Source organism: Lactuca virosa, chromosome 4 (genome assembly GCF_052849685.1).
Source record: "Lactuca virosa cultivar CGN04683 chromosome 4, Lactuca_virosa_CGN04683_v6, whole genome shotgun sequence".
In the NCBI taxonomy this organism is placed as follows: domain Eukaryota; kingdom Viridiplantae; phylum Streptophyta; class Magnoliopsida; order Asterales; family Asteraceae; genus Lactuca; species Lactuca virosa.
Genome location: NC_136429.1, coordinates 29,457,164 through 29,529,252, shown reverse-complemented (window position 1 = coordinate 29,529,252; position 72,089 = coordinate 29,457,164). Strand labels below are relative to the sequence as shown.

Here is a 72,089-nt window from a genome sequence, read left to right as displayed (position 1 = left end):
GTGTGATGTTCTTAGGTGCGGTTCATGTATCCCTCATCATTCCCACTGATACACCCTCCGACCTTATAGTATATATATGGCGTAGAAACATTATTTTACATGTATTTGATATTTTTAGTTGTGGCGTAAAATTATGTTTCAATGATTTAAAATCATGGTTTAGGCAATGGGGTAGGATTAGTATGCATATTGAACATCATACGCACATGTTTCACAAGTGGCGTCAAATTGTAATGGATATGGAAGAAGGCTTGAGATTGATTGGGAACTTGGTAGGGGCTAGGTTGAGTATTATTTTGGAGTTGACAAAAATAATAGTTAGGTAATGAAAATAGAAAATGACTAGTTATTAATAAAGTGAAATAATAGAAGATAAAATAGGGAAAATGACTTAAGAGGTAATCATTTATTTGGTTTGTTTTCATTTGGTCACTTTTTTTTATTCAATATACCATTTAATTTGTTGATTGCGTTCACATAAACCATTGTGACCGGCTATCACATGTTATTGAAGGTTTCCAGTGTCTTTGTCCTCTCCGGTCACCTTCTCCTGTGAGATTCCGATGAACATGAATATTCCGGCGAGTTCTATGTCTGAAATCAAATAAGGAAAACAAGGATCTGTGTGTGCCAGTGTGTCGGATCTGAGAAACTCAAATCTGATGGGAACCTCTTCATATCTCCAAAACATATATAATACAAGCGGAAATCGATTTGTGTGTGTAAATGTGTTCTTTTTTTTTGAAAGAGATGAACGTGTTCGTTTGAAGGTTCATCGATGGAACTCAAAAGTTCTTGTGTTTGTTTGTTTCTGGAGAGGGAGACTTGAAGATCGATTCAAGCAAGAGAAAACATATAGATTAGTCAAGATCTGCAAATCGATTAGGGCTCTTCTTCTCTATTTTCCAGATCTGAAAATTGATTCAAGGAGAATACCTACGATTCTCTATTTTCCACACACACACACATCTTGTTCTGAAAACGATTTCAGTGTTCGAGTTCTTCGTTTATGCTTAATTTCTGGGTTCATGTTCAAGAACACATAGAACACATAACGGGTTCATGTTTAATTTTTGGGTTCATATTCAAGAACACATAGTGTGTTCATCCGCGAGTTTGAAGGTCCAGAAAGCAAACAGTTGGTTGAAGTGTGTGTCGGGTCTTAGAAAACAAGCAGGTTTCGTGTTCGAGTTCTCCCTTTCCTTTTTCTGAACACGATTTGTTAAGCTCGATCTTGGATCTGGAAGGCGTTTCAGTTTTCAGTCACAAACACGATTTCAGTTTTTGATTTCGATCTTGGATTTTGCCATCTTGTTCAAACGAAAACCCTAAAAAAGAATTTCAGCTTTTGATTCTCATACACAAACACAATTTCAGTTTTCAGTTTTCATTGTGTGTGGGTTATGATGTGATAATGTTCAAGAGATTTTCCAGATTTGACAAACAAGAACATTTGCTAATAACTCGCCGGAATATTCATGTTCATCGGAATCTCGCCGGAGAAGGTGACCGGAGAGTCGCCGGAGAGGACAAAGAGACCGTAAACCCTTCAATAACAGGTGATAGCCGGTCACAATGGTTAATGTGAACACAAACAACAAATTAAATGGTATATTAGATAAAAAAAAAAGTGACCTACTGAAAATAAACCAAACAAATAATTACCCTCATAAGTCATTTTTCCGATAAAATATTATACATTCGTTATAGAGGAGTGGAAGCATTTGTATGTGGTCTAGTTGCCATTTTTTTTCTCATGCCCCTATCAAGTTCCGCCAATGTCAATATTAACACTGTATACTAATTTAATTAAGATTTTTGTATTTTAGTTATCAAGATGGCAACAACTCATCTTAAAAAATATTACATTGTGTTGCATAGATACTAAGGTGATGTTTGTTGTTTTTAAAAAACCATTTCTGACCACTTATTGTTGCGTCGCGCAGCACACACGCAACATTTGGCCATTCGTAGGCCGCATCTGTTTGTTTTTCAGAAGACTTCTGACTTAAAAACTGTTGTGCATGTGTTGCGTGACGCAACACTTGACTATCTGCTTCAAACATTTTCACATCTTACTTTAACTTATGTGTTGTTTGTTTTTTTGGAGGCAAAATGTCTGCAGTCCGTGGACCATATCTGTAGAAATCTGCAATAAAAGAGGTGGACCAAACGTCTGCAGTCTGAAAAAAAAAGATTGTTTGTTTTTTTAACATCTGCAGACTACTAAAATAAACTAAAATCTAAATAAACTGATTTTTTTTAACTTCAAAATGATTTTTTAAATATTTTTTATGACTTTGTTATAAATAATTAACAAATCTACATCAACTTTTATGTATTATTGTACAAAAAGTGAAAATAAAATGGTACGAATTAACGTATATATTTGATAAAAACCAACAATTTTGATCGCAAAGTTAAACCTAAACATTGTAATTAGAAATCAAATAATTTGACACATAAATGGATGGAAATAAACTTCAATTTTTTAATTTAAATTAATTAAAAACGTACTATAAATATTTTCCTAAGAAACTAACAATACTGTATTAAATATAGTTTTATAAAATTTGGCACACAAAATATAAGAATATATTATGATTTTTTTTATATTTATATAAACAGTTTCAACGACCATTATTGTAATAAATCTTTATTTATAAATTTGTCAAAAATGTTATGTTTGTGTCGTTGAACCTTTTTTTTAAAGTCTTGTAATCTTTTTTTTTTCTAATTCTTTATTATTAATAAAGTTGGAATAAATATAAATTTTAAAAAAGAAAACTAAACAAAATAAAGATATATGTGTTTTTTTAGGATAGAAGATGTCTGAAGATGTTAGAAGACTCTGGTCCATATCTGCGCCAAGAAGAGGGCGCACATACATTTTTAGGTAAAAAAAAATTTGAACCGACAAATACAAATATTATAATCTACTCCTAAACTAATACCTAATTCCACCTATGTCCACCACGAGACTTGAACCATCGACCTTAAAGAGGGAGGGCACCACCTAATACCGTTGGGCTAGAAGCCCTTTGGGACTGTCGGTAGAAATTAAGTCCATCTATCTTCAATTCTTATATACATTTAAAAAAAGAAAGATTTTTTGTCGATCAAACTATTCATTATAATCCTTAATCATACAAATTCTTTGTGACAAAAGAAATTTAACACAAAATGAATTTTTTTTTTGGAAAGAGAACTTCCCTAACGAGGGTTTCCTGGCCAGCTTGAAATGAACACTTAAATCAAAGGAATATTAATAATAACATGTATTTAAAAACCGACAAATAAAATAAGAGTCATTAATAGAATATTTAAACATAGGATAATATATATTTATTTTTTGAGGTTGTGTTTGGCGCGCCACAGCTAGCTGATAAGCTAGCTTAATTTTCGAGCTTATTTAAATTGTGATGTTTGGCAAATAAAAAAGTAGCTGATAAGCTAGCTTTTTAAAAAGCTACTTTGAGTAGCTTTATCTAGGAGCTTTTTAAAAATTTCCGAAATATACCCTTATTTAATTACAAAAAACGAATTCTTCTAAATGTTATTTTATGTCATTTTATATCTTTCAGCTAACTTATCAGCTAATTTTTATCAAACGTTATTTTTTGTCAGCTAGCTTATAAGCTAGCAGCAAACTTATAAGTTAGCAGCTAGCTTTTGAGCTACCAGTTAATTTTTCAGCTAGTCTGACAAACATAGCCTAAAAATAAGGCTACAAAAAGCTTTCCCATTGAAATATAGTTTTTACATTAAATTACGAATTTGGTTCATCATCTTTACTCAAATTGTAAGTCCAATCTAAATTTTAAAATTGTGCCCAATGACATCCTTAAACGTGCATTTCGTTGCTGATATTGTCATGTTTATTTTTTTAAATTGCAAGATTAATCTGAATTTTAAAGTCATTTTATACAACTCATGGACCATATATCCGGTAACTAACAAACTTAAGTACGCCGCCAAGACATTTTTAAAATTTGGCTTAAACTTGTAATTTAGCAAAACATATAAACTAAATTTATAATTTAGATTAGTTTTGAATGATAAATTTTCATAATAAATAAAATTAATAAAAAACTACATACATAAAAGAAAAGTATAATCCAAAAGTTTCTTTAACCATTTTCAATTTTAGTTTTTTACTATTGATTTTATGTAATTTAGACCTTTTAAACAATATAGTTTTTTTTTCCATCGGATTTTAGACTAGACACAATTATATATATATAGTTAAAATTAAATATTCAAAAAAAAAATCATAGGTTTAATTTTGAAAGTACAATAAATGCATTAAAAATCTGTAAAGATCGGCTGCTGGTATGCCGAGTAAAAGTTTAAATGAAATAATAATTTGATTTTATGGAAATGAGGAGGACGTTGCTGTTGACTTGGACCTCCCTTTTGAATCATTCCCACCGCCTACTCTCTCCCACACTGCATAAATCCCTTCCTACCCTTCTTCCATATTCGCACTCAGGATCTCGATTTCAATCCGCGTCCGTAGATCTAGACTCGGGAACATGAAGAACAATCACAACAGTAATCAGAATCAAATGATCTCACTCTTCAAGCTCTTCAATGCTCCATTACATCTATCCAATCTCCTTTCTCTCATCCTATTCTTCGCCTTCGGTTTATGTTTCGGTATCATTCTCACTTTCCACCTCAAAAACGTCTCCTTCAATCTCCAGTTCACACAATTTTCTCTCTCCACCACCACCAACACGGCAGCCCCGGCGGACGTTATAACCACACCACAAACAACCCCGCCGCCGCCGAAAGTTGGATTGGGAAGCTACTTGAACCCACCGGAACTGATGCACGATATGACTGATGAAGAGTTGATTTGGAGAGCATCGATGGTGCCGAAAGTTAGAGATTACCCGTTCGAGAGAATCCCGAAGGTTGCCTTCATGTTTTTGACTAGAGGTCCGGTGGTGTTGTCGCCGCTGTGGGATAAATTTTTCAAAGGGAACGAAGGTCTTTACACCATTTATGTTCATAGCTCCGATTCGGCTGCCAATGAAACGGAGCCGGAGGATTCTGTATTTCATGGCCGGCGAATTCCAAGCAAGGTAAAAAGTTGCTAAATTATCGAATTAATCTTTCGCTTTCATGGTTATACCATATACATAAAAACTTGAAATGTTCAAAACAGAATTTTTGCTTTAGGATTTCTACCATAGCCATAACAATTCGTATCATCTGAAAATTAGGATTGTTGGTTATTGACACTGATGTGAAGATTATAAATTATCAAATTTAAAATCAATGTTATACTTAAATATATATACTTGATTTTTATAAATGATTTTTTTCTACAATGGGATGATTGGAAGTTACTTAATTAGGAAGATCAACAAAATCATTTGTAATCAAATTGTCTCGAATATTTGGTTTCCTTAAAATGTAAGCATTACTTCATTTTATTTTTGGAAATTTCATATCATGATCTTTATAAAATTGTTTAAAATTTTGAGTTTTGAGACATACTTTTTATAAGTCTGAATCAATATCGTTACATTTAAAAATATAATTTTAACTCTAACGAAAAAGGATACAAATAATAACGGATGTAATTTAATCATTGAGATTATAAATAAATTTATAATAATTTATTATTAAAGAAAACAAGTGGCATAGGGTGTATGATGGAAGCATTGCCCAATACCCATAAACTTGTGTGATGTATCCAAGCTGGATTTGTATGGTGCCGTTATACTTTTTCAAAAGTTTAGTGGAATATTCTTTTTCCATTTAAAATAATATTTAATTGTTTTTTTTCTTTTCAAAATATTAAAAATAATTTGGAACATTGATTCATATGGGTTTGACATGGATATTATTCTATCATCTCGCATGTGAGTTTCATTATGAAACAAACAATTTACAACCTCTTTTTGTAAATATAATCTTTATAAGATATTGCAATCTTTTTTTATTTAAGTCCTTAAGTTTCTATAACTTTGTTTTATTCTTGTGAAATTAAATGTTACATTTATATATTTGAATTATAGGATGTGGAATGGGGAAAAGTCAATATGATCGAAGCCGAGCGTCGACTATTAGCAAATGCGCTAATGGATTTCACAAACCAACGATTCATTCTGCTATCAGAAGCTTGTATTCCCTTGTTCAACTTCTCAACAGTGTACTCTTACCTGACAAACTCAAAGCATAACTTTGTAGAGTCCTATGATTTAGAGGGGCCTGTTGGTCGTGGGCGCTATAGCCCCAATATGGCACCCGTTGTAGATATCGAGGATTGGCGAAAAGGGTCACAATGGTTTGAAATGGACCGTGAGTTGGTTATTGAAGTGATATCTGATAAGATGTATTTCTCAGTGTTCCATGACTTTTGTGATGGACAATGCTATGCAGACGAGCATTACTTGCCAACATTTGTTACTAAGCATTTCGGTGAGAAGAATTCGAATAGAACGTTGACTTTTGTTGACTGGGCGAAGGGCGGGCCCCATCCGACTAAGTACACAAGAAATGATGTAACCGAAGAGTTTTTAGAGAAATTAAGGGACGATAGGAGCTGTGAGTATAATGGAAAGAAAAACCAGATATGTCACCTCTTTGCGAGGAAATTCACGTCACATGCTTTAGATGGGTTGTTAAGAATTGCACCAAAGCTTATGCAATTCAATGACTTATAACGTTTATGACATAATTTAGTTGTCATTTTTTTGTTATTTTCTTTAAATTTGTTTATTCTTATATACATAATTGGAATTGAGTTTAGAAATTAGAGAGCTTTTCCTTTTTTGAAATTTTGTGACATATTTTGGCGTATTGAGGTCTCGGTTAATAATTAACGTATTTAAAGAAATTATAAGATAACGGTTTATATATTATTTCTAATAATTTATTCCGTTTTGATCCAGATAACTAACAAAAGATTTAACTTAAAAATAAATCATTTTTTACTTATAAATTGGAGTCAAGGAAAAGATCGGTCTTGGCCGGTAGACTAAACATTAAGTGACTTGGGTTTTTTTGTTGAACCTAGACTGGTCTGGACTAGAGGTGCGCATATAATTGTTTTGAATTGGTTTTGATTTTTAATAACTGGTTTACAATGGATTGCTTTCACTAATAATTAGGAATTTAAAGTTGAAAACGAACTGAACGTTCGGCGAACCGTTCGGCGGGAAGTTCGTTTATGTTCGTTTATTTAATAAATGAACGAACATGAACACAAATTCTCGTTCGTTTAGTTAAATGAACGAACATGAACAATAGTCTTGTTCGTTCATTTACGTTCGTGAATGTTCGTTTATTTTGTTCGTTTACGTTCGTTCGTTTAAGTTTTTTATGTTCATATATTTTCAATTGTTTTTTTAATTACATTACTATATTATAGTTCGTTTGTGTTTATATATGTTCAATTGTGCTTGTTTATCTTTGTTCGTTTATGTTCGTTTAGAATGTTCACGAACATAAACGAACGAACATGAACAAGTCAATTTGTTAAACGAACGAACATGAACAAGAAAACTCCGTTCGTGTTCGTTCAATTGTTCGGTTAACTTAAACGAATGAACATGAACAAGCTTTTGTTCGTGTTCGTTCGGTTCGTTTACAGCCCTACTTATAATCGATTTGTTTTTTTAGAAGTTAAAATGTTTTAAAAATACGGGTTTTTTGGTTAAAAAAAACCCAAATTAGTTATAGAAGAAAAACCGAAAAAAATGGTTTCAGTTATATAATAAAAGTTATTTCAAACCGGACATATTGTTTTTAACCTAATAGGTTCTAAAAAAATCGGCTCTCAAAAGAATCTATTTGGTATTTTTCTCATCCTTTCTCGAAAAGCTGGTTTGAAATGTGCGCCTCTAGTATCCACCATTTGTGCCTTCAGAATATTAACCGTTAACCAATTAATTGAAAGTTGATCGAAATTAGGCCAACTAATAATAAGATTAAGCTTGGATACCAACCTTCAGCGGAGACATTTAAAATTAAGTTTAGAATTTCTTGTAATAGCTTTAAAGAATTGCAAACACCTTACACCTATGTGTATGTAATACCCCACCATGAGAGTAAACAGCTCGAAAGTCTCGAAGAATATTCCCTACTGGCATTCGTTGCCTTGTTGGTTACAATCAAAGTACTACAAGTCATAACCCTCACAAAAGTGCAGTTTGGTATAAGCTTGATTTGGTGGATGATGTAGTTAAGTATATAAAATAATAAAAGGAAAATTATAAAAAAGTCACTATTTTTATAAAAAATTTATTTTGATTTCGAGTTATTTTTTTTTCAATTATGTCACTATATTTATAATTTTGTTGCAATATCAACCAAATAGCGGTTTTGACACCGAGTTTCAATAAAGTCACTAAGTTTATCAAATTTCGATTTTGACACCGAATTTCAAATTGCAAGAAAGTCACTATATTACCCCAAATTTCAATTTTGACATAATTTTTTTCCTCATTTATATCATTACATTTACAATTTCGTTACAATGTTAACCAATTGACCGATTTAGGAGATGTTATTGTGGTTTAGAAACTCGATTTAGAAACTCGATGTAGAAACTCGATTTGTACAACAAACAAATGAAGGCTAGTCAAACGGTTCAAACTCACATACAAGTCAGCAAAAAATGGCGTATTCACCCTTTCAGGAGATGTTATTGTGGTTTAGAAGTTCGATTTGTATAACAATTAAATGAAGACCCCTATAAGGTCGATTTAGTGGTTCAAATTCACTAAGCATCTCCTAGATCGACCTTGTAGGGGTCTTTATTTACTTGTTGTACAAATCAAACTTCTAAACCACAATAATAGCTCTTGAAATGGTGAGTACGCCTTTTTCACCGACTTTTAAGTGATTTTAAACCACTAGATTGACATTCATACGCCATTTGTGAAGAAATACTCTTATGAGAATAAAACATTAAACATTATAATAAAAAGTGTCACCTAAAAGGGTGAGTACACCATTTTCGCTGGCTTTTAAGTGACTTAGAACCACTGGATCGATCTAAAAAGATATGTGAAATTAGATTCGATGCAAATCCTATATTTGAAACTCAATCATACCACATAAAATTTTACGTGGCTTCCACATCACAATATTCTCATATCATTTATTTGGTAACCTGCTAGATTTATGGTAACTGATCAGTTAGTTTACAGGCGAGTTTGTAGGGATCTTCATTTATAAGGGTCTTATTTTATTTGTTGTACAAATAAATCGACCTTGTAGGGGTCTTAGATCGACCTTGTAGAGATCTTTATTTACTTGTTGTACACGTCGAGCTTCTAAATCATAATAACATCTCCTGAAAGGGTGATTATGCCCTTTTCAATGACTTGTATGTGAGTTTGAACCATAGGACCGAACTTCATTTAGTTGTTGTACAAATCAAGCTTCTAAACCATAATAACATCTCCTGAATCGGACAATTGATTGACATTGCAACAAAATTGTAAATGTAATGATATAATTGAGAAAAAAACTTAGTGTCAAAATTGAAAATTTGTGGTAATATAGTGACTTTCTTGCAATTTGAAACTCGGTGTGAAAATCAAAATTTTGGTAAACTTAGTGACTTTATTGCAATTCAGGAAAAGTGGTTACCGTGAGATCAGGGAGAACCGCCCATTTGATTGATATTGCAAGGAAATTATAAATATAATGACATAATTGAGAAAAAAATAACTTGGTGTCAAAATAAAAAATTTATGGTAATATAGTGACTTCTTACAATTTTCCTAATAATAAATTAATAATATAAAATTTCAATATTAAAAATACTGTTTACTAATTGTTAATTAATGAAATGAGAATTGATAATAAAAAAGTCATCTAGAACTCTTTTTTTCTTTTTTTTATGTTTTACGACAAGATCTGTCAGTCTCGCAAGGGCAGTAGTGCTTTCGAAATGATGAACTAACATTTTTGAAATATTTCTTCGGTACATCACGATGCCAACCGCCAAAATTAAACCCGATGACCATACATAATTTCTCTTGACCTAAATAAATTAATCAGTTTCCAGTTAAAATTGTAACCAGTCCTAGGATATTAGTTGATCATCCGTTCTAATCACATACACCAGTAGCCAATGGCGACACAATCCCCCCCCCCCCCCAACCACGATAGGCCTGACAAGGAAAGACCATGATACGACTCGTGACATAATGGCAAGACTATGGTTGGCACATAGCAATCTTTATTGTATGTATGGTATGCAGGTATTTCGAGGAACTTACTAAGCTTTGTGCTTACGATTTCATATTTAAGGTTTCAGGTACTTCCGGTTCGAAAGGTAAGGGCCCGACGTGACTGCACAACACCCCCCAAGATTTTTCCGCATTGGCAATTAATGATATTACTCTGATGTTTAAATAATATATTCACTTTGATCGGTTTGGAACAACTCGTTTGTATGATTTATTGTTTTAAAAATGAAAATTTTATTATGAATTTTTGGGACGTTACAAGTTGGTATCAGAGTCTTGGTTTGAGGGATTTGGACACACTTCCGGGTGTGCCTGAACACAAAGTCAGGAATTGATAATAATTTTGAAAGAAAATGAATTTTCTAAAAAGATTTTAAAGAAGAAAGGGATGTGATGCGTGCATTCAGCCGAGCTCAAGTAAGTGATTCCCAGAATACCCATACATGTTTGTTATGATTATATGTTATGAGAATTGCGTGTTATATTAGAGCTAAGGATCTGCTCAGGATTTCATGCTAGGAGAGATGCATTTATATGCCTGATTGTTTGAGATTTTGGAATTGCCTGCTACTATGGATTTCAAATGATTGGATGGATTTTCCTGATATATAACGCCTCACAGCCTAGGAGGATCAGATGCTATGCTAGATTTGGAATTTGTAATTGCTAATTATATGCTTTAAAATTTGTATACGATTAAGATCATATAGCCCTAAAATGACCGATTTTGCCTTATTTCCTGTTCCTTGTCTGGTTTTGGTCCTAGGGTAGAGTCTTTTATTCGTCAGACTATTTGATCCCGTATAGTGTATAATTTGTACGCATAAGGCAACTGGCAGTGAGAATAGAAGTTCCTTGCATGGTAGTAGCAAGTGAGTTGGGATTCCCTTTGTTTTTTTCATGGCTTGGAGTGTTACTTCATGAATGCTACTTGCTTTGTGCTTTGTGGGAACCTTAGTGATATGATTTAACTATTAAGTGAATACGATAAATCACATGTTGCGAAGGTTAAATAATCTCAGAGTGATTGATTTGACCCTATTGCGCAACTCTTGTCTGAGTCCAACCGTTGTAGGGGTGAGTCTTTTAGTTAAAGGATTATCTAAGCTTTGTGGCATGTGATTGTATTCATGAGATAGTTGGTTGACATTGGTAGGAGTTCTTCAACAGCTGATGGAAGGGTGAGGAACCTAGGAGAGCCTAGGAAGTGTTTAGTGGTAACAGATGCGCTGTTTAGCGAGTACTTGGAGTAACAGTTTGAGGAGGTGACCTGGAGGATTCAAGATAATGCTTGAGGAAAGCATGGATAGGTGTGGAAGTTAGTATTGGGCTCGTACAACTGAAAGCATAGGATCCATACTTGAATCGATGAGAGTCACGGAGAACCTAGGAAGCCTATGGGTTGAGGATTCTTGGGTATGTTTCGATCATTTGTATGATTGCTTTTTAGAATGGTGATAAGCACATGCTGAGGAGGTTCATGTACTCAATCAGGTTCTGGTGCAGGTATTGAGTTGATTGAGGAGCAGATACGAGAGTTCATCTCATGGGAGATTACCCACGGTATTTTGGAGCAGACTCCTGTGATCTTTGGATCGGTCAAGGAGGGGATTATAGAGATTTTGGATGAGCGTATGGGCATGCTCCACACTGAGATTATGGCTATTATGGGAGCTCGCACTCTTTCCTTCCGCAAGTTCTGTGCTTGTGGAGCTCCCAAGTTCTTTGGGGAGATGGACCCTATTGCTAGTAGGAGGTGGTTAGCGAACATGGTGAACGCTTTCCGGAGGAGCTTCTATCCTGAGGGGTTGAAGGTCAGATTTGCATCATGTCTTCTGAAAAATAGAGCTCGAGATTGGTGGGAGGATGTAGACTATGCTTTAGGAGGCGAAGCCATTGAAACGACGACTTGAGATGAGTTTGTGACTCGGTTCAGGGTGGATTTTGCACCCACTATTGAGGTGAAGCATTTGGCGAGGGAGTTTCAGGACCTTCGCCGGACAACTAAGACTGTGGCGGATATCACCACCAAGTTTAAGGAGAGGGCGCTTTTGGTTCCACAGTATGCCACAGACGAGGAGATGATGAAGACAAGGTACCATGATATGCTACGAGACAATATCAGGGAGTTTGTGAGGTTTTAAGCTTTTCAAACTTTGAAGGACATGATTGCTAGAGACTGAGAGTGGGAGATTGATTTAGAGCACCTGGGGAAGAGGAAGCCATAGCAGGTGTAGACAACTAGGGGTCCTGCAAAGAGACCCAAGACTTCTGATAAGTGGTTAAGGGGTTAGCATGGCCGAGGTCAGTGCAGCACGTACGGGAAGCAGCACGATGGGGTTTGTCAATCTAGGGGTATCGGTTGCTATAAGTGTGGTAGGGTTGGTCATGTCAACAACGATTGTCCTTAGGGAGCCGAGCATTGTAGTCACATGCCGAGGGGATCTGAGTTCCATTAGTTGACGTCGCAGGTATGTGTTGTATTCACTTCCTTCATGCTCTTATTAATTATGTTTATGATTATATGTTGTGTGTGAGACACTATGTGTGGTTTATCTAAGTCTCCACCTAGAAATTAGAGTTTTCATCATGATGGTCTAGACATTTTATCTTGAGAATCTTCATATGCCATTTTGGATATTGAGAGCCATGTTTAGGGGATATTTGAGTGAGCCAGTTTTAGATTTTGATGTAGGAGGCATCGACCATCACCGGAACAAGCTTAAAGTGAGAAAATATCAGCAATCGATTTGATCTTTGGTGGTATCAGCAAGAATTCAAGGAATGGACGAGGTGACATTGTCGGGTTTGAATGTAGGACATGTAGGGGTTCTTCCTGGTTTCAAGGCAATGAGGAATTGGTTTGATGGTGGGTGTAAGATCGTTAGTTTTCAAGTTCATACCTTCCTATTGTGGTCAGTTGCAAGTTTGCATGGGAATTGCTCTAGCTTTTGCACTTCGCCCCACAGGCAGTATTCTGCTAGCATCAGAACTTTTAAGTCTTCCTAGCTCATGGCGTTGGCTAATGGGAGAGTCAATGATTTGACATAACCGTTCCACCAAGAAAGGGCTCTATCCATGAATGTGCATGCTGCAAATTTGACCTTGCTAGCTTCAGGGCATGCGCAAATTTCGAACACCGATTCTGTCTTCTCGAACCAGCGTGTTAGAGCAATGACACCTCCAGTGCCATCAAAAGACTTTGGTTTGGCGTTCGTGAAGTCTTTGTAGGAACACTCCCTTGGATTTCCCTGACTATCTCCCTGGCTAGCGTTATTTGTACCGCCTCCTGACCCACTAGCGCCATTCGTGCTGATTTGTGCCATGGCGGCTGCCGCAACGACTGTTACAGCAGCTTGAAAAATAGCAGTGTCCATCTGTTGAGGTAGTGGAGGTGGTGGAGTTGGTGGTGTGTTGTTGAAACGCCTATTTGATTTACGTGGTGGCATCTTTCTTCCATAAGGTTTATGAGTGGAATAATGATAAGTCTTTGATAATGGCTAAAAACCGAGCATTATCAAAACAAAGTGTCTTAACTACTTAGTTATGTTGACTGTACCAGGATAGTAGTAAAAAGACACATGAAGGGTCTAGTTGTATAGTTCTATAGTGTCATAAAATACTCCTATAGTATTTTAACTTTATGGTCTGTTCTAATGTTTCTTGGTATGTAGGGTTGGTAAGTTTTAGACTCGTTGTTCACTATGACTATTCTCAAACACATGTTGGTCGTATCTCAAATAAATATAGTTGATCAGGCTATATTTATCCCAGATATGATTACATAACTATTTAGGCTTAATCGCAGTCTTTAACTTATCTAAATACTTTTATGTAGTTCTTATTGTGATACTGTTTCTGGTATGTATGTATATATGTATACTTTTACAAAAATACTTGTATTTTTAAAAGTATACTTTTAGTCAGAGCGCTTTAGCCCCATTGTGTTTATAGTTGTATATCTTATACGGTTTAATATACTTAGTTCACTATAAACAATGCTCTGATACGAATCTGTCACACCCCCGAACCGAGTAAACGGCAGAAACGTCCGGGGGAAGATGACGTCATGTACAGTATCACAACAATTGCATAATAGAAATCAAAGCATTACAAACATTGTATTGATAATTTAATATTTACATTGTATTTGAATCATTGTTTTACTCCAAAAAGCATACAACAAAATATAATATGTAACAATACTAAGCTCCGTCTTCACCAAAACATGTGTGGGTACCTGTCTACTGATTCCCTGAGAATACAAGTGGTTTTGAAAAGAGAGTGTAAAAAATTAAATTGGTGAGTTCATAAGAACTTTATATGAAAATATGTGTCTTTGTTCCTTGTAAATGTTAGTGTAATTTTCTAGAAAATCCAATATTTTCTTTAGTATGTAATGTAGTCTTAATACCTTAAGACCGAAAAGGCAAAAATGTATGAATATTGTTGTATTTGTGTAACACCCGAAATCCAGAAGACCAAGAAAGGAAAGAAAACCATAAATCGAGAAGGCTACTCGTCGAGTCCAGGGAGGAACTCGACGAGTAGAGGTGGATTTTGGGTCACGGGTTAAGTGACCTACTCGACGAGTTGGGGGACCAACTCGACGAGTAGGTCTGGTTTTGGGAAACCCTAATTTCGGGCTTATGTACCCTATTTAAGCATCTCATTCTCTACCCCTTGGCCTCATTTACAGACCCCATTGTCCAGAACCTAACCCACGAAACCCTAGAGTTCTTATTGAGTGTGTGAGCCAGTTTTGGGTGATATAAGTTGTTCTTGAAGCATAGAAGAAAAAGAAGGAGTTTGAAGGTTCAAGGAGAAGTTGTAGGTCGTGGAATCTCACCCCATTCTCATCAGTTTCTGGTAATCAAGCTCCTATCTTGCCTTGTAGTTTCTTAGATCTCCATATGGTCACCTTTATGGAGTTTTTGTCCAAGAAGTATGATTTATGAGTCATGGATTCCCCAATTTGATTAAACTTTATGCCATTTGAGTCCCATGCAAACCATAAGGATGTTTTATGACCTTTTAAGCCCCAAAGGGCCATGCATGGAAGTAAAGGTTGAGGCTTTACGTGTTTACTGGGTGTCTAGGGCTTAGATCTTGGTTCTTCTGTTTTGGATTGGAGTAATAATGTTGTTGGAAAAAGATTTATGCCTTAAGGAGCTAGGGTTTTGAGCTAAACCCATTAAGAAGGACTAGGAGTGGATAAAGTTGGAAACTTTGCCCTTATGAGGTCATTTCCAGTTTATAGACGAAATTGGGGTTTAGATCTGAAATATAGGGGCTTAATCTGTTAAGATGGCCCAAACAGACTGAGGGACTCGACGAGTCCAGGTAGGGACTCGACAACTCGAAGTGAGTTGTCCCGTTTCTGTTTATGGTAGATCTCGACGAGTCTGAGGATTGACTCGACGAGTTGATTCAATAAGTCGCGACCATGTTTAGCAAGGGAAATCAGCGAGTCAAGGGCTGACTCGACGAGTTGGATCGCGATCTTAGGATTCTGAGTTTTAGAACTCGACGAGTTGAAGGAGAAACTCGGCGAGTTGAGTCAACTCAGAGCGTTGACTTTGACCGTTGACTTTGACTTGGACCAAGGTTGACATAGTTTGATGTTTGAGGACATTTTGGGACTAAGTGTATTTTGTTACCGATAGCTCGGGGAGCCGAATGAGTAGCAGTTCGGGGAATTGCCAGTTAGCAGCCAGAAGAGTATCAACAGGACTTCAGCAGTGCGAGGTGAGTCTCCTTACTGTGTACATGGGTCTACGGCCACAATGCCAACCCATTATGTTTGTGTATAGTAGGATGACCCAGGGGTTAGCCCTATGCATTATTATGATATATGTTCCGGATATGATCCGATGTCGGGCGAGGCCCGAGGTATGTTAGTATGCTAGTGGTCTTTGTGATTCTTGCATGTGTCAGTAGTATGTTTCCGGACTTGGGTCCGATGTCGGGGTAAGCCCGAGGAATGTTATATGTTGCATAGTAGATTATACTTGTTGTCTTTGTGATACATGTATGTGCCTGGTAGGGAGGTGAGTGTGGGCGAGGTCTCGTATCTCATCACTAGCCGGGTGTGGATGGGATTCCATATCTCATCAGTTAGCATAATAGGGGCGAGGCTCGTGATAGGAGGGAAGTGAGTGTGGGCAGGGGCCCGAATCTCACTATCAGCAGGAGTGTGGACGGGGTTCCACGACTCATTAGTAGCAGAACAGGGGCGAGGCCCAAGTTAGGCGAGGCCTTAGAACTGGAATACATTAGAGTATGTGTTCTATACGTGCTAGTATGTTTACGAGATTATATATGTATAGCGGGCGGGGCCGGGAGACAGGTGAGGCTTAAGAGAAACATCTATGTATACCGAGCGAGACTCGATGCCAGGCCGAGCCTGATGCCGGGCGGGGCCTGGTGCCGGAGCGAGTCCGTTGTCGGGAAAGTCCCGATGCCGCGGGCGGGGGCCCAGTATGTGGTTATGTGTATGGTATGTGGTAGGTTGGGGAACTCACTAAGCTTCGTGCTTACGGTTTTCAGTTTTGGTTTCAGGTACTTCCGGTAGCGGAGGGAAGAGCTCGAGATGACTGCATCACACACACCATGATGTTTATCCTGGGATGTTTTACTTTGATTTTTTTATATGGAACTTTGATAACAATGTTGAGATGAAATGTTTTGATAACTTATGGTTTTACTAGTGAATTAAAACGAAATTTTTGGTCTTGATTTTTGGAATGTTTCAATTTGGGAAATAGTTTAATGTAGTTTTATATATTTATAAAACTATTTGAATGTATGTTGTCCCAATATGTAAGCTGTATTGTATTGTATATCCGGTATACTGTAGTGTATCTGTGTAAAACCCTTTGTATGTTTCCCGAAATGTAAACTGTATTGTAGTTGGAAATAATGTAATTTAGTTTTAATTAAATAAAACCATTTTAAGACGTGTATGTATTCGTAAACCAAACGTATTATTAATACAATATTGTGAGTTATTATAACCATGCTAATGACCTAGATGGCCTACTACGACGTTCTTTAAGCGTCGAAATGGTACGACATTTGTCACCCCAGACCTGTCGGTCTAACTGTAGCTAACAGTTTAGGTGCGGGATTGTCAGTCCCGTATAGATCTATACACAAGTGTCACGCTCTCCCTTCAGAGATTTTGGTTATAATATTGGGACTTTAGTATGTATTGTGGTAAGTACGATGAAGGAATGTCTCACAAAGCTATATTAATGGATTACATGTAGTGTAATGAAATTCCTTTTTCTTGTAATGTTTGTATGTAAATGATTACATAGTATGAAAAATAATTATTCTTTTAAATAATTATTTTCTGTGCCCCCAATCGGGTAAAATAGTGTGTATGTTCCTTAAACTATACCTGTTATAGTTTATATAAATATTTCGTTAAAATGCGAATCCTTTGTACAAATTATCAAATTTGACAGGATAATAAGTTGAAGTAAAATAATTATATATGTTCGTTTATATAATTATACCCTTTTTGTTCGACATGTTACAAAAGGGTTAAAGTTTTACTGTACAATGTATATTCGTAAGTATATTTATACTTTACAAAATATAATGGAACGGGTTGTATATTAACATAATTTATCTTGTGCTTTACTTGTATTACCCCCCCCCCCCCCCTAAAACATATAAAAATCGTGAAAACGTAGGGGTATGAACTTACATCGGGTGTGTTCTTGACTGGGTAACGGTATGAGTGGCGATGTTCTTCGCGTTAGAACACGTGAGTATAGTCGTATCCTAATTTATTTTAACACATGTTATCGTGTATAAATTAGATAAACTATTAATAAAGTGTTATTTAAAAATTAGGAGATATAAGTAAACTTACCAAATTAATTCTTAAGAATTAATTGAGAGGTTTGTTCTTCCTGGGAAATTTGGATGAAGATATGAAGTGTTCTTGAAGATGTCTGAAGATACACTGGAAACACTTGAAGGTTTGAAGATTTGCTTATGAGTTTTGAGAGCAAAATAGCGAGACTTTGAATGAAAAATGGGATTATGAGCCTTGATTTCGGTTTGTATATATATATATATATATATATATATATATATATATATATATATATATATATATATATAAGGATAATTTGATGTGACACTTACCTTGAAATGTGTAATTTATCATCTTGGAATGTGTACCACCTCCTAAAATTAGAGATTTCGGCTTATCCTTTCAACCGAAGACCTTGATTTTGGTCCAAAAAGCAACCGAAAACCATATTGATTTCGGTCTCGAGTCCCCACCGAGAAGGTTTTTCGTTCTGAAGGTTTCTCGGTCACAAGGGGATTTCGGTCTTAGTGGGGCCTCGTATGTTGATCTCAGTCAAGAAGAGTTTTCGGTCTACACATGGGATTTGATTCCCAAAACCGAAAACACTAAAAATGGGGTGTAATTCTTTATTTATTGAATTTAAATCTTTAGCTATTAAATTATTAGACTTATAATTTTGACGTGTTTGAGTTTTATTTACTTGCTTTGACTTTTGTTGACTTTCTTTGACTTTTATTGACTCAAAATAACCGGTTGTTACAGAGACTGTGGGAAGGCCACAACATTCATGGAATTAAGGAAGGTTGTGGGCCGTATGAGGCCGGATGTGATATAAGACTACACCTGGACATGTAGCATTCATTTATAGAAAAGTAGATTATGTTGCATCAGTGTAATGGTTGGTAATGTTATCCTTGGTTGGATCAGGAGGGCTGTTGGAGCCATTATAGCAAGCAAGTTAGGACAACTCTTTCCAGATAGGCCCTCATTTAGGAGTTGCGTGGTGCGATTGTGTGAGGCTATCAGCCTCAGCAACTGGTTGGAAATCCGGTATATCGGTTAATGGGTAGGTAAGTACGAGACCTAGGAGGTCTTGGTTGCATCAGGATTGTAATTATAGGACAACAAGATGAGCCTGAGATGGTATGAATGATTGAGACTCGTGTTAGGAGTTGCCTTGTTATCGAGTGAAAGATCTTTGGCAACGATGAATGGTCAGGGATTATGTTTCCGAGTGGAAACAACAAGATAATCCAGGGTTGGAAGGGTTTATGCTCAGTTTGGATGGCGAAGTTAAGTCGAATTGGTAGTGATTTAGAATGTTAAGTCTGTCAGGGAGTCAGACAAGGATTTCTAATTTCGGATTTCGGGAAGAGTAGTGATGGTTATTCTTCAATGGTTAACGCTAGTGGGGCGAGGATCCATTCGTCGTCAGGGTATGAGAGCCCTGCTAAGGTTGGGTTAGGTTATATTTTTGGAAGGTTTTTGTATATATGAGTCGACTTCTCAATCCGTACCGGGGTTGTGGGAGTATCGTTCAGGTTGTCTGGCATATCTAGAAGGTAGTAAGGAGTGTTTCGAGGACGAAATAAAATTTAAGTAGGGGAGAGTTTTAACACCTGTTTTCCTGGATGAATCGAACTAGGGTTTCAAGGAGTCAAAAGGTTGGATTTTTGAAGAAAAGGAGCCTCACGACGTGATATGGGCTAAGATGAAAACTTTTGTTTGGGATTGGTCTCACGACGTGAGACATAGAGGCTCACGACGTGAGAACTTCTGCAGCCCAAGCCCATGATCTTTTAGAGTTTCCTTCATATTTAAGCACCACTATACCCATTTTAGGGTTCATCATTGATGTTCGTAAATACTGCTACACCTATTATTAGTTTTACCAACTATCTAACTAACTATTACAACTTAAGGCAGTGGACCTATTCACAAATAATATAGCACAAACAGTCGGATATCGAACTCGGGGAACAGTTTTAATTAACTAATTTATCTACTAAAAACAAACTAAGAAAAGCAAAAGTTAATTTGGTTTTTATCCGATTTTGCAAGTCCAGACAAACTTATTCACTCAACTATCAAATTCAATCAATGACTAAAAACACTTCTGTTTAGTTTGAATCCACTTCTCCTCAATGGTTAGCTACTAATTTTATGGATAATCCACGTTGGTTACCAATTATTATATTATTAGTAATTTAAGTCCAAATATACTAATGTTTAACTAATTCATGTGGAACTATGCATGGTCACACATAATTTAACACAATATCAATTATGAATTATGAATGGAGCTATGTAAGATTGATTAAACAAACACAATTATGGTCATAATCTATGTTCTCCAGCACATCTAAATTTAATTACCTTAATTACTTATCTAAGATTTTTTCGATCCTAGCTCTAGCAATTCAATGGTCACTAAATCACTAGGTGTCAAGTTCATGTAATTTAATTATCACTAAGCTACACAGAACATGAATTCAAGCAATTTAAGTATCAAATATTAGCATGCTAGGTATTAACAATCAAACACAAGCACTTAACCAACTAGTAAAATCCATAATTTGTAAACTAATCAATGAGTTGAAGCTTCATCTAGCTAAACAAAAGCAACTAAATTTAGCTGCTCATGGCTGAAATCAAACACACAAATTCAATAAATAAAAACATAGTCAAATGTACCAACTTAAAGTAAAGGTTATGATCTTCAATCACTTCTTCTCCTTGGATGCTTAACACTTGAATTCTCTGGCTTGTTTTCCTTCAGAATTCGTCTTCTAAATCCTCCAATCTCCAGAAGAAGAACTTTCAAAATCGTAAGTGCCAAGGATATATATAGTTTTTGGAAATTACCCTGCTCACATCGTGAAATAGGGAAGCACACGTCGTGAGCTCAGTCATAATCCGTATCGAACACGGATTCTATCCTCCGAATATTTATCTTCTAGAATGTTGTTACTCACGTCGTGAGAGGTGATTCCTCACGTCGTGAGGTCGTCTTTTAGTTGAAATATTCATCTTTTAAGCTCCAATCCTCCAAAGTTCCACTTCTTGTCGCTTTTGGTCCTTTTTCTTCAAGAATGCTCATTTTGGCTGCAAATTACAATTAAATCTTAAAAGTACCCTATATCTTTGCAAATAACCAAAATATTAATAAAAATGTATTAAAAAATTGCCTAAAAATATGTATAAATATGGCAATATCAAATACCCCACACTTATCTTTTGCTTGTCCTCAAGCAAAACTAATTAATTTTCAGTTAAATTCTCATCACTAACATCACATAGAACTATCCATTTTGAACTCAACCATTATACCAAGACCCGAATGTGCATATTTGTATCTAAAATCCTAACAAATTCCCAATCCTAAATACTCACAATCCCTATGGACGTTCTCCCCTTAGCTTATACGACACTCATTTCTGTAGCCCTCCGAATCAATCCTCATAAATCTTTCTTAACCTCAAGGTATTTTTGGTGAAGCTACCCAAGCATACATAATCTAGAGAAATTACAACTTTAGATACCAAAAATGGAGCTCTTTGAATTATTCACTTCTTTGATATTTGATCTTTGAATTTCTTTGAATTCACCACCTTTATTGTTTGATTTTTGGTATCTTCTACTATTTGCTTCTTTAAAATTTTGATCTTTTGATCTCCATACTTTGACAGATCCAAAATTCTTACAACTTTTTGTAATTTCTCACTTTTTTTTAAATATCTCACTTTTTTCACTCAAATCCTACATGCTTAAGCAAGGGAGCTTAACTTCAATATTTATTGGTTAGAGGTATTAGTCTAAGTGCAATGACTACATAAGCTCTCCTGGAGAGATTTAAGGTACATACTACAAAACTTATTATGCCATATAAACTACCAGATTTCCTTTCATATCTCATGGCTTTTCACTAAAACTTGGGAAGCCACAAATATACTCTAACATATGTTGGCTCAATTAAACATTTGAGCACGCATTGGATCATCCCACACAACACTTGCAACTTAATTTTTTATCATTACTAACTTTAGATTATTATTTCAAATCTATTAAAATTTCCAAAATTTTAAATTTTCTAGCAATTTACTCCAATTTACTTTTTCGACCCCCTACCCCACACTTATTACACACAATGCCCTCATTGTATGCATAAAATAATTTAAAAACAAGAAAAGGGAGAAAAATAAACAAACTCCCTGGGGTAGTAGTGGCGAGATCGATTCTGAACGCGTGTGGAAAACTTGAACATCTTGAATTTGTGAATGGAACTTGGATCGTTAGAGATAAATGAATGTGCCATCAAACTATGGATCCGAAACTTGAATCTTCAATAAATGTGGTGCATATAGTCTTCCAAGCATAACATGCACCATAATGTGGTAAATCATACGCCACATTTTATGGTTGAGAGAAAGAGTCATAACCAGCTTTATGATATCTCTGGTCATGATAATACTGAGCCATGGCATGAATATGGAATAAAAGGCTTCCAATATCGTAGAAAAATCCGGCCCACGGCGTGAGGTATAAAACTCACGACGTGGTGTCGTGTGAAATCGACTTCCAAATATTATCATCTTCTAGCTCATGATGTGAGAGATGAACGCTCACGTCGTGAGAACTGGGTCTCACAGACTGTCATCTTGCAAAAACTTCTTCTAACAAGTGCAATGCAACTGAATGTCTTGATATACGAAGACCCTTTTATGACTCTATATTTGGTCGACTCTTTCCTCATTTGTAGTCTTGTTTCACTCATGAAATTAACCCTACACTTATTAAAAATTATGGGTCTCGACTCTCGACTCTAAACGACATGGCTTAACTCGTATATTCTCTTATCTCTATACCACTATTTTCTCTCACTATTTTCTGCAAACAAACAACCAATATGTGGAAGGAAGCAACATAATCATCACAAAGTTTTGTTACATAACCAAATAAAAAAAACAAAAACAAACACACCAAAAATAAGAGAGACTAAAAATGACAAAAAAAACTAAAAAGGATAAATATCAATCACCGTCTTCCTCTTCGTGTGTTCCGCTCATTCCGACTCCATCTCCTTGTTGCCTCTTATCGTCAATCCATGTAGGGAAAACTGGATAATGATCTCCTAAGTAAGGTGGTTGCGAAATATTGAAGTGTCGGATCATGTTTTCCATTGTGCCTCCAATCCAGTTAATGCCCAAAGACATTTGGTCAAAATAACCAACCGTAGTATCTTATCTAAAAGGAGCGGCTCCCATAGGTGCAGTCTGATGCACTATCTGTCCTTTGTCGCCATGCCCTCTCACATTCCTCCTTCCTCTTTTTTGTGGTGGCTCATCCTCCCCATCATTAGATGGTATATCCCAATGTGTACCCATATTATTGACAACCCGCATTGTTTCCAAATAACTCAAAGAAAACTCATTCCTTTCTTTACATTTGAGAGTCCTAGTTATCCCGAGAATGATAACTCCATAAGAATGTGCTAAACGGGTCACAAAATGTCCACCACATTTCGGGCTCCCGACCCGAGAACTAACCGCATATTCTGCCAAATACCTCGCCAAAAAGTAAGGTATATTGCAACACACCCTGGGTGCCAGAATTGTCCATAAGAAGAACAAATTAATTTTTGTGACCTTATCCCCGTGCTTCCTGTGATGAATTGAAAAGGTAATGAGGCGGTCGAGAAGGCGGTGAATCAGGGATCTAATATTGCTTTCGGGAGAAACACCAGAATTGAAATCCCCCGTAGCAATTGTGCTCTAAAACTCATACCCAGATACACCCTCGAATATTCCCTTGTTGTAGCCCGTAAAAATGTAGAAAAAACCGGTGTCATTGCTTTGTGTGCTTCGTACAAAGCCATTCTCCATGCAAATTCAGAAAAGCTACACTCTCGGTATTCCCCTCCTAATCGAAAAACTAGAGCTTGTGGAAATTGCGAGTCTTCCACATTATCATGAAATGCCACGGTAGAGAAAAACTCAACACAAAGTTCCTTGTAAACTCGCTCCTGAATAGCGAACAGGTTGCTCCATCCCTTGCATGTGAAAGATATCCCGTTGCCCATAAATGTTTTGGTGAGAAATAGGTTCAACCAGTCAAGTAGTCTGACTTCTCGCATCTTGTTCCAATTTATTGTTGGAGCTATAGAAAACTCGCTACTATGTAGCCACCCCAACCTGTTCTTATACCGATTATACACTTCTCGAGAGATATTAGTTGGAAATGCATAAAACGGATGGAGGTTAGAAACATCTCCTTGTGCTTGCAGGGCATTTCTCCTTGGACCCATATCCCTGCAAAAAGATTAAAACAACAAAACCAAACCACAAACAACCATTAAACCTCAACAGAAGATAACATATCACAGTAATGCAGTTCTCACTTCGAACAGTTTTCAGGGCAAATAAAGTCCAATTCGCACATAGGGTTTTGTCTTATAGTTATTCTAAGAATAAATAAGGAACATGCAAGTTGAGATTCACAAAAAATCGGAAGTAATTGCAAATATGAACATAAACCCTAACTCGTAAACCTCTAAAATCAATCGAAACAAGGAGTTAAGAACATAAAGTGTTTACCTTTAGTGAAGATTACGTAAGAGAGAAGAAGTGTTGTAAAAGAAGCAGCCGAAATCGGAGTGGGGGACCAAAATATGAGCTCACGTCGTAGTTTAAGAACAAAATTGTCTAGAATGTACATTTGATTTGTTTATAGTTGTGGTCCCGTGTTCTGTAAAGCTCACGTCGTGGGATTTAGGGCTCACTTTGTGAGTTTCTATATGGGCTAAATAGAAGGGCCAATTCAATTAACCATGAAGTGGGATTTGGACGACGACGTGTTATCGTGGTTTATTTGTCAAAAAGTCCATTGTGTCTTAAAACTTCCATTTCTTTTTAAATAAAAATTAACCACTCAATATTTATGAATCCCATACTTGATTTTTACCATTTTTTAAACGTTTAGATGACTTTGATGATTAATATCCTAAAATTCAATTAAAATGCAAACAAGCGAAAAGAAAAATTGCAAAACGAGCTCGGGTTGCCTCCCGAGAAGCGCTTCTTTTTGTTGGAGTCATGAGTCGGATCCTGTACTGCCTCACGTTGAATTTTTAGGAGTTTCCATCACCATTTGCGCCTTTTGAACCTTCCATCGTTTCTTGTATGCTTGAAATCGACTAAGATAAGCCTTTTTAGAAATTTTCCTTTTTAACCTTCACATTACCCTCTTCAAGCTTTCTTTTCACTCCCTTATTTACCACAAGTTTAGGTTCCGCTTTTTCTTCACTCTTTAGCCCCATAGGTTTTACCTTCTTTTCCAAAGTTAGTCGTTTTACTTCTGAAGTAACATCTTCCTCATCACTGGACACTAAATATTCTTCACTCTCTTCACTCAACAAAGATGTTGGAGTTTTGTAAGCAAAAACTTAAAAAACTGTTGGAATGTATGCTCTCGACTTCGTACGTTTGACTTGTTGAATTGAATGAATTTCTTCTTCCATTAACTTTTCCAACTCTTCAAGCTCATTTTCTTCATCTATGTTAAAAACTTCACCTTGAGCATTATTATTTTTAAATCCACCCACCACTCCAAAGGTAACTTCTTCATCTCCAACTCTCAACGTAAGTTTGGACTCACGAATGTCTACGACACCTCAAGCAGTATTGAGTAAAAGGGCGACCAAGAATTATTGGGACATTGGTATCTTCTTTCATATCCAATACGATAAAATCAATTAGGAAAACAAATTTCCCAATTTTCACCAATATATCCTCCACTATGCATCGAGGATGAGTCACTAAATGATTAGCCATGTGAATCGTCATTCTAGTAGCCTTCAAATCTGGAAGATTTAGCTTTTGATAGAACGAGTAAGGCATTAGATTTATGCTTGCCCCAGAATCAACTAAAGCATAAGTCTTCATGTTATTTCCAAATTCACACAGAAGAGTGAGGTGTCCAGGATCTCCCATTTGCTTTGGTAATTCACCCAATATCACTTTAGAACTCTGCACACAAAGGATCACCTTGGAATTCTTCTCTAAATGATGGAGAGTATTGAGTAAGTCTTGCAAAAACTTTGCATATTCAGGAACTTGGGACAATGATTTAATAAAAGTAGTGTTTATTGGAATATCCTTCACTAGCTTTATAAATTTCAAATGTTCCTGCTCCAGTGGGTGAATATTAGCTCGAGATGGAAATGGTAGCGTAGGACGAAAAACTCGAGTATCAGCAAATTTCTTCTGATCAGACCCACCCCACATCGTGAGCTTGAAATGCTTACGTCGTGAGATCATAAATTCAACATAATTTTTTTCTTTGATTTTTGACTTCTTCGGCTATGGTCCAAGCTATGTGGCTCGACTTCGAGGGCTTCTAGGAATTCATAGATGGTGTCTTCTTCAGTTTTGATCACCATTACTTGTGCTTGAGGCTTTTTGTCGGGAATTTTTGGAGAAAGTCGCTCATTAACCAATGTCGTTAATTGTCCAACTTGAGCTTCGATGTTTTGGATTGATGCTTGATGATTCCTTAGCAAAGCTTGCTGGTCCCTCATGAGAATTTGCTGGTCTTTTATCACCGCATCGGTCTCATCATGTCTTTTCTCCGAAGCCTCCATGAATCTAGTGAGCATGGACTCTAAATCGACCTTCTTTTTAGGTGATTGCTCTTTTTGATAAAAGCCTCGGCCAGTTTGCCTAAAATTTTCTTCTTTTTTCTTTTTATACTCATCATATGGCAACCATTCTTTCTTTGGCTTCCTTCAATCTTCATCGTATTTGTCTCCACTAGAGTAGCAAAATTGATCCTTCTTATTCGCGTTCTCATCCAAGTGGCAATCTTTGGTCAAATGTGGACCATTTCATCTTTCACAACAAACTTGAATAACATGTATAGACTGGTCCATCATTGTCATCCTTCGGTCCATAGTGTTCAGCATAGCTAAAACAACAACTATATCTTCAGAAGTTTCACTACCAATTCCTTTCGCTCCATCATGTCTAGGATTGTGGTATTCATGTGAATGTTTGGAAAACTCTTCAACCAATTCCTTAATCTCGTTGGGATTTTTCTTGGTTAACGGTCCTTGAGAGTCAAGGATTTTCCTTCTCATCATGTTTACCCCATTATAGAAGATTGATACTTCTTGTTGCTCATTCAAATCATTTTGGGGACAGTTTCTTATCAATCCTTTGTAGTGTTCCCATGCCTCGTAGAGTGACTCACCCGGTTGTTGCTCAAAATTTGCTATGAATTTCTTGAGTTTAGCAACTTTTGAAGGTGGGCAAAAATGTTCAAGGAATTGTTCACGCATTTGCGCCCAAGTAGTGATTGCACCGGGTGGTAGTGCCTTCAATCAATTTTTAGCAGCTCCCTTAAAGGTAACGGGAAGCATTCTCAAAAGCTCCATCTCTCTTGGAACATTCGAGATGTTGAAGTAATCAGCTATGTCATTGACTTCATCAATGTGTTTGTAAGCATCCTCATGATCATTCCTGGAAAATGGTGATAGGTTTTAGGTAAAACAAATAAACCAGAAAACAATTCCTAAGTTCACATGCAACCTACTTTGGATCTATGTTTTAACTATTGAACATACAACTTTGAATTGCAAAACAAGAACCCTAGAGGAGGAGGCTATTTTCGAAAATAGTAAACTAGGGTTTAGGAGTTACATACCTTTCAATTGTTATAGCAAACAATTGATAATTCCCTTGATCTTGATCTTGATCTTCTTGGAAGCTTAGCACCACAAGTGTAATGCCTCTAATGGAATCACACCCAAGAACTAGCAAGAAGGAAAGTAGAAGAAGAGAGAGGGGAGGGAGTATGCAATTTCGGCCAGGGTTTCTTCCAAAGAACAGAGTGACCTAAAATGTGAGCCAGGAGGCTCCTTAAATAGCTGAGGTATCTAGGGTTTAGGGAAAACCCTAATTATCCTTTGCTTAGGGCCTAAGCAAAACCCAAGGGCCTTATCTGGACCCCTTGGACGAAATCTCTAGGGTTTCCCCTATGGATTTCGTCCACCTCCTTCCAAGGGGGTTCTGGATCCTTCCACTCAACTATTAGTTAATTGCAAACTAGTCCCTGCACTTTATAATTAATTCTTTTAACCCCAAAATTAATTTTGATTAATTTCTGGCTAACTATTAATTAAACATAATGATTTCTAATTAATATATTAATCCACTAACATATTAATAAATCATTTATATATTAATTTATCAATCTTATAAATTAATATCTCTCCTTTCATAATTTCCTTGTCCAGTTGCTAGGTTGAGGGCAACCCAAAAGGACTGTGCTGCTATCAATTCAAGTACATACCAATTATAGTTATGGGCTTAGACACCTAATCCAACAAATGGAACTTCCTTAAGCGCGGAAAGAATATGCCCCTTCAGCTCGAATGTTGCGGTAACAGGAATTGCAGGTTGCACTAGTCCGGGACCGGTGTCCTCTCGGATTCTTTTCTTGTATGCCTCCATGGACATGTTGTCAATATTCGCCATCTCGTCTTTTGGCTTGTCTTCGGGTTCGCTTTCTTCTTTATCATTTTCTGATTCGGAATTAGGTTCGTGAAGATTAGGATTTTGCTCAAAGCTTTCTAACTTGCTTTCGTTCTTTGAGGAATTGCTTGATTCACCCACGTTCTTCCCCTTCTTCTTTCTGAAAACTGATTTAAGATCTTTGAAATGTGACTTCTTTGGTGGGTTGGTTTCTCCTACGTTTTTATCCGTCTTTTACGAATGGCTGACTCTTGATCTTCAAGTGGTGGTATCAAAGGTGTGTTGGATCCACAGGTCATGTACTACTGCAACAAAAACAAAAATAAAAACGTAAAATAGAACAAAAACTACTTAAAAAGTCCTACTGAACAGAAATCCTAAACAGAAACGAAAAACAAAAACAAACGTAAATGACCGAGCTCACATCGTTAGCTTAAGGCCCACGTCGTGAGTTCAGTTCTAAAAAAACTAATGCTCAAAATTAACTTTTTGCAGGTTTTACCCCACAAAAAGGATCTATTAACCTAAAGCAAATAAATTTTTAACTAAATAGCCGTTCCCCGGCAAGGGCGCCAAAAACTTGATGTTCGTAAATATTGCTACACCTATTAATAGTTTTACCAACTATCTAACTAACTATTACGACTTAAGGCAGTGGATCTATTCGCAAATCATATAGCACAATCAGTCGGGTATCGAAATTAGGGAACAGTTTTAATTAACTTATTTATCTACTAAAAATTAATCTAAGAAAAGCAAAAGTTAATTTGGTTTTATCCGATTTTGCAAGTTCAAACAAACTTATTCACTTAACTATCAAATTCAATCAATGACTAAAAACACTTGTGTTTAGTTTGAATCCACTTCTCCTCAATAATTAGCAACTAATTAAGGATAATTCACGTTGGTTGCCAATTGTTATATTATTAATAATTGAAGTCCAAATATACTAATGTTTAACTAATTCATGTGGAACTATGCATGGTCACACATAATTGAACACATAATCAATTATGAATTATGAATGGAGCTATGTAAGATTGATTAAACAAACACAATTATGGTCATAATATATGTTCTCCAGCATAGCTAAATTTAATTACCTTAATTACTTATCTAAGATTTTGTCGATCCTAGCTCTAGCAATTCAGTGGTCACTAAATCACTAGATGTCAAGTTCATGTAATTTAATTATCACTAAGCTACACAAAACATGAATTCAAGCAATTTAAGTATCAAATATTAGCATGCTAGGTATTAACAATCAAACACGAACATTTAACCAACTAGTAAAATCCATAATTTATAAACTAATAAATGAGTTGAAGCTTCATCTAGCTAAACAGAAGCAACTAAATTTAGCTGCTCATGGCTGAAATCAAACAAACAAATTCAATAAATAAAGACATAGTCAAATGTACCAACTTAAAGTAAAGGTTATGATCTTCAATCACTTATTCTTCCTTGGATGCTTAACACTTGAATTCTCTAGCTTGTTTTCCTTCAGAATTCGTCTTCTAAACCGTCCAATATCCAGAAGAATAACTTTCAAAATCGTAAGTGCCAAGGATATATATAGTTTTTGGAAATTACCCTGCTCACGGCGTAAGATAGGTAAGCTCACGTCGTGAGCTCAGTCATAATCTGTATCGGACACGGATTCTATCCTCCGAATGTTTATCTTCAAGAATGTTGATACTCACGTCGTGAGAGGTGATTCCTCACGTCGTGAGGTCGTCTTTTAGTTGAAACATTCATCGTTTAAGCTCCAATCCTCCAAAGTTCCACTTATTGTCGCTTTTGATCCTTTTTCTTCAAGAATGTTCATTTTGGCTGCAAATTACAATTAAATCTTATAAGTACCCTATATATTTGCAAATAACCAAAATATTAATAAAAATGTATTAAAATATTGCCTAAAAATATGTATAAATATGACAATATCAATCATCAGCCTCCAAACCCTCTTTCACCTCAGAAAACCCTAACCTTCGTCCCTTGGTTGATTCTTAGCCATTTTGGAGCAATTCTTGGTTTGGAGAAGAAGTGAAGAAGAAGAAAAAGGTGATCTTTTGAAGAGGCTTGCAAGGACTCATCATCATCATCACCTTACATTGTTCTGTACCCTTGTAAGTGTCAAAGCTTCCTTATTTGTTGTTATTTGTGGCTAGATGTAAGTTTTGTCCCACTTTCCTCCTTGGTTGAGCAAGTTTGAATGAAAGGAGACCATAAAGTTGGCAACTTTATGGGTTATAAGGGCCTTACGAGTGTTATGGAGTTCAAATCTAGTCAATGGTTGGGTTTTGGAACCTTGCATGAAAGTTAGATGTTCTTTTCTTCAAATTTTGACCTAAATGAAATATAGACATGTATTGGACACATATGTCTTAAAAGCATCGACTTTCAAGTGTATTACGGAGGTATAAGACCTTCTGGAAAGTTAGAGTTCAAAGATTAATGGATTAAGGACATAAAATGTTGGGTTTTTGGCTTGAAACTGTGCTCACGACGTGAGACAATGGGTCTCACGATGTGAGGATTGGATGGTCCCTTTTCTTACGAGCTTCTTGCGGCTCATGACGTGAAAAAGGGTAGATCACGTTGTGAGGTCATCTCAAGTGACTTTCCTTAACTGATTTGACTAGGTTGATTCGTAATGACTTGGAATCAGACCGAGTGAGCTCTCACGACGTGACCAAGGCCTGGTCACGACGTGAGGATGGATAGTCGGCATTATGGACTGTTGACTTTGACTTTGACCGTTGACTTTTAGCTTGGGTTGACTTTTGATCAATTTTATTTTTAGAAGGTAGACTTAGGGTTTACCTTGTGTGGATTGATAGGAGGTGTTAAGCACCCATCTTTTGGTGGTAGAGCAGTTAGTTGTGGTCGGCATGGTTTTGAGATGAGTGTTAGTTGGCTTTGTGATTCAGGTGAGTCTCCTCACTGCACTCGGGGGTCGAATGCACCAATACCGACCCATTAGCTTATGTTATATAGGAAGACCAGGAGGTGGCCCTTGGCATTTGTATGAAAGACCTGGAGGTGGTTCCGGGCAAACTGTATGCAAGACCAGGGATCAGACCCTGGTAGATATATGTAGTATGCTCGTTGTCTCTGTGATACTTGCATGGAAGACCATGAGGTGGTTCTTGGCACTTGTCTGTAAGACCTAGGGTTTTATCCCCCTGCCGGACAAGGAAGCCCATGATACGGCTCGTGGCATAATGACAAGACTACGGTTGACACATAGCAATCTCTATTATATGTATGGTATGTGGTATTTTGGGGAATTCACTAAGCTTTGTGCTTATGGTTTCATATTTATGGTTTCAGGTACTTCCGATTCAAAAGAGAAGGGTCCGACGTGACTGCACAACATCCCTCAGAGTTTTTTGCCTTGGCAATTAATGATATTACTCTGATGTTTAAATAATATATTTACTTTGATCGGTTTGGAACAACTCGTTTGTATGATTTTTTGTTTTAAAAATAAAAATTTTACTATGAAATTTTGGTACATTTCAGATGACTTCCTTTGAAGTCATGTCATCCCTATGGTATGTCCGTGCAACCATGAAAAGGGATGTAGTTTTTGTTAAAGGGTTCACAAGTTACACATGAACATTGGATTGGCATAAATGCAGGATGTGTGGTGAAGATGATGTTGATGGCTGATGAACTTCCGGGTATGCCAAGCGGGGAAGTTGCCCCATAATTTTTCAGCAAGTTTTTCAACATGTGCCGATGTGAAATTCTTAGAATGATTTATTCTAAGTGGTGATAGTCTTTTATGGTGCAGTATGATAATTCTATGGCTTTAGAATTATGATTGACGGTGAAGACAATGTTTCCTTTTATGTGGTTACGTTTTTTTATTCATTTATCCAAGGTGGAGATTGTTGAGTTTTGGCTAAATAATGAATAGTGTTTTCCATCCCACATTGCTAGAAGGATGAAAGCTTGGGAGGTCTACAAGCTTATAAAAGAAGACCAATGCTTTGGTTTCAAAGCACCCCAACTAAAATACACTTGAAGTGTTTAGTTCTTTTTCTCTTATTTTAGAGTTTCTTTTCTTGTCTTATAGTATAGAAAGTCTTTGTTAACATTTTGATAAAGTCTCAGTATTTTTGGAGAGGTTTGAGAGATTAATCTATGTGATTGTAACAATTTATCATATAGAGGACCGTTCTCTCTAGAGTCCCGTGGGTTTTTCTCCGGTTTTGAAGTTTCCACGTATATTCTTGTGTCCAATTATTTTTCTCTATTATTGTTATTGGGAGATTGTTGGGAACATTGAGGCTGTTTTTCCTAACAAGGTGTTGTCGTTCGGGAATGCGGAGGCCCATCAAAACTTTGACTTTTGATGATCTAGGTCATCCACGTACAATCCGACTTAAGTGAAAAAACAATGATTTACCAAATTGTCCTTAAATTTACCAACAGATTAACGAAGGAATTTCAAATTTGTTAATTTTCGTCGGTAAACCGTCGGAAGTTGTAATGGATTAATGGCCGATTTTATTCTGTTGCCAAACCGTTGCAAAAAAACGTCGCTAATATCCATATAATTCGTCTTTGGTATTCTGTCGCTAAAATCTGTTGGTAATACTCATCTTTCTAGTAGTGTAATATCTAGTTGCAAGTACGGGTTTATGCATATCATTTTATCTAGCCATTAATAAAATATCATTGTTGTGTCCGTTTGGGCAGTGAAGGGTTCTTTAACCATCAAAGATGCACATTGATGGAAGTAATTCTCTAACAAATGGTTACCAGAATTTGAGGGGTTCTAAAATCATCAATAAGGAAAAGAAGTCCATGATAAGAGATGTTTCTAATCCTCTCGTTGTTAATCATGGTTTGTCTTAACCATGTTATTTCATCATGTTCACTAAGCCACATCTAATATGTAGAATCTACATGTAGCATCTAAAATAAGTTTTGCTCATTGTAATACGTAAGCTACTTATTAAACATCATATTCTTTCGGTCGCCTTTCGGTCGCCTTTTGCTGATAGTTATAGTTTCATGCCCAAGAAGGAAAGCGGCTTAATGAATCTAGTCTTATTAAACAGATGCTTGTGAATGCTTATTACAGATAAATATGCCAATGACCAAATGTATAGAAAAGTCTGATAAAGTTGTTTGCCCACCGATCAAATATCTAAAATACATTTGAAGAAGGAAAAACGACAGTAAATCTATTCGATCTTCTCTCTCTCTCTCTCTCTCTCACACACACCTTTGTGTGTGTGTGGGGGGGGGGGGGGGGGTGTAAGGGAGAACCACACAAACATTTTCAGCAAATATGATTATTTTGTTTGCAAATCGCAATGCATCAACAAGATGACTTTATACAATAGTTATATTTTGTTGTTTCCTTCATGGAAAGGCATTTCAATTCCACAGAGGCTCAATAATGGTCAAAATTTAAAGAATATTGATGCTTCTATGATTATAATGACTCATAACACTACATCTAGATTCAATGTCCTATTTTAAAGTATGTTTTGTGGTCTAATGCACAATATTCATTGGCATTCCTAAACAAATATTTCATGCAAATTGTAGTTAACATGAGGATTGAGATAAACCGAGGTTTTGTGGTCTTACAAAAAAACAAAACAAAAGAAACACTACTCACGGATTGTAATAATCCCAAATATCGTTGCTCATAGGTATGAACTCTATTTTCGGCTTGTGTTTGGCGATCCAATCAATCTGAATTTTTTCTGGTGGTTCTTCCTGCTGGTTTTCTCGACCTTTTTGACCTTGTCTCTCCTTTATTAACTTCATGGCCTATTTAGGATCATCATAAAAAAAGATCATTAGCTATGAACCACTATAAATTCCAATTAAACTGAGAGTAGGAATTTATTTAAAAAACTAAAATATCATTACTTGTTTCATTTCCTTCTTGGCTTCCGCCTTTCTATTCTTGGCCTCCGCCTTTCTATTCTTGGCCTCCGCCTTTCTTGGGAGGCGCATCTGAATCAAAAATAAAATATGGCAATTAGGTTAGAGATCGAAAGCATATAATGATTCAACTGAGAAATACATACAAGGTCCAACTAGAAGCTCAAGTGTCATCTCAAGAACTTGACTATATTATGATTAAAAGGATGTTGTGAGAAACATACATGAAGATAAGAAAAAGAAAAAAAAAATACAACTTATATGAAATACAACCTATGTTTCTTCCCCCTTAATCAATCTGATTCATTAATTGTTATTTTGTCATTTTGATTTTTAAAATGTTTATATGTATGATGATGCCTACGATTATACTAAAATCAAAATTCAAGGTTGAAACTTATCAATGCGCACCTCATCTTCACGAAGAATCATATTAGGTGACCCGTTCTTAACAGGGAATTGGCGATAAGTCTCTGGGCAAATCAGAGCGCCTTCCTCGAGTTGAAGTTCAAGGAGTGCATGGTGGAATTTCTTCAAAAACTCGTCGGAATCGAGCACCGACGCATCGGGGACTTTGCCAGGGAGCTCGGTGTATCCCAAGGTGTTTGACGCGTAGACTAGGGCATCCCAATTGATAGTGAAGAACGCTCTCTTGAGATAATCAGGATCGAATGTCTCTTCCTCTACGCTAACCTTTCTTACAATGATTTTGAGAGGGTAGTTGTTTGTTACTCCCTTGATCTGTGATCTGAGAATATTGTGGGTTAATAGCCTCATCTTCGTGTTCACGTATATGGTGATGGTGTTTTGATATTTGATTTTGAGGTTTTTTAGGAGACAAAGAGGAGGAAAAAAGCATGTTTGTTACGATTTCACTTTGGTAAATCGATGTCAATCTTATTTGGATCGTTTTTCATTAGGATTGCGGTAGAATCGTAATATCAGATCGTAAGATTGTAGAATTGATCGTAAGATCGTTGGTTCGTTAATATATATTTTTAAAAAAATTCAAATATTTTTTAGATTAACTACGTAAAATACCCCTTTTGAATTATTTATCGTTAAATAATATATTAGAAATTTATTTTTTATTTTTAAAGTATTTATTGTTAACTGATGGATAAATATGTATTTTTTATGTTTCAAATTGTTTTTGGTAGGATCTTACGATCCGATTCAATCTTACGATCACGATATTGCAAAACAGAAAATAATCATATATAAGATCCAAATCTTAACAACCTTGGAAAAAAATGATTGAGAAAAATTATGGATGAGAGGATTGTGAGGGATATAGAAGAGGTCCTCCTATATACATGAACTATTCGTGTGAGACTGACTTTTGACTAGCAAAATAGACATCACCCAGTCAAATTTCTATACCACATTTCCTCCGTCTATCTTCTTAATTTTATCAATTATATCTTTTTCATATATAAATAAACATATCAATATTTTCTATCCACACCCATTAACTTTATTATTACAAAATAACCCTTTTGTTTTTCTAAGGACAAATAGGGAAATCTCCAAAAAATCCTAATATTTTACCCTAATTTATGAAAAAAAAAATCCCAAAATAAAATTTATTTACGAAAAAACATAAATTACCGGTAAAAATAACGATTTGACCCATTTTTTCCGGTTTACCGGTTTTATTCCTTACGTGGATCCATTAAAGTTTCATTATTTTACCTTAATTTACGAATAAGTCTTAAACTAAAATTTAGTGATGATTTGACCATTTTCTCCATGTAACATACATTTTACCGTTTTCATTGTTGACATTCTCGTTTAGTCATTAAATAAATTGATAAGATGGATATAATGGGTTATATAATGCTATGTTATTAAATTTGATATCTATCTCATCGGCTCATTTGTAACTATATATCCATGTGAACAATAAAACCAATAAAATGTGCGATTCCAAAAAATAAAAAAGGGCGGAAAATGAGTTGATGTCTAATGAGATGGATATACTGTGTTACATAAGATTAGATAGACAATTCTAAATTTCTTATAAATTTAAAAAATAACGAAGTTGTTGCTAGTTTATGCAATTATTGCAGTATTCATTGGATGTATTTTATATTTCAAAAAAATATACAATACATCAGGATATCAAGTTTTATGGTAAACTGAACATTATATAACCAAACATATACATTTCATCAACTCATTTAATTACTAGGCGTCTAGGTCAGCAATAAAACCGATAAAATGTATGTTATAGGGAAAAAATGGTCAAACCATCACTAAATTTTAGTTTGTGACTTGTTCGTAAATTATGATTAAATAATGAAACTTTAATGGAACCAAGTAAGTAATGAAACCGAAAAACCGAAAAAATGGATAAAATCGTCATTTTTACTGGTAATTCATGTTTTTTTGTAACTAAATTTTAGTTTGAGACTTTTTCATATGACTTTTCTGAAGTATTCTCAAACATCCAAAAATTATATGTAAACTAGTGTAAAATCCCATGCGCTGCATGGGTTAGATGGGTGTTTATTACCTATTGTTTTTTTTGTCACATGGGAACTTTTAGAAGCCAGTAAACATATTACACTTTTAACTCTCCTGGATTAATTGATCCAATCCAGAAAAAAAACTAAAATAAATCAATTCATCTGTATACATTAAAACCCATGTTCATGGCTAAGATTGTAAAGATATGAGTTCCTTATGAATGTTTAATCCCAACTCATTACACATTCTACTGAAAGTTGTTTACTTTCCAGAAATTCACAATTAGATATTCTTTTTCCAATTTGCTATAAATTTGCATCATATAAATATATTCCTAAAGTTTAAATTTTTGTTCCTTTTTAGGTTTTGACATAACAGAAAAAGGTAAACTGCAAATTGAACCATGTTAAACCCAAATTATTCATGTTCTACCTACATATGTTTGTGTTATAATTAGCTATCTTAGCATACTTAATAACTAAGGGAAAAAAATAACCACACAACCTTCTTTTCTCTAGCATTGGCCAACTTGTTCAACTTTTTTGCTCTTCCTTTCTTTTGGGCATCTTACTCTACCTGTGAAACAATCAAATAACGTTCTAATTAACCTCGATAATTTCTAGATTCATGGTATTATTACTATTTAAAATAGTAATAAATATTTATTTTAATGTTTTATTAATTACTATTTTATATGTAAATTTACAAACATCCTTAAAAAATAATGTGACTTTTGCAAACTTAAAGTTAAGATCTCTTGTTCTATGTTAAAAAAAAGATATAGTTAACTTCATTTTATTATTTTGTAATTAAATTTGTTACATATAATAGTTCACTAATTACTTGCAATAACAGTTCTAAAACTACATTAAAACAACCATTTAAATATATGTTAATAAGATTTTAAGTTATTTATAAATATTCCTTTAAGTATATGTTAATAAGATTGTAAGTTATTTGTAAATATTTATATTTTTAATAAAAGAATATTGTTGATATCTTATAAATATTACTTTTGAGCAGCAAAAAACATATATGATTCAATCTGATCATGTTTAGTTCAACCATAACCAGGTAATTTAAGATTACGAGTGCATTTCCTCTTTAAAATTGGAAGTCATCCTTAAATTCTGAAATGAGCATGCAAAAATGAGCCACTTTTTTTACATTTCCATTAGGTACTTAAACTTTGTGAGGTGCCGTTAAATTCCTTCTATAAATGCAAGAAATAGCAATGTATTTTCATTGTGTTTTTTTAATAGAATCCCACTTTTAGTTACCTCCAAAAATTAACATTGATGACATTAGGCATAAACTATCTCCACCTGAAGAGTAAACCCAAACATCTATGGGAAATTAAGAAAGTGAATATCATTAAGCGAACTGAGGATCACGAGACTTAAAAAGACAAATTTTGTAACATAACTCAACAATAGAAACATGAAAGATGGCTACTTTAAGCAAACAACCAAACCCCTCAAGATAAGAAAACAAAGTCTTGATCTTTAGATTCATCAATTCTCGTATGACCCTATTCAATGTTCTTTGTAGTTATATGTACACATGTATGGGTTCCATCCATGAACAACAAAAGAAGAGCAGTGAGATCAAGATTCAAAAAAGACACAACTTGTATACAAGAGCCTAAAACAACAATCTGCAACCATGGTAGACGGGCATCTTAAAGTTTACATTTGGGTCTCCATTAGCCTTAATGAGTAATATGCAACCATGGTGGAGGGGTATCTTAAAGTTTACATTTAGGTCTCCATCAACATCCCTTGTACAACATCAACTCACAATAGTTTTATAAATACACATTCACAACGTATAACCATAGCTATCTATGAAGATATTATTTATCTAAAAGGGCGGGTAGTTGCTCACCTTGAAGTACTGATGTAAGGTAAGCATCAAAAGGAGTGAACTTTCTTGTTCCTTATTATGTCCTCAAAGTTGTCAACACAATAAAGAACACTTTTAGTAATCAAAGGGCAATGTATTGAGAATTAAACAGGTGACTAAGAATCTTGTGTAATCCATAATGGAGTAAAACCAATATTACCAGTTCTTTGAAGCATTTCATCAAGCACTTGATGTGCATCTTCAAATCTACAATATTTTCACCGTTCTTAGGTCCACAACCACTCTTCCTAGAGATCCTACAGAGGACAAACGCATCATGCAAAAATAGAAAAGACACCATGACAAAATCATATGAAGAGAAACTAAAAAGAATATGCAAGATTATATTATAACAAAGCCATAAGAATCACAAAATTATAGTCACCTTTAAAATTCCAGTCTTTTTCAGCTCCAAAATTCACACCTTCTTCCTAATTCCACCAAATTAACAGTGCAAGCCTCAAATTTCTTTACAGGCTTCACAGCAACGGTTACCTTTTGTATAAATTTTCAATTTCATCCTTCAAATTGTAAGAAGATTGTTTTCTTTTGCAATTTCATCTTATGTCATAAATCTCAACTGGGAAAAAGAAACACCAATTAGGTATCAGAAATTCTGAACTCTTTATCAAAAAAAAAATCATGTGGTGAATATACTCAACAGGATAGCCTTTGCAGTCCTAAAAGTGGTTATAGGTGATATTCTAGGGTTTCGAGACTTCGGTGTTGTTGTTTGTTTTTCTGAGGAAAAATGTATGCAGTCTGTGGACCACATCTACAAACCTCTACAGTAGAAGATGTGGACCAAACGTCTGCAGTATGAAAGAAAAAGACTGTTTGTTTTTTAATATCTGCAGGCTGCTAGAATAGACTAAAATCTAATTAAACTGTTTTTTATAACTTAAAAGAGTTTTTCAATAATTTTATGACTTAATTATAGATAACTAACAAATGTAGATCGACTTTTATGTATTATTGTATAAAAAGTGAAAATAAAATTGTACGAATTAACGTATATATTTGATGAAAACCAACAAACTTTGGTCGCACAGATATACCTAAACATTGTAATTAAGGATAAAAGAATTGAACACATAAATGGATGAAAAGAAACTTCGATTTTAAACGAAAGTTTCATTTTATCTTTTCAATTAAATTAATTAAAAACTGCTCATAAATATTTATCCCAAGAAATGAATGATATTGCATTAAATAATGTTTTATAAAATTTGGCACAAAAAGTATAAAACAATATTCTGATTTTTTTTTTCATATCTATATAAACAATTCTAACGACCATTATCATAATTAAATTTTTATTTAAATTTGTCACAAAAGTCATGATTGTGTCGTCAAACATTTTTTTTTAAGTATTGTAATTTTTTTTTACAAATTGTTTATCATAGATAAAGTTGGAATAAATCTAATTTAAAAAAAACAAAAAAAAAACTATGATATATGTGTTTTTTTAGGCTAAAAAAAGTCTGAAGATATTTCAAGACTCTCATCCACATCTGCGCCAAAAAGATGACACACATACCTTTTTAGGTCTACAGTCTTTAAAAAAAACAAATAATCTACAAAGCCTAATGTTTGTGCGTAGTCTGTGCGGCGCTGTCAGAAGATGGCAAGAAGATCTACACACAAAAAACAAATAACACGTTAATTCAAATCGAATATGAACCCCTACTTCCATCTTCCTTAAGCGCATAGAGGCAACAACAATTTGATTTCCTTCACTTCTGATGAACACAAACCTGTCACAAATCTAACAAAACTAAAAGAGAAGAGAGGGAGAAAGGGTTTTATAGAAAAAAGGACCTTACATCGCATCTATGTATTCATCTTCTTAGCATTTCAGTCCGTTAAAATCGACAACCTTGTAGATGATTGAAATCGGCATATGATATTTACATAAATAGGCTGGAACCCTCCAAATTAAAAAGACGAACAAAAAGTGAAATAGGACAACGAATTGAGCCAACAGTGGAGATCGATCGATCGGTGGTGACGGTGGTCACGACTACGGAGAATGCGGCGATCCAATTTTTTTTCGAGAAATTTGAAATCAAGAATAAAGAACCAATGGTGGAACTCAACTTTGATAGAGAAAGGAGGGGAAGACAGATTTCACGCAAGGAACGACATAACTTTAAATTTATATATATAATAAAAGCACAACAGGCTTATGAACAATACCCGAGTTGGGTACTGTTCAAAACTCGGTTGGCTCAACTTCTTCCACTGGGGTTAATCCATCCACTGACTCGGCCGACTCTTTACTTCACATATTCAAACTGTTTCTCTCAGAACTGAAGATTTGCGTCTGCTGCTCCACCACCTCCCCTACGTGCCTTCAAATCTTCAATCGTCAAGACTTTCAGGAATTTGGTGAAGTCGGCACCATCGTCTGCTTCAGTTGTCACCGATGAATAGATAAAAAGAAAATTGTTGGAATATATTCACCCTGTTCCGACCCTCATCAATACACAGTCTTTTTAAAGCCCTAAAATTTCTTGCTGGTTTTCTCTTCCGACTCCAGACGTTCCCAACGCACGAACCTCAGTTCTTCTTCTCCTCACGATCTCAGTATTTACTGTTACAACATTCCTTTGAAGAACACCAACCAAGGTAAATTTATTCATCGGTTTTCTTCAATTCTTCTTGTGTTTGGAAAAATCTAGCTCTTTTTTTACATCTAAATTCTATTCTTGGAGCAGAATTTTATGATTTTACTGAGAAGGAGAATGTCAAAGATGAATCAGATGGAATTATTCAAACAATCATAGGTGTTACCGAAAAACCCTACCCATTGTCTGTCTCTTTTCTGTAATCAGCAACCCATCCACCGTCGATGTCAGCTCCTCCGTCCGTCACCAACCATCACCATATCTCCCTTCAAACCTATAGTTGGTACATCACCGCTTTTCTTTCTTCTTCTTCATGATGGGTTCAAATTTTCACAAATTTTGTTTATGGCTTGGTTGCAGGTTTTATGAAGACTTGAATCCCATTAGTACTTTAGCCTCTCACGTTCACCACTTTTCTTTCTTCTTTTTCTTCTTGATGGGTTCAATTCATCTCAATCCTTCTTCTCTACTTTGGCTTATGCAATTTTTTTTTATCATATCCCTTTGGTGTTGTTGCTGTTGGCACTCCCATTGTCCCTGCAGAAGTAAAGGAACATGTTGATAAGTAAATAATTATCTTATTTAAATCTTAAAAATTTAGAAATTTTATTGTGACAGATGGCGAAGATGGGTATGGAATGTCGAATTTGGAAGAGGCTTTTGGTTTCCCGAAGATTCTCATCCTAACATTGGAGAAGTAGCGGAGGGAAGACTGGATTCGGATGTTGCTGGATTGAAGGAAAAAATCGGGGGTGGAAAATCCACATTTATACGCTAGGTATGCATTGATTGAATTTAATTTTTATTATTTGGTTGAATATCTTTTTGAAATTATGAACTTTTAAATTATTTTTACAAGGTTGGTGTGAACATACTTAAAAGGTTTATGTTTTTCATATCCCAAAGTAGCAAATATCCTTGAACCCACAAACCTCCAAATACTTAAATCTTAAAAGGTAGTTGCCTTGGAGAAATTAGAAATCCTTCAGCGGTATATTAATTTTTACCTGCCTGATTTCTATATTTTCTTGCAAAATCATAACAAACCTTGTGCCTAAATGTCATTTTTGGCTCTTTCTCCAGCCACTCTGAAGTTGTATATAAAATACAATTTTTAAAGTAAATGTTATATTTCCACTTTAACAATGTTAAAACTAAATTGGCATATTGCTTCCTTCATTGCCTTCTCATTTGCCAGTTTCACAGGCTATATACACTATCGTGTTGGCAAATAAGAAGCCACTTCATAAAAATAGATGTTATTTTCATAAATACGTTTGATGTCATGTAGGTTATTGAGAAACTATGCCAGTTTTAACACATTGCTAAATTGGAAATAACACATGCTAAATCAAAGAATAAAACATAATGGTTAAACCGCAAAATGACAAAAATATAATGGTTTTTATGTAGATTACCCTTACTTATATCATGAGTTTTTTTTATAATATTCAAATTTGATTTCCTCAGGTTGTTGCTAAAATCACAGCAATTGCATTTGCCCTAGCAAAAGATGCATTCACTAGCGTCTTATAGAATGTGAGTCATAAACTATCATTATCTTCAGCACATAATGCACTTGGTAGCAGCCAATCAGCCATAAAAGAAAACTACAAGAACACAAGAACTTTCAAGGGGGCAATCCCCACTATCTTTGATTCAATGATTTAAAACAGAAATGAAAGAAGAAACACCAGGCATCTGACACTTTGCTGATTGGGTTAATCCAAAATGCCAATGGAAGATATCGACATCAAAAAGAAACCACAACCATTTCCTCTGTTTTTTCATGACTCTGTACATTTTTGGGAAGTTTGGTTTTCAAATCAGGGATTATGTTAGTTGTTATTGCTTTTGTTGTCTGGAATTCATAACACCTAGGTTTAGAAGACCAAAAGGAATAAACAACTTGGCTTCTTATATTTTAAAAGTTATAGAATTATAACTTTTTTACTATCAGTAATTGGGAAACTATCAGAATAAACTTTATAAACACTTTTCGGGGTTCAATTTCGCTTTTTTACAGCAGTTGATAATTTGAAGTATATCGCTTTTTTACAGCAGTTGATAATTTCGCTTTTTTAGCATGAATTCACTGTATGTAGGTGTGTGCGTACAACCCTTTTCATTATTTTCTAAATTTATGCTAGATGAGGAATTACGCTTCCTTCTTCGACTAGGACCGACAATAAGTAGGCATCGAACCGATAAATTACATACAGTTTCGATACACACGAAAGACATTCCATGTACCACTTATGTCCAAAACCTACATTCGAACTTATGCTATAAAATATATAAATGTTGCAAAATTAATTCTCCAAAAAAAAAAAAAAAACACACACACACCAGTGACCCGTTGCGTAGCATGGGCTTTCTCCTGGTTACTTTAATTTCACTTCCTTTTCTTTTGAAACATTATTTAATTTTATATGTTAAATGATGCTATTTACTTAAAATTTTGGTAATATATATGATGACTAAAATTGTAGAGTAAATATTGATGACAAGTGATATTCTAGAGTAAATATTAATAATATGCGATATAATAAAAATACCTATATTTTTTTTTTGCAAATTACATTATTAAATACATAATGTCAAAATATTTATTATAATATTATTATTGATATTACTAATATTATTTTTACTTTTATTATAATATTGTTATGCTTAAGTTTTTTCTTATATTTTTTACTAGTTGATAGACCCGTGTATACTTGAGTTGACAACTTAGAAAATCAAACTATATTAGTAAAATATAAAAAAAATTAATACAATACTAAAATACGATGAAAAATAGAAATACAAAAGATTATGATAGTAGAATAGTGAAAATATATGACATTAATCTTTATTTGCTTCTATCGAAAAATTATTCTTTCAAGGTATTGTATTTTATTAAATGTACGCATAAAAAGCCACAAAAACACGAAGAAATAGTTTCCAACTATATCCCTTAAGACCCTCCAAGGAGTAAAGATCTCCATTATAACTCCAAAAATAGTAAAAGCACAACATGGATTAAGCAATAAGCTCTTAATCCCTAAAGTTCTTTCGTCCAAAATTCAGTTCTTGGCCCAAATAATATTCTAAGTCATAAAGTTTCCAACTCTATGACTTTGCATTGCTATAAAGTGTCCAAATCTTAAACCCTAACATTTCACAATGTTCTAAGCCACATAATACACACATGGAGGAAAGTGAAGGTTCAAGATCCCATTTTTACAACTCTAAACATCCCAAAACATCCAAAAAGGCAACTCATTTGGTCTAGAGTAGTCCAAACTCACCTAGACCAAGAATATGGGACTAAAAACTCATAACATCTAAAACTAGCAAGATCTAAAGAGATAATCATCAAGTTCAAAACTTTGTACCTTCTGGATTGTTCAAGAAGTGTAAAACTCATATCTACCAAGCATGGAGCTCCTTCATTGCTTTCCAATGGCTTCCTTCCTTCTACAATGGACACCAAACACCAAAAATAGGCTCAAAAAACCATCAATGGAGATTAGGGTTTGTAAGGGATGAAGTGGGCAATGGAGGTTAATGAGGGAAAAGGTCTTGGGAGTTAATGATGCTTAAATAGGGCTCAAACCCTAAAAATTAGGGTTTTCACCAACAACGGCTACCATGTCGTCACACCTATAGCCACGTTGTGGCAGTCATTAAAAGCATGTGGCCAATAAAATACTACTACACAGTGGTGAGACTTCAGCACGCCGTGACCACCCATAATAACATTTGACATTTATAAATTAAATTTATGTATGGAACGGGTGTTACAATTCCCCCCACTTGAATCAGACTACATCTTCGAAGTCCTCAACCGCGAATAACTCAGGGTAGTGCTCACGCATCTCTGCCTCGGGTTCCTAAGTCCGCTCGAAACCTTTCTGATGCTGCCACTGGACCTTGACCAAAGGTACCAGATTGTTGTGCAAGGCCTTCGTCTTCCTATCCAAAATCGTCACTGGTCTCTTAACATAGTTCAGACGATCATCAACCTGAATCATCAGCCACACACTTCCGAAGTTGAGAAACATGGAAGGTGTTGTGAATCTGACTGAGCTCCTTATGCAAATCCAACCGATAGGCTACCCTGCCTACCCTAGCTAATACTCGAAATGGCCCGACATATCGGGGACCAAATTACTCAAGCCTATTACACCATTCCAGGGTGATACCTTCAGTAAAACCATATCACCGACCTGGAATTCCAACTCCGATCGACGCCTGTCAGTATAACTTTTCTGACGACTCTGAGCTGTCTGCAACCTCTACCTGATCTTTTGAATAAGTTTCATCATCTGAAGAACCACCCCAGTCTTTCCCATGTCCCTGTGACCAACCTCTCCCTAACAGACTGGGGTACGACACTTCCTCCCATAGAGAAGCTCAAATGTCGGCATACCGATACCAGAGTGATAACTATTATTGTAAGAAAACTCAGTTAGGGGAAGGTAGGAGTCCCAACTCCCACCGACATCTATGACACAAGCTCTTAACATATCCTCAAGTGTTTAAATGGTCCTCTCACTTTGGCCGTCAGTCAACAGATGATAAGAAGTGCTAAAATGCAACCTCATGCCCAGCTCCTTGTGGAACCTCTGCAAAAATTGAGAAGTGAACCGAACATCTCGATCCGATCTAATAGAAACATGAACATCATGATGGGTGACGATCTCGCTCACATAAACATCAGTCAATTTCCCGGCTAAGGAGCTCTTCCGAATAGCTAAGAAGTTGGCACTCTTAGTCAGACGATCCACTATAACCCAAATCGCATCGAACCCCTTAGTCCTCCGAGGTAACTTGGTGATGAAATCCATGGTGATCGGTTCCTATTTCCACATGGGAACCTCCAAAGGCTAAATCTTGCCATGCGGCCTCTGGTGCTCGGCCTTGACCATCCTACAGGTCAAGCACCTCTCAACATACCAGGCTATCTCCCTCTTTATACACGACCACCAGTAACTAAGCCTCAGATCCTCATACATCTTGGTCGCTGCAGAGTGTATCGAAAATATGGACTTATGTGTCTCCTCCAAAACAGTCTGCTTGACCCCACTAAAATCTGGTACCCAAACCCGACCGCACTGGGTCAACAGTCGACAACTATCGGTGGATAACATATCGATCTTGCCCGTGATTCACTCCCGCTTTCAATTCTCCTTCTTGACACCCTTGGCTTGAGCCTCCCTAACCCAATTCAGCAGTGGAGAATCAATCAAAATCCTCATACGTAGGCTCCCAATAGAAGAACTAGCCGACTTGGGGCTCAAAGCATCAGTAATCACATTCGCTTTCCTCGGGTGGTACAGAATCTCGCAATCATAATCCTTGACCATGCCAATCCACCTACACTGTCTCATATTCAAATTTGGCTGGTCCATGAGATATCTCAAACTCTTGTGATCTGTGTAGATGGTACACCAGACCCCATATATATAATGCCGAGAAATCTTGAGCGCAAACACCACCACCCCAACTCTAGATCATGTGTTGGGTACCGAACCTCATGCAGCTTCAACTGCCTAGAAGCATAAGCAATCACTTTCCCTCTACATCAATACTTCCCCAAAAACGGTGATGTTTGCATCACAATACAACAACAAAATCCTCAACACCCTCAGGGAGAGTCAACATTGGGGCCTTACATAACTTCTGTCTCAGAGTCTCGAACGCAGCCTGCTGCTCAGCCCCCCAATAAAAATCCAAACCCTTCCTCGTCAGACGAGTGAAGGGTACAGCCACCTTGGAGAAGTCATGAATAAATCTCCAATAATAGCCTACTAAACCTAGAAAACTCCTTATCTCCGAGGGAGACTTCTGAACCTCCCAGTGCATAACAACCTTAATCTTGGCCGGTTCGACCAAAATCCCGTTTTGGTTAACAAGGTATCCTAAGTACCGGACCTCCCGTAACAAAAACTCACACTTCGAGAACTCGGCATACAGTCGTTCCCGCCTTAAAAATCTCAGCGACTCTCGAATGCGCTCCTCATGTTGCTCCCTGGTCTTGGAATAAACTAAGATATCATCAATGAAAACAGTTTTTGATCGATCGAGCATCGATCTGCTCACTCGATTTATCAAATCCATAAATGTCGCGGGCACATTGGTGAGCCCAAACGGCGTCATTGCGAACTCGTAATGACTATAACGAGTTCGAAACACGGTCTTCTCCACATCCTCATTTCTAACCCTTATCTAATGATATATCGACCTCAAATAGATCTTGGAGAACCAAGATGCACCATGCAGATGATCAAAAAGGTCGACAATCCATGGAAGGGGGTAATGGTTCATCACTGTTAACTTGTTCAATTCCCGGTAATCAATACACATGTGGTGAGACCCATCCTTATACTTCTCAAACAAGATCGGTGCTCCCCAAGGCGAACTGTTCGGTATGATAAACTGCTTACCCAATAGATCCTGAAGCTATGAGGATAACGACTGCATCTCCGGTGGTGACAATCGATATGGCGCCTTAGCAATCGGGGCTGCAATGGGAACCAAATCAATCCCAAGCTCAACCTGCCTCTCAGGAGGCACACCGAGTAATTCCTCCGAGAACATATCTAAAAACTCTCTGACTACCAGCAAATCCGAAATCGAAACTCCCTTTTCTACCCAAGTATCAACCACATACGCAAGATAACCCATATACCCATGCTGAAGATACCGACGAGCCCTGGCACCAGAACAAAAGGTTGATCCTACCATGGGACCCTCTCCATAAATGGTAATTTCTCCCCCACTTGGGGTTCGAACTACCACCCGCTGACCCTCACAGTCAATCATCGCACCATACCTGCTCAACCAGTCCATCCCTACTATCACACACACATCCCTCATGGGAATAAGGGTCAGATCAATTGGGTAAGACACCCTGAAAATCTCCAAAATGCAACCCTGAAAAAACGCTCGATGTAGATACCCCGTGCTCGTTGGCGATGAAAACTCGCAATGGGCACTCCAACTCTCCAAGGGACATATCAAAGCACCTACTGAAGGACTGAGACAAAAAGGACCAACTCGCACCCGAGTCAAAAAGCATAAGACAAGTCAAAGAATTCACTAAGAAGGTACCTAGCAGAATCATAAACATAAGCATACCATAAAATAATTTGACAGAATAATAATTGAAAACATACCAGTAACAACGTCTGGCGCAGCCCTGGCCTCTTCTGTTGTGAGTTGGAAAGCACGACCTCGACCCCTTGGGGTCTCTGTCCTTCCCTGGCGTATATCAGTGATCCGAAAGGGTAGAAGTAGATGGTGCCTGCACGAGCCTAACATCAAGCAAGGGACACTGGGCCTTCATATGGCCCACCTGCTCACAATGATAACAAATCATGCTACTCGGCGAAGGAGTCTGCTGGCGATAGTCCTTCGCAAAGTGTCCCTCCCTACCACAATTGCGGCATGCTGTCGATGACAGAGACATCCCCTCATGAGCTCTCCTGCACTTGCCATAAGTGCGACCCCTCTATCCCCCAGATTGTGTGTCAGCGGGATTGAACCGCTTGGCTGTAGGTTGGGACTGAACCAGAGCCTGACGTTGCTCCCTCGTATGGATCTCTAACTTGATCTCTCGCCTCCTATCGACATCCTAGAGCTCAAAGAGGGTACTGTAACGTTCGGTGGAGATAAACTGTTGAATATCAGTCTTTAGCATGCTCAAGTATCCCACATCAGTGCCTACTCCATAGCAGCGAACTCAGGACAAAAAAGCCCTCTCAGTGAACATCTTGGTGATCTACGTCACCGTCTCCGTCGTCTGTCTCAGATTCAGGTACTCCTGAGCCAATCTATCCCTATCCACCAAGGGAATATACCTCGAGCGAAACATCTTCGAGAACTGCGCCCAAGTAACAACAGCCTTGTGCTCAGAAGTATAAGAACTGGTCACCAGGTTCCACCAGTCCTTTGCGCATAGTCGAAGGAGGTTCAGGGCGCACCTGAACTTCTAGTCCTCCGGACAGGAACATGTGAAGAAACATCCTTCCACATCTGATATCCATCGCATAGAAATGATCGGGTCCTTGACCCTGTAGAACTCTGGGGGTTCGTGTTACTGAAGTCCTGATACTGAAATGAACCTCCTCCTCCCTCCCCCCCCCCCCCCCCCCCCGCGGCAGCAGCGACGACCGCGGTGGCTATAGCAGTAGCAGTCTCAGTGAGGGCAAGATATCGATCATCAAAAAGCTTAATCATAGCGGTATTTATAGACCCAAACAACTTTGAGATAGAAATCTGGACATCAGTAGCCACCTTAGTAGCAATCAACTCTCGAATCTGACCATCAGTCAACCTCGGCCTATCATGGCCACCAACTCCAGATCCTTTCGTGAACACCATACTAAAAATGAACGAATATATATATATATATATATATATATATATATATATATATATATATATATATATATATCAGAATGCCACAATCAAACTGTTATGACCATCACAAAAGATGAAACCCTTGGGGTTTGTGACTTCCTTGCTACGCGTATGGGTCCTGTGCTTCTAGTAGTAAGGGGCCATACTACCTTACACACCTACCCGTATTTGTCTCAAGGGGGCATCACAAACTACCGGAAAACAAACCCATAACTAGGATACACATACATCCTATACTCGAGAGGGGCTAATCATTCCTCAACTGGCCTGCTACACCTCTAGGTGCTCATGAGACTTCCTCCAACCCTGCAGCCACTTGTGCATGCTAATCATACATAACGTTGGATCCTATAGATAGTCGAATACTTGATTCTACCCTAAGACCTTCATCAGACAAGAAAAGGAAATAAGGCTAAATGAAATATTCTCAGGCTATAGAATCTTAGTTATGTACAACTATGATGCACACACTAAGCAACTATAGTAATGATGTCAACTTCATGTAACATACAAGAAGCTCTCCTAGCTATCAAGCATGATACATCAGACAATTCTATCATGCAATTCCTAAAGATCCCTAGCCTAGAACTAGCATGCAGTTCTATCATAATCATTATAAACAATTAACAATGTGGGTAACTTGGGGTATACTTTCTTGCTCCGGCTGATCGTGCACATCCAATCCTTCCTTGGTTACTTTTGAAAACTATTTTGAAAATAATTGTAATACTATTTCGAAAACTCTTACAGATCTTTAGTTTGAGTCCGGATTCACATAAATGCTCATCCAATTCTCCAAACCAGGGCTCTGATACCAACTTGTAACATCCCAACAATCAATGTAAAATTTTTATTTTGAAAATCCAACCAAAACCTATAATTGTTTACAAAACATAGTTCCCAAAAGTAATAACCACGAATCAGAGTATCCCAAGATCAAACATCATAAAATCTGACGGATGTGCATGATCACGCCTTTGCTTTTCCCCAATCATCTGAAGTACCTGAAACATAAAACTTAACTGTAAGCCAAAGCTTAGTGAGTTCTCCCAAAGTACCACACACAATCAAACAAATATATATTGCATGTTGGGTCCACAACCTCCCGGTTGGATTGCCCTGGCCCACAACCTCCTGGTTGGATTGCCACACATATTGCATACTGGGTCCACAATATCTCGGTTGGATTCTCCAGGCCCACAACCTCCCGGTTGGATTGCCCCGGGTTGGTTAGCTAATAGTACAAAGTAGTAAAACCTCAACCCAACCACACTATGTCGACATATGCAACAGATAAACATATAACCAGCAAAAAGATAATCATATAAATCTGGCAAATCAATATCATACAACAACATCCTATATACCAGGATACATAATCTAGTGGGGAGGGCATTGGTGCCTTCGACCCACAAGTATAATGAGGAAAACTCACCTCACAGTCAGAAAAAATAGTTGAATGAGACACTGCTCCAAATACCAACTCTAGAGGTCGCCTATACAACAAATTATGACCAAATCTAAAACCACAACTCAAAATACCCAAAATGCCCTTAAGTCAAACTTGGTCAAAGTCAACGGTCAATAGTCAAAGTCAAAGTCAACCCCAACTAGTAGTCATGTCGTGGCCTTCCTTGGCCACGCCGTGGACACAAATCGCCAAAACGGTTGGGTCTTAGCCTAGTCGCCTTGTCGTGGCAGTATTGGCCATGCCATGGTCACTGTTCCCCGAACAACTTAATGGAATATGTCTATTTCTTCGATCCTAAGGGCTATAAAGCCTAGATCTGGTCCATTCTAGGGTCTAAATGGATAAAATTTCCAACTTTATCCCTTAAGACCCTCCAAGGAGCAAATATCTCCATTCTAAGTCCAAAAAGAGCAAAAGCACAACATAGCTTAAGAAATAAGCTCTTAATCCCTAAAGTTCTTTCATCTAAAACTCAGTTCTTGGCCCAAATAACATTCTAAGTCATAAAGTTTCCAACTTTATGACATTTTATGGCTATAAAGTGTCCAAATCTTAAACCCTAACATTTCATAATGTTCTAAGCCACATAATGTTGGATTAGGTGTCTAAGTTCATAAGTATTTCTGGAATGTACTTGGCCCGATTAGCATGGTCTATTTGGGTTGCATGGCATCATGCATTTGGATAGACTAAAATGAGAGAAATAACACTTAAGGTTTATTAATATATTATAACTTCTAGTATATTAATAGTATTCTTTAGTTAGTATTGATCAAGAATTAATTTGGAATTAATTAAGTGATTAAAAGAAGACTAATTAAATACATGGGTTGATTGTGTAAATCCTCCATACTTATATAATGGGCTAATGTTTCATGGATTATCCAGTTGGGCTAAAACCCATAGGATGCTCCATGGTGGTTATAGAATCCATGGGTCATGGAAATGAAAAGTCATGACAATTAGGGTTTACATGGTGTAACCCTAATTGTAACACACTATATAAGTTACATATTATTCACCAAAATCGGCCACTAAATATACAAGTGAGGGCTAGCCAATTTCTAAGTTTTCTTCATTTCTCTCTAAGTTATTCCAAGTGCATTTGGTGTTGTGTGAGACATTTGAGGCATCACACTTGAGGTGTTAGGCTCACAATGTTTTCAAGGAATCCTAACTACTACAAGGTATGTATTTCCTACTAACTTTTATGTTTAAAAGTTCCCCATGTATGCTAGATAGGTTATGAACCTTGGAAAAATAATCTTGTATGTATCATAGATAAAACATAGATCCAAGGTTTCTAGGGTTGCATGTACACCATAGGAGTGTTAGAATGCTCAAAACCCTTCAGTGGTATCAGAGCCTAGGCTTGTTTGTTTGATACTTGATGCAAAATTCTGAAAAAACTCAGTTTTTTCTGCACTCTGCAGCATGAACTCGCCGAGTCCATGGGGGGCTCGACGAGTCCATGAGTAAATTCATCCTACTCATCGAGTAGGTTCATGCACTCGACGAGTAGGAGCCCCTGAATGCAGATTTTCGAGTTTTGCTGCTGGAAATGGACTAGAAACATTTCCCTAAACTGTTTTGGTGTTTTAAAACTTGTTTTAGATGGTGTAATGGTTTTTCTTTTGACAACCGTCAAAGTCAAAGTCAAAAGTCAAAGTCAAAGTTAAAAGTCAAAGTCAAAGTCAACAAGTCAAACCGGTCAAACTTAACTAGGACTTGTATGTTAAAAGTTATTCTATGTATAAAATGTGCATTTGTATGTCAAGAATTCAAGTGTCTCGGAGAATCTATGTGTTTAGCAATGTAAAAACACTAAGAAGGGAGTTAAATGCATCAAAACACGACTATGGACCCTTTTGGGGACTTAAAACAATCACAAACGAAGCATAACGGGGTTCACGAACATTACATTGCGAGATTATACAATAATAATGGCTAAAAATAAATCCCTCCCAAATCTCACCCAAATCTCTCTCAACTTTTTATAGTCATTCGGGTCATCCCGACCCTTAACTTGGCCAAAAATCACTCAAAACGGGAAGTTAAATCGAAAAACAGCTTAATAGGGCCGAAACCCCTAGGAACCGAACCCATAGGGACCGAACCCTAGGGAACCGAAACCTTGTAGAACCGAACTACATAGAACCGAACTCACCCTTTAAGGACCGAACTAGCCCTCTCGGACCGAACCTCCCTGAGGACCGAAGTCAACAGGACCGAAACTCAATACACCCGAAATGAACCGAGCCTTCGGTCCATTTCGCTTCCATTTCACTTTCGGACCCAAGACCCACCTTCGGGCCCGAGCCTTCCCTTCGGTTCCTTCTCCTACTTTCGGTCCTCATCTCCAAAGAACCGAACCTCGCAGGTTCGTTCCTAATTCCCGGTTTTCGACTACTTTCGCCTCTTAAGCCCGCTTTTTACGGGGATTTTTCACCAAATTCATATTTTTACCATTTTAGACTCCCTAAACTCATATTTTATTCATCTCTCAAGGATTGATTAATTATAAATCAATATTTTACAATAAAGAAAATAGCTTAGAATATCAAGTGGGTCAAGTGTGCCCACTTGCCTTCCATGTGTCATCTTCTCATTTGTCCAACCTTAACCACATCACACAAACCAAGGAAAACATCCTATCAATCTTGCAAATTGCTCCAGCAACCTCCTATATAAAGAAATCCCTGGAGGATTTCTTGGTTTGCCTTGATCATTTCCTTCACCATCAAACACTTACTCTTCTCTTACCCCTCAAGAAAGCTTCTTTTTCTCTCTACTTCCAGCCACTTTTTGAAGGTGTTCTTGAGATACTACTTCACTTTTTGGTAAGTATTTCATCTAAACTCAAGTGTTATTCCATGTTTTTATAACACTCCCGGATCATCTACCCACATTTTAACACCAAAAATCGTTCTTAGGATCATCCAAACCTTCATGTGTTCATCGAGTGTTCTTGACTTGATACTCCTCGTCTTCGATCTTCCACTCCTCAAGAAATCACTCAAGGTGAGTTCATACCCCTACATTTTCCATTTTTCTTTAGTTTTCAGGGGGGGGAATACAAGTTAAAACATCAAAACATATTTAAAACTTAACTTGACAGCTTACAAGAGAAAAATTATGACCTGTTCACGATCTGTTTTACCCAACTTAAACTTAATATTTTTCAAAACTGTTTAATATGAAAATAGTTCAGGTTTATAACTTTAAAATGACTACTTTCACATCTCCATACAATTTTTCTACAATTTATGGTGATTTTTACAAAACTTCCTATCACTGCAGTAACAAAATCGGACCACGCTGTGAAGATAAACATTTTCACACTGGTTTGAGAACACCAAAAATTATAGGAAAATTTATGAATACAGTAGACTCTTTTTCCAAACTCTCAGAGTTTACGGATGCAGTTTTCGACTTATGATGATTGTTCTATAAATATTCTAAAACAGGGACAGTTAAGGGTAAAACTGTCTAAAACATGTTTAAGAGTTGTTCACACCTTGTAACATGCTGAGCAAGGTGTGTACGATTTATACTTAGTATTTCCAATGTCATTTTATTGAAATACAAAGGAATGCATAACAAGGTTTCCTTCAAACATACAACACTTTTGATAAACTATAATAGGTATAGTTTTAACACATCGTTTAACAAAGAAACAGTAACACAATCGATTTACAAACGGGTATTTTATTACAAATTACGTGAACTTGTTAATGAATAAATTTTTGAGACATACTCCTTCAGGGTACTCTCAAGTACCACAGAAAAGTTCTGTAGTTATAATCAGAATCTCTTGGAGGGAGAGCGTGATAGTTGTATATAGATCTATATTGGGTCTGACAAACCCGCACCTAAGCTGCTTGCAACAGCTAGACCGACAGGTCTGAGGTGACAAATGTCATAACATTCCGACGCTTGAAGAATGTCGTATACGAGGCCTACGAGTCTTTAGCATGATTATAACAACTCACATGGGGAATTAACAAAACATACAGTTCACGGGAATTCAAAGATTTCACGAAAAGGAGTTTTATTTAAATATAAAACCACACATAAGTATGACAATTTACTTACATATACTAAGTCTCGGTTCAGATAAGACTACAATAAAACTTTTAGAAAGTATTGGATTTTCTGGAAACAAACTTGTAACAAACTTTAAGGAAACAACATTCATTCTTCATTCATAAACTGCTTATGAACTTACCAGCTTTATGCTGATACCCTTTCAAAACAACTTGTATTCTCAGGTAATCACAAGATTTCTGAAGTCAAGACGCTAAGGCGCATATTATTTTGCTATATTTTGACATCATATGTAATTTATTTGGAAACATGTACTTTTGAAACGATGTAACCTTTTAAATTATATTTATGATAGTTGTGTTTACTTTCTTCACTATGGTTATGATACTGAGCATGACGTCTTCCGCCCCCGAACGTTTCCACCGTTCTGGTTTGGGGGTGTGACATTCTAATCCATTTACAATGGCTAATGTCAAATTTTCATATTTATATGTGTTCATATGTTCTTGAAATTTTGATAGTAATATTCATGTTCTTATGAGTTCTTGATAGATAATAGGAATTACTTGTTTAATGTTTAATTCATGATCATTATGTGTTTTAATGGAATCCATAATTTGTCCTCAAGTTATGGATTACCAAAAGTCTTTCTTTTAAAGTCCATTAAAGAAACACATAGGTTACATAAAATGAAAAGTCACTCATTTTATTACATCATTAACTCATAAGTTATGAAAGATGAAAAGTTTTGAAAGTTACAAAACTTTCCCTCAAGTTTTGGAACATGTAAAAGTCTCTTTAAAAAACTTTAGTTCCAACCCCTAGAATTTTAAAAGATAAAATTCAACCCTTATACTCTATAATATTATAAGTTAATAATATATATATATATATATATATATATATATATATATATATGTGTGTGTGTGTGTGTGTGTGTGTATAAGATCAAGTCGTTTTACCGTTAGTAGGCCTCATTCACGCAGTCGGTCTATAAGGGGGGGTATAAGGCTGTTGCCTATAAAATGGCAGCTTAATGGGTGTCCACTCTCACCCACCGCTTCCTTGACTGGTGGAAGGTCGTTATCCGAACGGGTAGGACAAGGACTTCTAAATCTTCATTAAAAGTATGATGAAAAATAAAGTAACTAAATGTTTTTATAAATTCCCAATCTTAGTTACTTTAGGAAAATATGAATAAGGTGCTAACCCATGAAATTACACTTTGCACTTTTATTAAGTCGTTAGTGGAGCGTGTGTAGTTAACCGGCACACTAACCTGGACTTAACAAGGTAGACAAATGGTAACTTGATATTTATCATAGTATCGGTGGAACGCGTGTGGTTAACCGACACACTAATTGAAGGGTAAATATTAAGGGTACCAAGTAATTTGCATGGTTACTTTACACCTTGTTTTGTGATCCTCGACATCACAGTCACAAAACCTGAAGGGCACACTCGAGATTGAAACATGCCATTGAAAAGTTCAATGAATCTCAAAGAATCTAGGAGTTTCAAAATCAATTAAAACCTAATAATTTATTTCGTTTTTCATGGTGGAAATTGGTGAATCGTTATTCACCTACCTTCAAATATTTTATAGCTTGGATTACGGCATCCCTCTTCTAAGTTATAAAATATTGTGTTGGGTCCTAGCCTTAATATTACATTTGGGTGTTTTATTAAGGACTATCTTTATATCTAATCTAAACTTGTCTTTATTCTTTTCAGATGTCTTCCAACAATGCTCCTTCTCTCTCATTAACCTTTGTGGGAGAGTCATCTTTGATGGATCCAACTTTATGGATTGGATCAGGAACATCAGAATGGTCACTCAGTATGAGGACAAGGAATATGTCCTCGCTATGGCGGTCCATTAAAAGTCCACGATCCATAAAATATTGTCACGCTGTGGTGAGACTCTACCATGTCGTGGCCACCCCAAATAACATTTGACATTTGTAGATTAAATTCATACCTGGAACGGGTGTTAAATATTCGCTTAATAGTTAGCTGACATCATTGGGGTATCTAAAAGCACAAAGCAAGCAGCATTCGAGCATCGAGTAGCCCAATTTAGTGCCTCACCTAATCCATACTAGCATGGAGTTTTACAAGCTCAATCAACCAAGCATATAAAGGCATCTCTCCTAGCATTCTATCATGCAATCCTAAACAGATCCATAACCCCAATCTAACATGAAATTCTCATATACTTATATCAAAACAATATCATATCACATGTATAGGTATTTTGGCAATACGTACTTGAGCTCGGCCGATTGCACGCATCACACCCTTTTCTTGTAAAATTATTCTTAGAAAAGTTGTTTTCTTTGTAAAACCCAAAATGCTACTATGTATCAATCAGATTCACTTGATGGTGCGGAATCCCAATCAAGTGAATTAGACAAGATTAACTATAGAATAAGAACACAATGGTTAATCTTCAATGCACACTATTATTGAATAGTCGGGTACATAAGATTCTTGATTACACTTGGTTCTCTCTTGTTTCTCTCCAAATCACGTTCTAAGCTTATGACAGCGCCCAAAACGTCCCACCGTCTTTACAAGGCTCAAATGACACTATTTTTACCTAGACCTAATAACCAGGCCCAAGCCCAAAACCCAAACAAAACAACATTAAGTCCAACCGGAATCACATGTGATTTTGGTCCAAACAACACCAAAACATGGTGTTTTCGGTCCTAGACCGAGAACTCTAATATCTTATGACATGCAAAGTATAAACCACAATTTATGACCTAAAAATCTCCCCCTTGGTTTATAGCTTTCTTTTCACTTAGAATAAACAATAATTTAGTCCTAACAATCTCCCCCTTGGTTTATTGCTTTTTTTTCAAACTTCTCTTCGATCTTGACTTCAGCTTTTATCTTCGATTTCTTCACAACTTCAAGAGGAACATATGAATTTCTACATGAATGAATTTATCTTGAACAATTGGACATCCTTCAAAGATTTGACCTTGAACGCACATTGGGTGTAGAGGCTTCTTGTAAAGGTTCTTGAAAATCAACACTTGCAGCTTTGAAATACTTCAGAGAAAATAACAGAGAGACCGATTCTTCTGGATCACTTTATCAAGTTCGTAGATAGCAACAAATTGATTGAGGAGGCTTCAATGCAATCTGTCACATAACTTTAAGTACAGCTTCACCTTGCTTCTGGGGTTGAAAGAAGGAATGTTGAAAAATAATCTTCACTTCCAGTTCCTTCGAATGAGTGTTCTTTAACGATCACTGTTGCGCCTTGAAAAGTAATCATGACTAAAAAGTCCCTGTGGATCACAGAATCATAAAGACCCTTCTCACCACAGTTGTTCAAGGACCCAACATTGGATCAGAAGGAGACTACTCGCAGTATCTGTGTGAACACGGAGGAACGCACTGCGATTTGATGAGTATCGGAGAACTACTCAGGGCCTTTTTGATGTCATCCCCTGTATCTCCTAGATCAAAGATCTCAATACAGTTTTTCAAATTAAACAAGTTAACTTGGCCCTTGGCGAGACGTTCAGTGATAACCGTGCCTTGTGAGGTGCATCGCCCCAGTGCCATGACATCTGTACAATTTCAGACTTTTAATTCCTTAAATACGACAGTTCTTTGAAAGATACTGCTTAACTGACAATTTGTACAGTTTCAATCCTTCAATTCCTTGTGAAAATAGAGTGAAGTGTAATAACCATCAACTCCTTTCCAAGTTTCTTCTCCTTGCTCAGAAAGTTCCGATACAGTCTCCTTGAGTCTCTTCTTCTTTTTGAATTCGCTTTTTAAGACAAACGAAACTTTGACATAAAAAATAAAAGTAAAAATAAACTTGGCACACAATAGAAATAACTAAGAAATAAAAGTAAAATTAAAAATACACTCAAAATAAAAATAAAATATTTTTGGATTTTTATTTTTCTGAAAAGGAAATAAAACAGAAATAAACATATTTTTGGATTTTTAAATTTTATGATTTTTTTTTAATTCTCCCCCTAAATTTGTGCATAGAGGAAAAATATGAACAAATTTAACAAAAACAAAAATAAGATACAAAATGTGCAAAACAGAAACTTTTGGGATCAAAGTTGTCAAGCAATTTAATATCGTTTATCATCACACACCTGCATGTTTAGCTCTAGTCAATCACCAATATTGTGGTCCACTTAAACACAAAGGATAGTGACAAGTTGGACATATTATAAATGACAAGACATTGTGATTATATTCCTAAATAGACCATTTTGCTGACGACGACCAAGGATATTGTTGTCCACTTAAATTCAGCAGCGAGATCTACAGACAACCTTTAGTTAATTCAATTTTAAGTGCACTAGAACGTGTTCCCTAGTTCACGACATACCCTAGCAATCAAGGAATTCCAAAGAGTTCTTTACTTTATGTGAGTGCTCAGTTATTTGAGAGAGAAGATGGATATAGAGATGCACATGTTGTATCCCGGGTCGGATGTCTTCAAATCACGCAGAGGGACAACATATGACTAACATAAATAGAGGGTTAGAGATATAGAAAGGTGCATATTCTGTGTCCCAGGTCGGATCTTCCGATCACACAAAGGGGAAAACATATGACTGACATAGATAGAGAGAGAAGCATATATAGAGATGTATAGAAATAGAGGTGCATATGTGGCGTCCCAGGTCAGATCTTCCGATCATGCAAATGGGGCAACATATGACTGACATAGATGATAAGAAAGAAAAACAATTTCACACCGACCTACTTTATCAGAACCCCCAGTCACCCTATCAGGACCAGAATTAAGGACATAAGTCCGTACGTCGAAGAAGTGTTGATCCACAGTTCTAGATGATAAGTAACTTTAATGTATCTTGTAGGCTCCCTTGTTTATCTCACTGATCAATCTATCCAAGCGTCGTATGGTCAGTGCAAATGAAACTATCTAAGTCCAAATGAGTTAACATTGTCTAGTCCTTTCATTGTAAGTTGTGTCTAGTCCTTAAATTTGAATCCTTCGTGCCTACCAGCACATTGAACACATAGTCTAAACAATTCAGCTTCAGTGCATTACACGAATTTCAGATTGCCCTTTAGCACTAAACTTCATATCACTTCCCAATAATACTTACGAAAGAAAACATATTTTTGTTTTTTTTATTTTTTTTATAATTTTATTTTATTTTATTACTACTATTATTATTATTATTATTATTATTATTATTATTATTATTATTATTATTATTATTATTATTATTTTCCCTTTAGTTTGTGCATGGGAAGAAAGGAAATAAAATAAATGCGCAAATTAAAAAATTTGTCTTCAAAACGAATAATTTTAGGAAAAACTTAGAAGTATCGATAATGCAACTCAAACCGTAATTCATTAATTGAAGTTGCATCCAGATGATCTGAGAACAGCATGCATATGCAGCATCATGCTCAGCCTCAGCTGTGTTTCAACTCCGGAACGAAGTTAAGATATTCAATATTCATCACGCCATTAAATGAGATCCCCCTTTGTGATCCTTTCTTTCTTCCTTCCCGCAAAGGACACATACTCTCAATTAAAGTTCTGAATGTAATGTAGTTGAGAGATGTCTCCTGTCATGTGCCTGGAACAGCCACTATCAACAAATCAAAGTCTGATGATATTCCTCCATAGCTGCTCTGACACAGAGTGCGGGATTAGTTGGTCTTTGGAACCCAGTCCATTTTGAAGTTGGGTTGACCTTTATCATCTACGCAAGGTACTCTCTCCCATGACATGTCCTGTTTATCAGACACATAAAATGAAGAAATGTTAGAATCATTAGAAGATTTGGGAGTATGAACCTTTGGTACCCATTTGTAGTTGGGTTTAACCCATTTCTTGTTTGATCGGATGGATGCCTCAGCACTTGCTTTAGAACTTGAAACCGACCGCCAAGATGACTTCTACCTAAACGATCTTGATCTAACATAACCATCTCTTGAATTTGGCATCTTGTCATAAATTCCCTTCTTGTCCTTGGGAGATTGATTCTTACCCTTCTTAGCATTCCAGTCACCATTGTGTGAACGTGACCTCGAAGGGTTTCTTTTGGAGGATCTCCCTCTAGGCATATTCTGCCCACCTTGAGCATAGTAGGGGACATATGCACGATTTGGACAATTTTTGGCAATGTGTCTAGGTGTTCCACAGTGGAAACATGTCTGTTTCTTCACGTAGAAGTTGTCCCTGCCTGTCCCTGGTCACGTGCCCATGTCTTGTCTTTGATTGTTCCCACAAGCACACTTACAACAAGCAGTCTGTTTCGCTTGTTTTGGTGGCCTGTATTTACCAACAACGACTTTATTAGAAGTAACAGAATTAGAAGCAACAGATTCAGAGTTCAAAGAGACATTGGTTTGACAATCAACAGAATTAACAGAACTAGAATTATTTTTGTTCACCTTGTTCTCATCTTCCACTACTTTACCTGCACATGAAGTAGAGGCATTAGTATCGTTCACCTCAATATTTTCAGTTAGGCCGGATTTTTCAGTCTTAACTGAAGCTGGTACAGGGGGATGGCCACCCTGAGCAGGTGTCTCTACCTCATTGGTTTCAAGGGGCGAGGTATAGTTATCATTGAAGGGAGGTGGAACACTGTGATACCCTAGACCCTTATTCTGATTATCTTTAAATTTTAACAGTTTTTCAATCATGGTTTCAACTTTCTTACTTGACACATCAAACTTTTTAAAATTAAAGTATGTATTTTCAAACTTATTTTTCAATGTGTCAAGCTCGGCAGTTAAACTGGCAATCTTTTCTTGAGCATAATCGTAGCGTTCACATTTCATGTTATATTCTTCTTGAAGTTTTCTAAAATCCTTGGTTTTGGCCTCTAATTTTTCTTTTAAAGGTTTTTGGGCCTTTTTGAGACTATAGCCTTCATATTTAAGGTCCTCAATTTCCCTAATTAATAATTCATGTTGATCACGATAAAATTTCATTTTAGCTTCACAGGACTGTAACGCCCGTAGATCTGGGCTAGTCAATTTATAGATAATAGGGGTCAAAAACGAATTTTTGACAAAAGATTATTTATAATAAATAATCTTAACCAAGTTGTAGAATACGTCTCAAGGGTTCCGTACATATAAAGAACGTTGAAATCCGAGTTATAACGAAGAAGTTATGGTCCGTCGAAGTTTTATGGCAAAACCGGCACGACACCGGGAGACGTAAATAGTGAATTTACGATGGAGGACTTTTTAGCCTTAGAAATCTAAGCAAAAGTTGTAGTATACATTAAACCGAGAACATACAAAAAAAGAACGCCCAAATCTGACTTCGTATGAGGAAGTTATGAATTTTCTAAGATTTGGCTTAGCAGTGCACAGGCCGAAACTCGAATTTTAGATCGAGCGGTTTTTGGCCTACGCGACCTAAATGAGAATTGAAGATCTCATTAATAGGAACTCAACGGTAAAAAGACAGATGAAAACAGAGTTCGTATGTAGAAGTTATGAATTTTACGCGGACATTTAACAGTATAATCTCCTCGTACTATTAAATTTAAGATCGGTAGAGAATTAGCCGAAGGAGTCAAAATAAAAGTTGTATATATTATTTTTAACTATGCTTGGATATAAATAATGTCAAAAATGGAGGTCGTATGTGAAAGTTACGGATTTTAGAAGTCGGAAGTGTGATGTGCGAAAATGGGTGATGTGGCACAATCTTGGCCATTGCTTTCTCTCCAAGTCTTGCCACTAGATGGTGACATGTGGCACCAAGTTCAGCCATTTTTCAACCTATAAATAGAACCTCTCCCACCCTCATTTTCTTCACACCTTTCCCATTCTTTCTTCTCTTTACTCTCTCTCTAGAACCTCTCTCTAGCCCCGAAACCCCCGAAAAGCCTAGGGAACCTCCCTAGCACGAGGCGGAAGCCCCAGAGTGCTCGAAGGCTCCTAGAAGAAGAGATTTTCGGCTCGGGAACGCTGCTCCAAGCAAAGCCCGGTTTTCTATAAAACCTTCTGTAAGTGAGCTTTTATTTAATTATAGTAACGTTATTAGGAACTTATAATAAGTACTTGGGCTATTATTATGGGTTATATAAGTATTGTTTAAAGCTTATATAATAGTAATAATAGCTAGACTATTAATTAGTCTCGGCGAATAATAGACTAAACTCTAGTGGTAATAATACTAGGTTTCGTCAAAGGAAATTATTTTTTTAAGAAGCGAAGCGCTGTCTGAGTTCAGAATCACCACCTTTTCAAGTGAGTGCATAGTTACTTTCATCTTACACATAGATATGAAGTATTTTATATAAACTACGTGCTATGTGTGCATATTATCTGAGTACTTGCTGTCTATGCTGGATAAACGATTTTATACATGTTTTAAATGATTTCAACTGTATATATATATATATATATATATATATATATATATATATATCTACGATAATATGTTGGGTAAAACATGGGTAGATGTAATAGATGGAATATGAGTTGGATGATGAGTTGAGAGGTGTTATAGACCACGAGGTGAGTGTGAGAGGTAGACGATGTGAGAAGCCTTTCCCAAATGATGGCCTCGTCATCTAGCAGAGTATGGATGACAACCACGGACTATTCTAGACAGTCCAGTGGAACACTAGCAGGCTCGCAACCTGTAGGTGTTGTGAACGATGTGTTCACCCGGTGTACTCTAAACCCTGGCGATCATGCAGACTTGGTGCCTAAACCTTGGCGATCATCCAGACTTGGTGCCAAAAACTTGGCGACTATGCGGACTTAGTGCCTGTTGTATAAACCATGGCGACTATGCAGACTTAGTGCCAAAACCCTAGCGACTATGCGGACTTAGTGCCTGTTGTATAAACCCTGGCGACTATGCAGACTTAGTCCCTAAACCCTGGCGACTATGCGGACTTAGTGCCGGTTGTATAAATCTTGGCGACTATGCAGACTTAGTTTCTAAATCCCGGTGGCGATGGACTTCGTGCCGATTCCTTAGGATGATCCTTAGGAATGAATGAACGAGGAATAGTTGATTCTTAGGGTAGATCCTTAAGAGTAAAGAAGATAATGGGGATGGGTAATTGGGTTGATTGTTTGATGTTTAAACATAATAATTATGTTATTGTGGGTTGAAAACCCTATGTACTCACCAGGTTTCCCAACCTGACCCACTCCAACTTATTTCTATCACAGGTGTCGATATGAAGTTACATTACACTGAGAGATTAAAGAGGTGTAGATCACTAGTGATAATGAATGTAAGTTCTGTTTATGCTTATGTTTCTGTATTGACGATGACATCCCAAATGTTCTAAAATGAATAAAAATACATTTCTTCGGAAATGCTTTGATAACGTATTTATCATGTTCTACTGGGAACAAATTCCGCAACATTTTTATCAAAAGAAGTACTCTAATTTTTATAAAGCATAAACAAAATCGGTCTTTTCTGGCCGTGAAAATGGGGATGTCACAAGGACTGAGAGCATGAAGCTTCATTAACCTTGGTGATTGAAGAACTCATTATTCACCAAAAAAGAATAATTTACCAAAAGTAAAACTGATTGAGAAGCCAAGAAAAATGCACTTTGACTCGAAACCTCGAATGTCAAACTTGAAAGTCAAACTTGAAAATTCAAACTTGAAAGTCAAACTTGAAAAATCAAACTTGAAAGTCAAACTTGAAAGTCAAACATGAAAGTCAAAAGTCAAATTTGAAAACTTGAAAGTCAAATTTGAAAGTCAAAAATTAAATTTGAAAGTCAAAGTTGAAATTCAAAAATTTTGTCCAAAAAAAAAGAATAACCTTGAGCGAAAACAAAAGTTTCTAGGCCGAAAACGAAATTCCAAGACCAAAAACGAGAGTATTTGACCAAAAACGAGGGTATTTGACCGAATACGTGGCTTTTTGACCAAATATGAAGCTTTAGGACCAAAAACGAAGTTATTTGATCGAAAACATGGCTTTTGGACTGAAAATAAGCCAAAATCTTGAAAATCCAAAATTACAGTCGAGGATGCGAGGGCTGAATATCCGGACCGAGAACAAGGCCGAAATCTCGGACCGAAATCGAGAAAAACCGAGAAGTGGAGCTGACAAGCGAATGCAAGACCGAAATTGTAGAAGCGAACCGAAATCAGGCGCACCGAGAACCTCGCACCCAGAACCTTCGCCGCTGACCGAGAACCCTCGCTGCTGACCGTGAACGCTGCTGGCTCCGAGACCTTCTAGGGTTTGACCGAGTACATAAGATTCTTGATTACACTTGGTTCTCTCTTGTTTCTTTCCAAATCACGTTCTAAGCTTATGGTAGCCCCCAAAACATCCCACCGTCTTTACAAGGCTCAAATGACACTATTTATACCTAGACCTAATAACCAAGCCCAAGTCCAAAACCTAAACAAAACAACATTAAGCCCAACCGAAATCACATGTGATTTTGGTCCAAACAACACCAAAACATGGTGTTTTCGGTCCTAGACCGAGAACTCTAATATCTTATGAAAAGCAAAGTATAAACCACAATTTATGACCTAACATTCTTTCAAAAATTTTACCAATTCCTCAGTCTGAGTTCAGACACACTCGAGAGCGTGCCTAAATCCCTCAAACCAAGGCTCTGATACCAACTTGTAACATCCCAAAAATACTAGGTAAAATTTTTTCTCTAAGTCAACCAAAATAGTCATTCGTTCATTCTAAATACCCAATCAAAGTGTAAGGAAAAATTTATGAAAAGTTATCACAGTACAAAACAAAATCATAGAATGTGGAACATTGGTGGATGTTTTGTGATCATGGCGGACCCTTCCCTTTCGAACCATAGGTAGCTAAAAATATTAAACCACAAACTGTAAGCTCAAAGCTTAGTGAGTTCCCCAAAATACCACATACATATAAAAGGCCCTCGCCCAAAATGCATACGGGCCCCACCCACATCATAACGGGCCCTGCACAAATTGCATACGGGCCCCGCCCACAGCATAACGGGCCCTACCTAAATTACATACGGGCTCGCCCATAGTATAACGGGCCCTGCCCATAATGATATATATAAAAAATGCATACACATGCAAGAGTCACAAAGACAAAGAGCATATACAAGCATATCAACAAGTATCAGAAAGACCACTATCATCCTACAAACATAATCCAATGGGATGGCATTGGTGTCGTCGACCCACGAGTACAGTGAAGAGACTCACCTCGATCGGTCAATGAATATATCTCATACTCGGGCTACTGGTACAGAAGTCTCTCTCACTAAACATAACCAAAACCAAACCCTAATTAGCAATCAGGATAATTCTACCACTTCGCTAATCCATATACCACAATAAACCCTCATTCAGGAAAAAGACCATTTTCCCTTCCAAGTCCTCAACCCCTCTCAGTTGACCAAAAGTTAAACAGGTCAAAAAGTCAACGGTCAACCCCTTATTTACTTACGTGCTGCGTACATATCACTCTAAGCAGGGCGTAGCGTCTAATCTCGAAAGCGGGCCACAATTAAGCTGCGTTGGGCAGTAGCTCAGATTACGCCCTATGTATTGAGTAATTAAGTCCTTTCCATTTTAAGCTCTTATTCCGTAAAGACAAGTTATCAAATGCTCAGATCTGGCCCCAATAAACGTCTTGAATGATAAAGTTGGTGATTTTATGCCTTTTCATGGCTACATGGAGCTCAAAGTCAAACCCTAGCTTCCTAACCTCTTCTAATGTCCAAAATCACTTGCATGGTTGAAATGTATCAACCAAGATTCCATATTTATATCTAAACAACCTTAGAAACAACAGAACCAGCATATGGAGTGGCTTCTACTCACAAGAATCAAGATCATGGGACAAAATGTTGTGTAAAACAAGGATCTAATGAGATCTAACACATGGATGAGCAAGATTCAAGATTTATACCTCCTGAAGTTGAGAAATGCAATGTAGGTTCTAGATCTACAAGTTGAGCTTCAATAAATCCTCAAGCCTGACCTTCTCCGTCTTCAAGATGCACTAAAACACACCAAAAGGCTCAAAACTTACCATAAGGGAATAAGGTTTCGTTCTATAAGATCAAGAGGGTGGAGGCTGGTGGTAAGACAGACCTCAATAAGATTAAGGTGCTTAAATAGGGTCTATGTAACAACCATTCCAGGTATGAATCTAAATTTCAATGATTTATGCTTTCTGGGTGGCTACGGCGTGATAATTCTTTTTTGGCCGCAAGTTTTGATGGACCACCACGACGTGGAAATAGGTGCCACGGCGTGGTAGCCACTGTTGGAGAAAACCCCTTATTTTTAGGGTTTGAACCCTATTTAAGCATCATTGACCATAAAGAACTTTTACCCTCATCAACCTCCATTGCCTACTCCATTCCTTTCAAACCCTAATCTCCATTGGTGGTGTTTTGAGCTCATTTTGGTGTTTGGTGTCCATTACAGAGGGAAGAAAGCCATTGGAAAGCAAGAATGGAGCTCCAAGCCTTGTAAATCTGAGTTGTACACTTCTTGAGCAACCCCCAGGATGTATCTCATGGATCAGCCGAATCTAAACATGAGGCAGCGAAGGTGGCTTAACGTGGTCAATTATTATGACTGTGAGATTTTGTACCATATGGGGAAAGCGAATATGGTCGTTGATGTCTTGAGCCGCAATATGGCTAGTTCTGCGGTTGAGAACATTTGTATGAGGATTTCTATTGATTCACCATTATTGGGTTTGATCAGAGAAGCTCATGCGGAGGGAGTCAAGAAAGAGAATTGGAAGCATGAGCGACTCAGAGGCGAGATCGGCAAGTTTTCTACCAATAACCGAGGATTATTGACCCGGTATGGTCGGGTATAGGTACCATATTTTGGTGGGGTCAAGCAAGCTGTGTTGGAAAAGGTGCACAAGTCCAGATTTTCGATACACCATGGAGCCACCGAGATGTATCGGGATTTGTGACTTAGTTATTGTTGGTCGTGCATGAAGTTGGAGATAACATGGTATGTTGAGAGGCTCTTGACCTATCGGATGGTCAAGGCCGTGCACCAGAGGCCGCATGGCAAGTTGCAGCCAGTTGAGGTTCCCATATGGAAATGGGAACATATTACTATAGATTTAATCACCAAGTTTCCTCGGTTGGCTAAGGGATTTGACACGATATGGGTTATCGTGGACCGTCTGACCAAGAGCGCCCACTTTCTAGCTATCTGGGAGAGTTCTCCGGTCGAGAAATTGGACGATTTGTACGTGCGTGAAGTTGTTTCTCGGTACAATATTCCAGTCTCCATTATATATGATCGAGATGTTTGGTTCGCATCTTGTTTATGGCAGAAGTTCCATGAGGAAGTAGGTACGAGGTTGCACCTTAGCACTTCTTATCATCCGCAGACTGACGGTCAGAGTGAGCGAACCATTCAGATGCTTGAGGACATGTTAAGAGCTTGTGTCATAGACTTTAGACGACACAAATTCGGCAGTAGAGTTACGCTGACAAGCATCGATCCGAGTTGGAGTTCCAGGTTGGGGACCTAGTCTTGCTGAAGGTATCACCTTGCAAGGGTATAATACGCTTCAGGAAGAGGGAAAAGTTAGGGCCTTGATATATTGGTCCACTTCGGGTGATAGCTAGGATTGGTAAGGTAGCGTACATATTGGATTTGCATGAAGAGCATAGCCAAATCCACAACACCTTTCATGTTTTCTAGCTTCGGAAGTGTGTGGATAATTATTCAACAGTTATTCCGTTGGGGGATGTTCAGGTTGATGATCGCCTAAATTATATGGAGAGACCAGTGACGATCATGGATCGGAAGACGAAGGCCTTGCGCAACAAGGTGGTGTCTTTGGTCAAGGTGCATTGGCAGCACCGGAAGGGTTCCGAATGGACGTGGGAACCCAAGTCTGAGATGCGGGAATATTACCCTGAGTTATTCGCAGCTGAGGACTTCGAGGATGAAGTCTAATTCAAGTGAGGGAGAATCGTAACACCCATTCTAGGCATGAATCTAAATTTCAATGATTTATGTTTTCTGGGTGGCCACAGCGTTGTGGAGTTCCACCACGACGTGATAATTCTTTTTTGGGTCGCGGGTTTTGATGGACCACCACGGTGTGGTATCCGCTGTTGGAGAAAAACTCTAATTTTTAGGGTTTGCACCCTATTTAAGCATCATTAACCCTCAAGACCTTTTACCCTCATTAGGGTTTGCACCTTATTTAAGCATCATTAACCCTCAAGACCTTTTACCCTCATTAGCCTCCATTGTCCACTCAGTTCCTTTCAAATCCTAATCTCCATTTGTGGTGTTTTGAGCTTATTTTGGTGTTTGGTGTCCATTGTAGAGGAAAGGAAGCCATTGGAAAGCACGAAGGGAGCTCCAAGCCATGTAGATCTAAGTTGTACACTTCTTAAGCAATCCCCAGGAGGTATAAAGTTTGGAACTTGATGATTATCTCTCTAGATCTTGATAATGTTAGAAAGTATGTGCTTTTAGTCCCATATTTTTGGCCTATATGAGTATGGACTACTCAATACCAAATTAGTTGCCTTTTTGGACGTTTTGGGGTGTTTAGAGTTATAAAAATAGAATCTTGACCCTTTCCTTTCCTCCATGCATGCATTTGGTGACTTGTAGCATTATGAAATGTTAGGGTTTATTATTTGGAAACTTTATAGCCATGCAAGGTCATAAAGTTAGAAACTTTATGACTTAGAATGTTATTTGGGATCAAAACTGAGTTTTAGACAAAAGGACTTTAGGGATTAGGAGCTTAATGTTTAAGCCATGTTGGGTTTTTGCTCTTTTGAACCTAGAAGTTGAGATCCTTACACATTGGAGGGACCTAAGGGATAAACTTGGAACTTTATCCATTTAGATCCCAAAATAGACCAGATTTGGGCTTTGGAGCCCCTGAGATCGAAGAAATCGGCTTATTCCATTAAGAGGTTCAAGAAGCAGTGACCACGACGTGGTTTGGATCACCACGGCATGGCGAATGGGCTAAGGCTTGTCTGATTTGGCATTTTATGGCCACGACGTGGCCAATGAAGGACACATCGTGGCGGTCAGCTGTTGGTTGACTTTTAACTTTGACCTATGACCAGTTTTGACAAAGTTGACCTAAGGGTATTTTGGGTATTTTATGTTTTATTTGAGATTGGTCCCTATCTGTTGTATAGGTAGCGGGTACAGCCAAGATTCAGAGCAGAGATCTATTCATCTATTTGTTCAGACTAAGAGGTGAGTCTTCCTCACTGTACTTGGGGGTCGAAGGCACGAATGTCGGCCCAGTAGATCATGAATCCAGGTCTGGGATGTTTCTATGCGGTAGTGAAATGTAGATCGGCTTGTTTGTTTGATGATTGGTTATATGTTACCTGTTCACTGGATATATGTTATATGTTATGTATATGTCGACATAGTTTGGTTGGGTTGAGGTAGTACTGCTTTGTGCGGTAGCTAAAAAACCTCGGAGCAAGCCAAACATAAGTTGTGGGCCTGAAGGTCAAGCCATACTTATGTTGTGGGCTCGGGAGCAAGCCAGATGTAAGTTGTAGGCTTGAAAGGCAAGCCAGACTCATACTGTGGGCTTAGGGGTAATCCAGTCTGTTAGTTGTGGACCCAGTATATGTTGTTATATGTTGTGTGTGTTGGTACCTTTGGGGAACTCACTAAGCTTTTGCTTACATTTTCAGTTTATTGTTTTAGGTACTTCTGATGATCGCGGAAAAGCGAAGGCGTGATCGTGCACATCTTCCTATTTTTATGATATTGGATCTTGGGAATAACTCTGATTGTGTTTATACTTTTGAAACAATGGTTTTGTAAACACTTTATGGTTGAATGGGTTGTTTTTAGAAATTTTAAATTTTTATGATTTTTGGGATGTTACAGTCCAAGACCCCGAAATTAAGGTTTACACCCTATGCGGTTACACCTCGCGTAGGGCATTAAGTCCTCGTGTTCAAGTAATGAGTTACACCCTGCGTAACTTGGCTAGCTACACCCCGCGTAGAGCCATTATTTCCAAAATAATTAATTTTTTTTAAGACATGAAGAATATACCTGAGAATCGGGTGTTACATTGCACACACTGTAAACGGATAAACTGTCCAGTAGCATGGAAAGGGTAGTATGCAAGTGGTCATCATGGATCACATTCTTTGGTTTTAGAGGTTGTTGCTTCCCAATACTTATGGATTTGTCATGCATTTTTTGAGGTTGTGGGTTCCAACAACTACGTCAATGTTCTTGATCAGTCACTAATATTCGACGACCTTTTTTCAGGAAAGGTACTGAATGCTCCTTTCACAGTGAATGGAAACAAATACATTTTTGGGTATTACCTTACAAATTGAATATATCCTCTGTATTCGACATTTGTGAAGGCATTCCGACACCCAGTTGAAGCAAAAGATAAGTTATTTAAGAGAAGACAAGAAGGAGCACATAAGGATGTGGAACATGCTTTTGGAGTTCTAAAGTCAAAGTGATACATAGTTGAACATGCGACATGACCATTAGACTAAGAAACTCTATGATATATTATGTATGCATGTATCATAATGTGTAACATGGCAGTAGAAGATAAATGATGGAATATTGCACACTATATACCAGTGTCGTAAACCTCGCCGAGTTGGCCGATTACTCGGCTGAGTACTCCCTACT

General features: G+C 36.9%; 2 protein-coding genes, 1 long non-coding RNA gene and 1 other non-coding gene across 5 annotated transcripts; 3 read left to right on the top strand and 1 right to left on the bottom strand.

Annotated features, from left to right (window-relative positions):
* Positions 1-4,403: 4,403 nt before the first annotated feature.
* LOC145103845 (glycosyltransferase BC10-like) lies at positions 4,404-6,772 on the top strand. The gene is made up of 2 exons (XM_079041111.1): positions 4,404-5,090; positions 6,033-6,772. Exons 1-2 carry the CDS (start codon positions 4,536-4,538, stop codon positions 6,678-6,680), a joined length of 1,203 nt encoding a protein of 400 aa, XP_078897237.1. The 5' UTR covers positions 4,404-4,535; the 3' UTR covers positions 6,681-6,772.
* Positions 6,773-27,230: 20,458 nt separating this feature from the next.
* Positions 27,231-27,337, top strand: LOC145110409 (small nucleolar RNA R71). The gene has a single exon (XR_013709789.1). It is a non-coding gene; the product is annotated as a small nucleolar RNA R71 (small nucleolar RNA).
* A 90-nt stretch (positions 27,338-27,427) lies between these two features.
* On the bottom strand, positions 27,428-35,312 carry LOC145104229 (uncharacterized). Its single transcript, XM_079041501.1, has 5 exons — positions 34,911-35,312; positions 34,485-34,571; positions 34,228-34,382; positions 28,468-28,740; positions 27,428-27,566 (listed from the first exon to the last, which is right to left on the bottom strand). Exons 1-5 carry the CDS (start codon positions 35,274-35,276, stop codon positions 27,428-27,430), a joined length of 1,020 nt encoding a protein of 339 aa, XP_078897627.1. The 5' UTR covers positions 35,277-35,312.
* Positions 35,313-41,055: 5,743 nt separating this feature from the next.
* Positions 41,056-43,501, top strand: LOC145103843 (uncharacterized). Of its 2 annotated transcripts, XR_013706894.1 has the most exons (5): positions 41,056-41,507; positions 41,597-41,789; positions 41,867-42,051; positions 42,125-42,284; positions 42,977-43,501. It is a non-coding gene; the product is annotated as an uncharacterized LOC145103843 (long non-coding RNA). The 2 variants fall into 2 exon arrangements; XR_013706892.1 differs by having other exon boundaries at positions 41,867-42,284.
* The last annotated feature ends 28,588 nt before the right edge of the window (positions 43,502-72,089 follow it).

What these genes read in the sequence shown, in the direction of transcription:
- LOC145103845 (XM_079041111.1), top strand. Translation starts at nt 4,536, where the DNA reads ATGAAGAACAATCACAACAGTAATCAGAATCAAATGATCTCACTCTTC. An exon ending in GCCGGCGAATTCCAAGCAAG is followed by an intron (nt 5,091 to 6,032) that starts GTAAAAAGTTGC and finishes TTTGAATTATAG; the next exon opens with GATGTGGAATGGGGAAAAGT.
- LOC145104229 (XM_079041501.1), bottom strand. Translation starts at nt 35,276, where the DNA reads ATGAGGCTATTAACCCACAATATTCTCAGATCACAGATCAAGGGAGTA. An exon ending in ATTTGGGATTATTACAATCC is followed by an intron (nt 28,741 to 34,227) that starts GTGAGTAGTGTT and finishes ATCAGTTTTCAG; the next exon opens with AAAGAAGAAGGGGAAGAACG. An exon ending in GCAACATTCGAGCTGAAGGG is followed by an intron (nt 27,567 to 28,467) that starts GCATATTCTTTC and finishes ACCATTTTCCAG; the next exon opens with GAATGATCATGAGGATGCTT.